The 66,351-nt window shown below is 45.6% G+C and overlaps 1 protein-coding gene and 1 long non-coding RNA gene across 5 annotated transcripts; one reads left to right on the forward strand and one right to left on the reverse strand.

The window, feature by feature from the left end:
• Positions 1 to 1,142: 1,142 nt before the first annotated feature.
• LOC120018759 lies at positions 1,143 to 4,702 on the reverse strand. Its single transcript, XR_005472251.1, has 3 exons — positions 4,612 to 4,702; positions 1,890 to 2,107; positions 1,143 to 1,713 (listed from the first exon to the last, which is right to left on the reverse strand). It is a non-coding gene; the product is annotated as an uncharacterized LOC120018759 (long non-coding RNA).
• A 13,768-nt stretch (positions 4,703 to 18,470) lies between these two features.
• ngef (neuronal guanine nucleotide exchange factor) lies at positions 18,471 to 50,068 on the forward strand. 4 transcript variants are annotated; one of them, XM_038961049.1, is made up of 16 exons: positions 18,472 to 18,924; positions 19,618 to 19,947; positions 32,295 to 32,409; positions 32,806 to 33,177; positions 33,861 to 33,946; positions 35,338 to 35,573; positions 35,723 to 35,883; positions 36,099 to 36,251; positions 41,109 to 41,238; positions 41,367 to 41,441; positions 44,269 to 44,358; positions 44,584 to 44,747; positions 44,966 to 45,124; positions 45,268 to 45,347; positions 48,383 to 48,487; positions 48,623 to 50,068. In XM_038961049.1, the coding sequence occupies exons 2-16, from the start codon at positions 19,746 to 19,748 to the stop codon at positions 48,871 to 48,873; spliced, it is 2,379 nt and encodes a 792-aa protein (XP_038816977.1). In that variant the 5' UTR covers positions 18,472 to 18,924; positions 19,618 to 19,745; the 3' UTR covers positions 48,874 to 50,068. The 4 variants fall into 4 exon arrangements, with proteins under 4 accessions (XP_038816979.1, XP_038816977.1, XP_038816978.1 ...); XM_038961050.1 differs by having other exon boundaries at positions 19,659 to 19,947; XM_038961051.1 differs by lacking the exon at positions 44,269 to 44,358 and having other exon boundaries at positions 18,471 to 18,924.
• The last annotated feature ends 16,283 nt before the right edge of the window (positions 50,069 to 66,351 follow it).

Here is a 66,351-nt window from a genome sequence, read left to right on the forward strand (position 1 = left end):
GAACACTGTACTTACCATCAACGGTGTATACTGGACCACTTGAACACTGTACTTACCATCAACGGTGTATACTGGACCACTTGAACACTGTACTTACCATCAACGGTGTATACTGGACCACTTGAACACTGTACTTACCATCAACGGTGTATACTGGACCACTTGAACACTGTACTTACCATCAACGGTGTATACTGGACCACTTGAACACTGTACTTACCATCAACGGTGTATACTGGACCACTTGAACATTGTACTTACCATCAACGGTGTATACTGGACCACTTGAACATTGTACTTACCATCAACGGTGTATACTGGACCACTTGAACACTGTACTTACCATCAACGGTGTATACTGGACCACTTGAACACTGTACTTACCATCAACGGTGTATACTGGACCACTTGAACACTGTACTTACCATCAACGGTGTATACTGGACCACTTGAACACTGTACTTACCATCAACGGTGTATACTGGACCACTTGAACACTGTACTTACCATCAACGGTGTATACTGGACCACTTGAACACTGTACTTACCATCAACGGTGTATACTGGACCACTTGAACACTGTACTTACCATCAACGGTGTATACTGGACCACTTGAACACTGTACTTACCATCAACGGTGTATACTGGACCACTTGAACACTGTACTTACCATCAACGGTGTATACTGGACCACTTGAACACTGTACTTACCATCAACGGTGTATACTGGACCACTTGAACACTGTACTTACCATCAACGGTGTATACTGGACCACTTGAACACTGTACTTACCATCAACGGTGTATACTGGACCACTTGCTGCTGAAGTGTCAGATGAACTAGCTGTTATTAAAAATATTAAATAATCAGTATGCATCATTATGTCCACACCATCTTCACAAAGTGAGTGTTAGTGTATTGAATGTAAGTGTTTGTAAAGAAAGACGATTGAATTCAACTAAATGTATCATATAAAAAGTACTACACCTGAAACTCGTACATTAACATTAATAACTAGCCCTAAGATGTGCTAAATAACTTAACCCTTAAAAGTGATCTGTAAACCTTCAGAATATAAACCCTCATCTGAACCTGTCTCCAGACACTCCTCCATTACCAAATCTACAACTGGATGCTGACCGGTGGAGGAACTTGTCCCGCCGGCTCTAGGGATAGCTGCACCTTCATTCTCCCTTTCATTCTCTCCCGCCCTTTCAGCCTGTGATTGACTTGACGAGTTGAGCCGAGGAGTTAGTTGTATCAGATACTAACAGTTATCTAAACAGAACATTTTCACAACACCCCTCTACAACAGCTCCCAGCCTGATCGTGAAGTGTTGTAATTATCATCTTTATCATAAAGAAATGTACAGCAACAATGAACCAAGAAATTAACACCCATAACTGCTCAATTAAATTGTGCCTATTCCACGTCTGAACTAACAAATGATGAAACTACTTAAGAGTTGTTATTGATGTGCAACATGGCCACACCATCATTTGTAATGAGTGCACCTTCCATAAATGGAGAATATCATATTTTCCCAACATCACCATGATTAATTTCCCATTCAGAGCATTACCTTGAGCAGGCTTCACTGTGCCTTCTTATTTGTGTAAAGTAAAGTTATTCTTCACAGTTTAGGCATTGTGTCAGGGGTCCACATTGAGTCAGGGGTCCACATTGAGCAACAACTCAATCATTTAGTTCCTAATTGATGAGAAAATTACATAAATAAATACATACAAAAAACAGAGAAGACACTTTATCTATAGATTTTTGTTATCATCTGTTGTAAATATTGCTTAACACTCAACATATTTACTTTGGATTAGTAAGTGCTCTAAAGTTCATTAAAAGTGCATAAACTGAGAAATTAGACTTACATGCTCCATACGCAAATTCCTTTACAGCGGGTGAATGTACAGAGTAGCACGAGACAAGGGTCTTTCAGATATCTCACACTGTAGCCCTGATTGGGGCATGGGACAGGTATAAGATGATGGCTCTGTGTAGTTCCAGACATTTTCAGCAGCTCGAACCTGCCCGCGTCTCTCAACTTTGGAAACAAAGTTAAAATGAACTTGTGAACTTTCTTGATTACCTGTGAGATAATGACAAACAAAAAAATATACATAACTTGCAAACCTGATTTTTATCATTATATACACTTTTTATTACACATTTTATTAGGTACACCTATCTAGTACTGGGTAGAACCCCCTTCTGCCTCCACAACAGCCTTAATTATTCACGGTGTTGTACATTAAGAGATGCCCTTCTGCACACCACTGTTTTAAACAGCTGTTATTTGAGCATTTGTGGCCTTTCTGTTAGCTTAATTTAAAAATATATATTTTTTTACCTTTATTTAACCAGGAAGGGCTCATTGAGATTTAAAATCTCTTTTCCAAGAGCGTCCTGGCCAAGATAGGCAGCACCAAGTCATTACAAAAATTACAGACAAACATGAAAAACTACAAGTAATCTAGTAAAAACCATAGAATTCACAAGAGTATAACAAAATCAAAAACAGCAAATTAAAAACATTGACAGGTCAGGGAATCAGTCTCAAGATCATTCATCAGTGATTTAAAAATACCAATTGGGACAAGTTCTTCCAGTTTAAAAGTATTTTGTAAGGCGTTCCAAGACGATGGCGCAGAGTACATAAAAGCCCTTTTACCAAATTCAGTTCGGACATTTGGAACAGTTAGCAGGATAAAGTCCAGCGAACGAAGAAAGTACCCACCACATTTCTGAACAATAAAATGAGTATGGACATTCTCCTCTGACCTCTCTCATTAACAAGGCGTTTTTGCCCACAGAACAGCCACTTATCGCACCATTCTCTGTAAACTCTAGAGACTGTAGTGCGAAAAAATCCCAGGAAGGCAGCTGTTTCTGAGATGCTGGAACCACCATGTGTGACACCAACAATCCTACCACTGTCAAGGTTTCTTGGATTACACATCTTGCCCGTTCTGTTTGGTCAAACAACAACTAAAGCTCTCTACTCTATATATTGAGTTGCAGGCAGCCACATTATTCGCTGTTCGAAGGAGCAGGCTATTTGCGTTAACACGCAGATGTACCTAATAAAGTGGCCGGTGAGTGTACATCTCTAACTGACAGGACCTTCAAAATGGTGTGATATTTGGGCCAGCTGTCCAGCTTCTTGCACTATGGTGAAGATCTATGATCAAATTTCCCCTGTCTATATTCTATCCTTATTCTTTGCTAGATAGAAAAACTGACCCTAGATCTGCACCCATACTCTGAGAAGCTTGATAACTACATGCCCAGACTAGCTTTAATCACATGAGTAGGATTTACAGGTACAGGTGTCGATCTAAGGTCAGTATTATACACTATGCAAATTTAATTCAAATATGCAAGAATCTCTTCATAATTCAAAAAGAAACTCTATACATTACAGTTATATGTTCTAAAACTTAGATTTGTGCATGCCTATGCACACCATAAATCAAATTGTCAAAATATTGCACAAAACAATTTGGTTCACTCTGTTGATTGACTTTAAACGCCTGGTTAATGGCTCCCTTTTGTCTATCAAGTGATGTGACCATGATTCTTTTTCAGCACAACTTTTGTCAGATGGCATACCTCGAAAGTTCAGGCGCCCCTCACCCAACCCCACTCGCTGGAGGTGCTCTTTACCAATCCTGCTTGGGACAGTAGTTGTGCATTTCCGCCCAAGACAGCAAAATGTGTGGGTGTAAGTGGTAAGTGGGTTTGTTTGGATGATACTTGGTTGACGCCTTGACCTGGTTTGGTTATTATAGGCACCAAATAGCCTTGGAACTTCAGCTATAGAAAAAATACATTCTAAACCAATAGATCAGCTTAGCTTGTGTCATGTGGTCTAATATTTTAAGTATACTAGGCTTACGCACAAGTAAGTTAGGCTATAACAGAAAAGTGATATGTCAGTCATCGGAGGCACAATCTTACTTTACACTTGGTTATAAATGATATTATAATATTAATTATAATACATTATTCTTTGTATATTAGCTAGCTCACCATCAACATGGTGTAGGCCTACTCAACCCCTTGAAGTGCCAGATGAAATGCTAGACGCAGTGCCAAATGAGGTCCCAGATGAACTTACTGTTGACAATGAAATTGTACAATACAAATTATCAGCATGCACCATTAGGCCTACATATCAACGGAATAAAATATGTAGCTATACAATTTCATTCAAACTGCAGAGGAGTATATTGCTAAGTTACCCATGCTTACCTCTAAACTTGACCGCACCATTTCAGAGATATCTGGCAATCTACCTAGGGAAATATTCAAATATTTTCTCTGTGGACTGCTAGACAATTAACCATGCTTGCTTGCTAACTTATGCTACAACAGTGGAGTGAAAAGCAAATGATTAGAGCTAGCTTTGGCCAGTCTGCACTCTTCCCTTTGGTGAACATGTGTTCCTTTGGTCAGTCTGCTTGCTAAGTTAACGTTAGCGGTCTGAACATGTGGTTTCTATGTGCGCGAAACGCACACGTGAAATAATGTTCAACTGACGCCCAGCAAAAATCGAATTTATACTTTCAGAGTATGTCTCATGATACTTACAGTACTCTATTCCTCCAAGCCGATCCGCCGCCTCTCGAAGAAGCTCAGACACTGACACTCGTAGACATACACACCGTCAGCCTCTTTCCCCCTATCTAGGGAGGATCTATAGCCTATCCGCACTCTGTGCTTGAATGCTATGCCCGAATGTTAAAGTCCCGCCTCATCATTCGCATAGAGACAAAAAAATACAGAAGTAAATAAATGAAGAAATAATAGTTGACAAAAATAAATAAATAGGGAAATAAATCGAAACAGAAATAAATGGACAAGGAAATAAATGAACAGGGAAATAAATAAATAGGGAAATTAATAATTAGGAAAATACATATTTTGGCAAAATAAGTACATGCAAAAGTACTAATTTATATCCAATTGTGTTATTTATTGATTGATTTCCGTGTACATTCATTTATTTTTACATTTACGTGCATATATATTTATAGATGTATTTCTTTCTTTATGTATTCATTTCTTTTTTAAATTTTGGCCGTCTTGGTCCTCCATAGGATTGTGTCGAGGCACAGATCTGGGGAAGGTTACCAAAAAAAGTCTGCAGCATTGAAGGTCAACAAGAACAGAGTGGCTTCCATCATTCCTAAATGGAAGAAGTTGGGAACCACCAAGACTCTTCCTAGTGTTATGCTGGTGAATGAGGACCCAAAAGCGACGTAATAGTAACAGAGTCTTTATTCCAGTAATAAACAAATAATGATTCTCCTGGATATTATCAATGGTAAATCCAAAACAGGAACTGAAATCCTCTCGTCAATAGAGAGGAACGACTGGAGACGCGACCACAGACTGCAGGTCGCTTCAGGAAGGCACTGGCCGTAGCTGACATAGACACCTGCTCACACGCAGCATCTGAAGAAGGCAAAGAACACGACAGGGCGGAACAAGGACACAGGAACAGCAAACATCAAACAAGAATCCGACAAGGACAGAAGCGGAAAACAGAGGGAGAAATAGGGACTCTAATCAGAGGGCAAAATAGGGGACAGGTGTGAAAGAGTAAATGAGGTCGTTAGGAAAATGAGAAACAGCTGGGAGCAGGAACGGAACGATAGAGAGAGAGAAAGAGGGAAAGAACCTAATAAGACCAGCAGAGGGAAGCACAGGGACAAGACATGATGAAAGACAAAACATGACAGTACCCCCCCACTCACCGAGCGCCTCCTGGCGCACTCGAGGAGGAACCCTGGCGGCAACGAAGGAAATCATCAATCAACGAACGGTCCAGCACGTCCCGAGATGGAACCCAACTCCTCTCCTCAGGACCGTAACCCTCCCAATCCACTAAGTACTGGTGACCACGTCCCCGAGAACGCATGTCCATGATCTTTCGTACCTTGTAAATAGGAGCGCCCTCGACAAGGACGGGGGGGGGGGGGGGAAGACGAACGGGGGCGCGAAGAAAAGGCTTGACACAAGAGACATGGAAGACAGGGTGGACGCGACGAAGATGTCGCGGAAGAAGCAGTCGCACAGCGACAGGATTGACGACCTGAGAGACACGGAACGGACCAATGAACCGCGGAGTCAACTTGCGAGAAGCTGTCGTAAGGGGAAGGTTACGAGTGGAAAGCCACACTCTCTGACCGCGACAATACCTAGGACTCCTAATCCTACGTCTATTGGCGGCTCTCACAGTCTGCGCCCTGTAACGGCAAAGTGCAGACCTGACCCTCCTCCAGGTGCGCTCACAACGTTGGACAAAAGCCTGAGCGGAGGGAACGCTGGACTCGGCGAGCTGGGACGAGAACAGAGGAGGCTGGTACCCAAGACTACTCTGAAACGGAGATAGCCCGGTAGCAGACGAAGGAAGCGAGTTGTGAGCGTACTCAGCCCAGGGGAGCTGTTCTGCCCAAGACGCAGGGTTTCGAAACGAAAGGCTGCGTAATATGCGACCAATCGACTGATTGGCCCTTTCTGCTTGACCGTTAGACTGGGGATGAAACCCGGAAGAGAGACTGACAGAAGCACCAATCAAACGACAAAACTCCCTCCAAAACTGTGACGTGAATTGCGGACCTCTGTCTGAAACGGCGTCTAACGGGAGGCCATGAATTCTGAACACATTCTCAATGATGATTTGTGCCGTCTCCTTAGCGGAAGGAAGCTTAGCGAGGGGAATGAAATGTGCCGCCTTAGAGAACCTATCGATAACCGTAAGAATCACAGTCTTCCCCGCAGACGAAGGCAGACCGGTAATAAAGTCTAAGGCGATGTGAGACCATGGTCGAGAAGGAATGGGAAGCGGTCTGAGACGACCGGCAGGAGGAGAGTTACCTGACTTAGTCTGCGCGCAGTCCGAACAAGCAGCCACGAAACGGCGCGTGTCCCGCTCCTGAGTAGGCCACCAAAACCGCTGGCGAATAGAAGCAAGCGTACCCCGAACGCCGGGATGGCCAGCTAACTTGGCAGAGTGAGCCCACTGAAGAACAGCCAGACGAGTAGAGACAGGAACGAACAGAAGGTTACTAGGACAAGCGCGCGGCGACGCAGTGTGAGTGAGTGCTTGCTTTACCTGTCTCTCAATTCCCCAGACAGTCAACCCGACAACACGCCCTTCAGGGAGAATCCCCTCGGGGTCGGTAGAAGCCACAGAAGAACTAAAGAGACGGGATAAGGCATCAGGCTTGGTGTTCTTATTTCCCGGACGATAGGAAATCACGAACTCGAAACGAGCGAAAAACAACGCCCAACGAGCCTGACGTGCATTAAGTCGTTTGGCAGAACGGATGTACTCAAGGTTCTTATGGTCAGTCCAAACGACAAAAGGAACGGTCGCCCCCTCCAACCACTGTCGCCATTCGCCTATGGCTAAGCGGATGGCGAGCAGTTCGCGGTTACCCACATCATAGTTGCGTTCCGATGGCGACAGGCGATGAGAAAAGTAAGCGCAAGGATGGACCTTATCGTCAGACTGGAAGCGCTGAGACAGAATGGCTCCCACGCCCACCTCTGAAGCGTCAACCTCGACAATGAATTGTTTAGTGACGTCAGGAGTAACAAGGATAGGGGCGGATGTAAAACGCTTCTTGAGGAGATCAAAAGCTCCCTGGGCGGAACCGGACCACTTAAAGCAAGTCTTGACAGAAGTCAGAGCTGTGAGAGGGGCAGCCACTTGACCGAAATTACGAATGAAACGCCGATAGAAATTAGCGAAACCGAGAAAGCGCTGCAACTCGACACGTGACTTAGGAACGGGCCAATCGCTGACAGCCTGGACCTTAGCGGGATCCATCTGAATGCCTTCAGCGGAAATAACAGAACCGAGAAATGTGACAGAGGAGACATGAAAGGCGCACTTCTCAGCCTTCACGTAGAGACAATTCTCTAAAAGGCGCTGGAGTACACGTCGAACGTGCTGAACATGAATCTCGAGTGACGGTGAAAAAATCAGGATATCGTCAAGGTAAACGAAAACAAAAATGTTCAGCATGTCTCTCAGTACATCATTAACTAATGCCTGAAAGACAGCTGGAGCATTAGCGAGACCGAACGGCAGAACCCGGTATTCAAAATGCCCTAACGGAGTATTAAACGCCGTTTTCCACTCGTCCCCCTCTCTGATGCGTACGAGATGGTAAGCGTTACGAAGGTCCAACTTAGTAAAGAACCTGGCTCCCTGCAAAATCTCGAAGGCCGACGACATAAGGGGAAGCGGATAACGATTCTTAACCGTTATGTCATTCAGCCCTCGATAATCCACGCAGGGGCGCAGAGTACCGTCCTTCTTCTTAACAAAGAAAAATCCCGCTCCGGCGGGAGAGGAAGAAGGCACCACGGTACCGGCGTTGAGAGAAACAGACAGATAATCCTCGAGAGCCTTACGTTCGGGAGCCGACAGAGAGTATAGTCTACCCCGAGGGGGAGTGGTCCCCGGAAGGAGATCAATACAACAATCATACGACCGGTGAGGAGGAAGGGAGCTGGCTCTGGACCGACTGAAGACCGTGCGCAGATCATGATATTCCTCCGGCACTCCTGTCAAATCACCAGGTTCCTCCTGAGTAGAGGGGACAGAAGACACAGGAGGGATAGCAGACATTAAACACTTCACATGACAAGAAACGTTCCAGGATAGAATAGAATTACTAGACCAATCAATAGAAGGATTATGACATACTAGCCAGGGATGACCCAAAACAACAGGTGTAAAAGGTGAACGAAAAATCAAAAAGGAAATGGTCTCACTGTGGTTACCAGATACTGTGAGGGTTAAAGGTAGTGTCTCACATCTGATACTGGGGAGAAGACTACCATCTAAGGCGAACATGGGCGTGGGCTTCCCTAACTGTCTGAGAGGAATGTCATGTTTCCGAGCCCATGCTTCGTCCATAAAACAACCCTCAGCCCCAGAGTCTATCAAGGCACTGCAGGAAGCAGCTGAACCGGTCCAGCGTTGATGGACCGACAAGGTAGTACAGGATCTTGATGGAGAGACAGGAGTAGTAGCGCTCACCAGTAGCCCTCCGCTTACTGATGAGCTCTGGCTTTTACTGGACATGACATGACAAAATGTCCCGCAGAACCGCAATAGAGGCAAAGGCGGTTGGTGATTCTCCGTTCCCTCTCCTTAGTCGAGATGCGAATACCTCCCAGCTGCATGGGCTCAGTCTCTGAGCCGGTGGAAGGAGATGGTTGAGATGCGGAGAGGGGAAACACCGTTAACGCGAGCTCTCTTCCACGAGCTCGGTGACGAAGATCTACCCGTCGTTCTATGCGGATGGCGAGTGCAATCAAAGAGTCCACGCTGGAAGGAACCTCCCGGGAGAGAATCTCATCCTTAACCTCAGCGTGAAGTCCCTCCAGAAAACGAGCGAGCAACGCCGGCTCGTTCCAGTCACTGGAGGCAGCAAGAGTGCGAAACTCTATAGAGTAATCCGTTATGGATCGATCACCTTGACATAGGGAAGCCAGGGCCCTGGAAGCCTCCTTCCCAAAAACTGAACGATCAAAAACCCGTATCATCTCCTCTTTAAAGTTCTGATAATCGTTAGAACACTCAGCCCTTGCCTCCCAGATAGCTGTGCCCCACTCCCGAGCCCGACCAGTAAGGAGTGATATGACGTAAGCGATCCGAGCTCTCTCTCTTGAGTACGTGTTGGGCTGGAGAGAGAACACAATATCACACTGGGTGAGAAAGGAGCGACACTCAGTGGGCTGCCCAGAGTAACATGGTGGGTTATTAACCCTAGGTTCCGGAGACTCGGAAGACCAGGAAGTAGCTGGTGGCACGAGATGAAGACTCTGAAACTGTCCAGAGAGATCGGAAACCTGAGCGGCCAGGGTCTCAACGGCATGACGAGCAGCAAACAATTCCTGCTCGTGTCTGCCGAGCATTGCTCCCTGGAACTCGACGGCAGTGTTGAGAGAATCCATAGTCGCTGGGTCCATCTTGGTCGGATTCTTCTGTTATGCTGGTGAATGAGGACCCAAAAGCGACGTAATAGTAACAGAGTCTTTATTCCAGTAATAAACAAATAATGATTCTCCTGGATATTATCAATGGTAAATCCAAAACAGGAACTGAAATCCTCTCGTCAATAGAGAGGAACGACTGGAGACGCGACCACAGACTGCAGGTCGCTTCAGGAAGGCACTGGCCGTAGCTGACATAGACACCTGCTCACACGCAGCATCTGAAGAAGGCAAAGAACACGACAGGGCGGAACAAGGACACAGGAACAGCAAACATCAAACAAGAATCCGACAAGGACAGAAGCGGAAAACAGAGGGAGAAATAGGGACTCTAATCAGAGGGCAAAATAGGGGACAGGTGTGAAAGAGTAAATGAGGTCGTTAGGAGAATGAGAAACAGCTGGGAGCAGGAACGGAACGATAGAGAGAGAGAAAGAGGGAAAGAACCTAATAAGACCAGCAGAGGGAAGCACAGGGACAAGACATGATGAAAGACAAAACATGACACCTAGTGCTGGCCGCCCGGCCAAACTGAGCAATCGGGGAAGACGAGCCTTTGTCAGGAAGGTGACCAAGAACCTGATGGTCACTCTGACAGAGCTCCAGAGTTCCTCTGTGGAGATGGGAGAACCTTCCAACCCACTTGGAGTTTGCCAAAAGGTACGTAAATGACTTTCAGACCACGAGAAACAAGATTCTCTGGTCTGATGATAACAAGATTGAATTCTTTGGCCTGGGTACCAAACGTCACTTCTGGAGGAAACCGGGCACCATCCCTACGGGGAAGCATGGTGGTGGTAGCATCATGCTGTGGGGATGTTTTTCAGTGGCAGGGACTGGGAGACTAGCCAGGATCGAAGGAAAGATGAACGGAGCAAAGAACAAAGAGATCATTGATGAAAACCTCCTCCGGAGTGTTCAGGACCTCAGACTGTGGCGAAGGTTCACCTTCCAACAGGACAGCGACCCTAAGCACACAGCCAAGACAACGCAGGAGTCTCTGAATGTCCTTGAGTGGTCCAGCCAGAGCTCAGACTTGAAACCGATCGAACATCTCTGGAGAGACCTGAAAATAGTTGTGCAGCAACGCTCCCCATCCAACCTGACAGAGCTTGAGAAGATCTGCAGAGAAGAATGGTGTGCCAAGCTTACAGGTGTGCCAAGCTTGTAGCGTCATACCCAAGAAGACTTGAGGCTGTAATCGCTGCCAAAAATGCTTCAACAAAGTACTGAGTAAAGGGTCTGAATACTTAAATTTGATATTTCAATTTTTTATTTTTAATACAATTTCAAACATTTCTAAAAACCTGTCTTTTCTTTGTCATTATAGGGTATTGTGTGTAGATTGATGAGGGGAAAAAAACAATTTAATTGATTTAAGAACAAGGCTGTAACGTAACAAAATGTTGAAAAAGTCAATGGGTCTGAATACTTTCCGTATGCACTGTATTACTCCTAATAGTTTTTTTTGGTGTTTTAAAAAAAACCTTATGTAATATTATTTTATGTTGTTCTTATCTATAACTGTTCTGTACTCAGTAATGTATTTTTAAGTTGTTTGTGAACCCCGGAAGAGTAGCTGCTGCATGTGCAATAGCTAATGGAAATCCTAATAAACTACTGTGAGCTCCAAAAGTATTGGGACAGTGACAATTTTGTTGTTTTGGGTCTGTACTCCAGCACTTTGGCTTTAAAATGTCAGCTTTAATTTTAGGTTATTTTCATCCATATCGGGTGAACAAGTCCTCAACTGGCAGCTTCATTAAATAGTACCTGCAAAACACCAGTCTCAACGTCAACAGTGAAGAGGCGACTCCGGGATGCTGGCTTTCTAGGCAGAGTTGCAAAGAAAAAGCCATATCTCAGACTGGCCAATAAAAATAAAAGATTAAAATGGGAAAAAGAACACAGACACTGGACAGAGGAACTCTGTCTAGAAGGCCAGCATCCCGGAGTCACCTCTTCACTGTTGTTGTTGAGACTGGTGTTTTGCGGGTACTATTTAATGAAGCTGCCAGTTGAGGACTTGAGGCGTCTGTTTCTCAAACTAGACACTCTAATGTACTTGTCCTCTTGCTCAGTTGTGCACCGGGGCCTCCAACTCCTCTTTCTATTCTGGTTAGGGCCAGTTTGCGCTGTTCTGTGAAGGGAGCAGTACACAGCGTTGTACGAGATCTTCAGTTTCTTGGCAATTTTTCGCATGGAATAGCCTTCATTCAGAACAAGAATAGACCGATGAGTTTCAGAAGAAATGCCTTTGTTTCGTGCCATTTTGAGCCTGTAATCGAACCCACAAATGCTGATGCTCCAGATACTCAACAAGTCTAAAGAAGGCCAGTTTTATTGCTTCTTTAATCAGGACATCAGTTTTCAGCTGTGCTAACATAATTGCAAAAGGGATCAATTAGCCTTTTAAAATGATAAACTTGGATTAGCTAACACAACGTGCCATTGGAACACATGAATGATGGTTGCTGATAATGGGCCTCTGTACGCCTATGTAGATATTCCATAAAAAATCTGCCGTTTCCAGCTGCAATAGTCGTTTACAACATTAACAATGTATTTCTGATCAATTTGATGTTATTTTAATGGACAAGAAATGTGCTTTTCTTTCAAAAACAAGGACATTTCTAAGTGACCCTAAACTTTTGAACGGTAGTGTATATGTTTTTGCTGTTCGTTATAGGACCAAAAAGATTGGATAATTGGTTTATCCATACATCTCTGTGTTGGATAGATAACTCTTCGTGTTGTTGTTTGTTTAGTGTTTTCCAATTTTCCCAAAAGTGACTAGAGTCTATAGATTCTTCAATAACATTGAGCTGATTTCTGACGTGCTTTTTCCGTAGTGTATTTCTGTATTGTTTTAGTGATTCACCATAGTGAAGGCTCAGGTTTTCTGGGTCTCTATGTTTTTGGTTGGATAGGTTTCTGAATTTCTTTCTTAGGTTTTTACATTCTTCATCAAACCATTTGTCAATGTGGTTGATTTTCTTAAGTTTTCTGGTTGAAATTGTTAGATTTGATAGGGAAGCTGAGAGGACAAATATAATGTTTAGGTTTCTACTGCTAAGTTTACACCTTCACTATTAAAGTGAAACGTTTTGTCCAGGAAGTTGTCTAAAAGGAATTGCATTTGTTGTTGCCTAATTGTTTTTTGGTAGGTTTCCACACTACTTTCCTTCCATCTATAGCATTTCTTAATATTATTCAGTTCCTTTGGCTTTGATGCCTCATGATTGAGTATTGCTCTGTTCATGTAGACTGTGATTTTGCTGTGATCTGATAGGTGTGTCAGTGGGCTGATTGTGAATGCTTTGAGAGACTCTGGGTTGAGGTCAGTGATAAAGTAGTGTACAGAACTAATGCCAAGAGATGAGCTATAGGTGTACCTACCGAAGGAGTCCCCTCGAAGCCTACCATTGACTATTTACAGTGGTGTAAAGTACTTAAGGAGTCCCCTCGAAGACTACTATTGACTATTTACAGTGGTGTAAAGTACTTATGTAAAAATACTACTTAAGTCGTTTTTTTGGTATCTGTACTTTACTTTACTATTTAACTTTTACTTCACTAGATTCCTAAAGAAAACAATGTACTTATTACTCCATACATTTTCCCTGACACCCAAAAGTACTCGTTACATTTTGACAGGAAAATGGTCCAATTCATACACTTATCAAGAGAACATCCTTTGTCATCCCTACTGCATCTGATCTGGTGGACTCATGTAAGTCATTTATGCCATATGTTCATACAAGAGACCACAGGAAACTTATTTGATCAGAGGTTAGTTTGTTTAATAAGGATTGCAACCCGGAGTTTACACTTACAGTAATTTGCAAGCAAGACACTCAGTTCTAAAGATGGTGTTTTCCCTTTTTATCCTCTACTGTGGTTCACCCCGCCCAGGGTGATGTGCCTTAACTTTAATACCATATAAGTTCATAATTATCAGTTGCTAATACAAAGATGTGTTTGTATCAGAAACTTTCTGTCCAAAAATTACACAGAAAAATTAATCCATGCTTTTGTCACTTCTAGATTAGACTACTGCAATGCTCTACTTTCCGGCTACCCAGATAAAGCACTAAATAAACTTCAGTTAGTGCTAAACACAGCTGCTAGAATCTTGACTTGAACCAAAAAATGTGATCATATTACTCCAGTGCTAGCCTCTCTACACTGGCTTCCTGTTAAGGCTAGGGCTGATTTCAAGGTTTTACTGCTAACCTACAAAGCATTACATGGACTTGCTCCTACCTATCTTTCGGATTTGGTCCTGCCGTACATACCTACACGTACGCTACGGTTACAAGACGCAGGCCTCCTTATTGTCATTAGAATTTCTAAGCAAACAGCTGGAGGCAGGGTTTTCTCCTATGGAGCTCCATTTTTATGGAATGGTCTGCCTATCCATGTGAGAGACGCAGACTCGGTCTCAACCTTTAAGTCTTTACTGAAGACTCATCTCTTGGATTAGTACTGTAGATATGTGGTAGTGGTGGAGTAGGGGCCTGAGGGCACAGAGTGTGTTGTGAAATCTGTGAATGTATTGTCATGTTTGTAAAATTGTATAAAATGCCTTAATTTTGCTGGACCCCAGGAAGAGTAGCTGCTCCCAAGGCAGCACCTAATGGGGATCCATAATAAAAACAAATACAAATACAAATCTCTTCAGTAGGTCCTATGATTGAGTGGAGTCTGGCCCAGGGGTGTGAAGGTGAAAAAGGCACTGGTGCGACGAACCAGCCCTTGCTGTCTCTGCCTGGCCGGTTCCCCTCTCTCCACTGGGATTCTCTGCCTCTAACCCTATTACGGGGGCTGAGTCACTGGCTTACTGGTGCTCTTCCATGCTGTCTCTAGGAGGGGTGCGTCACTTGAGTGGGTTGAGTCACTGACGTGATCTTCCTGTCTGGGTTGGCGCCTCCCTCGGGTTTGTGTCGTGGAGGAGATCTTTGTGGGCTATACTTGGCCTTGTCTCAGGGTAGTAAGTTGGTGGTTTGAAGATATCCCTCTAGTGGTGTGGGGGCTGTGCTTTGGCAAAGTGGGTGGGGTTATATCCTGCCTGGTTGGCCCTGTCCGGGGGTATCGTCGGACGGGGCCAGTGTCTCCCGACCCCTCCTGTCTCACCCTCCAGTATTTATGCTGCAATAGTTTGTGTTGGGGGGGCTAGGATCAGTCTGTTATATCTGGAGTATTTCTCCTGTCTTATTCGTTGTCCTGTGTGAATTTAAGTGTTCTCCCTCTAACTCTCTCTCTTTCTTTCTTTCTTTCTTTCTTTCTTTCTTTCTTTCTTTCTTTCTTTCTTTCTTTCTTTCTTTCTTTCTTTCTTTCTTTCTTTCTTTCTTTCTTTCTTTCTCTCTTTTCTCTCTTCTCTCGGAGGACCTGAGCCCTAGGACCATGCCTCAGGACTACTTGGCCTGATGACTCCTTGCTGTCCCCAGTCCACCTGATGTCCCCAGTCCACCTGCTGCTTCTCCAGTTTCAACTATTCTGCCTGCAGCGATGGAACCCTGACCTGTTCACCGGATGTGCTACCTTGTCGCGGACCTGCTGTTTTGGGCTCTCTCTCTACGGCACCTGCTGTTTCTAACTCTGAATGATTGGCTATGAAAAGCCAACTGACATTTAATCCTGAGGTGCTGACTTGTTGCACCCTCAACAACCACTGTGAATATTATTATTTGACCCTAAAGGTCATCTATGAACGTTTGAACATCTTGGCCATGTTCTGTTATAATCTCCATCAAGCACAGCCAGAAGAGGACTGGCCACCTCTCAGAGCCTAGTTCCTCTCTAATTTTCTTCCAGGTTCATGCCTTTCTAGGGAGTTTTTCCTAGCCACCATGCTTCTACATCTGCATTCCTTGCTGTTTGGTGTTTTAGGCTGAGTTTCTGTACAGCACTTTGTGACATCGGCTGATGTAAAAAGGGCTTTATAAATACATTTGATTGATTGATGTCAGTGCTAGGCGGAGTTCAGCTTATTGCGTTATTGGCAGTTATTTTCCCAATCCTTCTTCCTCTTATTGCTATCATGTGCTAGCAGAAGTAAGACTGGAACATAGCATCAACAGGAACTCTTAGTTCCCTTTATCCATCTGTTAACGACTTTGTATGACTTTGTACAGTTGCCTCTTCATGCACGTGCAATGTGTCTATCATTGATCCTTAATCTCAATTTAAAGCAAAAATTACTTTTGTAATTACAGGTGTTCCTATAATTTACAGATATTATAAAATTCCTTACGCTCACTAAACACAAATGCTTTGTTTGTAAATGATGTCTGAGTGATGGAGTGTGCCCCTGGCTATCTGTAAATAAAAATTAAAAATAAATAAAATGGTGCCATATGTTTCGCTTAATATAAGGAATTTGAAATTGTTTTTACTTTTGAAACTTAAGTACATTTGAGCAATTCCATTTGCTTTTGATACTTAAGTATATTTAAAACCAAAGACTTTTACTCAAGTAGTATTTTACTGGGTGACTTTCACTTTTACTTGAGTCATTTTCTGTTAAGGTATCTTATTTTTACTTAAGTATGACAATTGAGTACTTTTCCCACCATTGAGTATTTACATACCCAGCGTGGGACAGAGCTACAGGAGTTTTTGTTGGTTATGTTGTCGTAGTTGTGCTTAGGGGGGCATATGGGGGAGAGAATTCTGTTTCCTCCAGGTAGGTGTTTGTTCCCCTGTGTGCTGAGGGTGTCAGGTTCTTGTACAGTTCTGGCATTTAGGTCACCACAGACTAGTACATGTACCTGGGCCTGGAAATGTCCCTGGGCCTGGAAATGATTGACTTCCCCCTCCAGGATGGAGAAGCTGTCTTCATTAAAGTATGGGGATTATTGTGGGGGGATATGGGGAGCACACAGGAGGACATTTTTCTCTGTTGAGATCATTTCCTTTTGAATTTCTAGCCAAATGTTCCTATTTTGATTAATTTAACAGAGTGAGTTAGGTCTGCTCTATACCAAATTAGCATACCCCTTGAGTCACTTCCCTGTTTTACACCTGGTAGTTTGGTGGATGGAACTACCAGTTCTCTGTAACTTAGAGGGCAACCAGTGGGTCCGTCTCCTCTATACCACCCACCTGGTAGTGTGGTGGATGGAACTACCAGTTCTCTGTAACTTAGAGGGCAACCAGTGGGTCCATCTCCTCTATACCATGTTTTTTGTAGGATGACAATGTCTGTATTTCTGATTTCTTTGGTGAAGTTCAGGTTCCTGCTCTTTAGGCCAAAGGCAGATGACCTCAGGCCTCGGATATTCTAGGATGAAATAGTGAAGGCTTTGTGTTCCATAATGTGTCCAATGTTGTTAGCCGTGTGGTTTGTAGCCATGTGGTTTGTCCCTCTCTCTCTCCCTCTCTCGTTCTCTCTCTCTCTGTCCATCTCTCTCTTTCTCTCTCTCTCTCTGTCTGTCTATCTCTCTCTTTCTCTCTCTCTCTCTCTCTCTCTCTCTCTCTCTCTCTCTCTCTCTCTCTCTCTCTCTCTCTCTCTCTCTCTCTCTCTCTCACTGTCTGTCAGTTCAGAAACCAACCTTTTCAATATACTGTTGACAAAAGGAGGATGAGAGTACTGATAGTCACTATAAGTAAACATCCTTTACACTTTCCCTCTCTATCTTTTCCTTCTTTATACTGTACCTCTCCTCCCTTCACACTTTCTCTCTATTCAAACATTACTCATGTAGATACTGTATGTACCTACAGGGAATGGTTTCCTCAGGAGAGTGTGTTGGTCTCATGACAACTATAATCTTATTCTTCGTCTTCTTCTTGTTTGATATAATGGTGGTGTGCAAACCAATGTTAAAGGTGCATGTCGCCACCTACTGTGCAGAAGTGTGTGGTCAATCATGGTTTACAACATTAGCTCCACATTTCTAAATCCTACTACATAACTTAGTACTTCTGGGAAAATAAAAAAGAGCCTTCAAATAGTTCCTCCCTCAACCCCAAATCCCTTCCAAACACCCCCAACCCTGTCCAACCCAACTATAACCTTTGACCTCACAGAACAGCTCAATATGATTGGTTGGGTAGATCCAGTCAACAAAGCTGTGTGATTCACACAAACACACCCCACGCCCGTCTGAGGAGAGGAGTCAGTAGGGTGAGTCTGGAAATTCATCCCCATTGTTGTTTTGTTGATGTGACGTGAGATTGTTTCTGTTTTTATTGAGATGTCAAGAAGATCTCTGTGCCTTATTGTGCCTCTAATCTATTATTAGAAATGAGAATCTTTCTCAGTGACACAATAACTATTGTGGTTGGATGATCAAGACAGAAACAGATAGTTATTCCTGTGGCGTTCTGTATAAGACATGCAGCTTCAGAGAGCTTGTGTTGTTACTCTGTCAGCCTTCCTTCCCCTATCTTTTGGATGTTGTGTAAATGTGTTTGACCCCCAGCCCCTTTCCGCCTGGTCTGATTAGAGGGAGGGAGTTTGATGGTTCGAGACGAGCACTCTGCTCATACGAGGCCTCGCTGAGTCTCTTTCTCTGCATTATGTCATAATGGAGCCCTGGAATACTATCTGCTACTGCGTTGAGAAATACAGAGCGAACTTTGAACTCTATTGGTCAGCTGCCTGGAGATAAGGAAGGGAGCGGGTTTAGAGAGGCTGCCACACGACAAGCAAGGACAACACGCGCCACGTCAGCTGGAGACGCAGTTCTGTACCACACTGGAGGACCTACAGGAGAACTGGCAGGTGTACTGGCTTTTAGTGTGTTCTCTGAGGTGCGACAATAACCCCTATACAGGAGAATACATGGTATACACCACTGGGGAACACATCGAAGATCTTGAGAGGAGGGATATAAAGAAAAGTCCTAAAGGAGGGATCAGTGTTCCCTGGCACAGGTAAGTGGCTTTTCTGGTTCTCCAAAGCACAGAAGAGCAGAGCAGAGACAGTCAGACATGCAGGTGAGGCCAGGCTAGGCTCTGGAATGTCTTTCAGCAGGCCAAATAAAGACAGTACAGCAGTGGTATTCAAAGTCGGGGTCTGCAGTGGTGTCGCCAAAATAAAATATAAATTAAGAGTACAGGTCATTGTATGGGACAATATACACATTTTTTGAGAAAAATAATTAGAAAAATGTAAATGTATTTATTGGTTTCTTTTCATTTCGATAAGAAATGAAAATGAAATGAATTGAAAGTTATTTGTTGATTTAAAAATCGAAATGTACTGATTTTAAGAAATTATTGCGAGGGGGAAAAAATGGTGTCCCCAGAAATTCTGGCGGTAGAAATGGGGTCCCCGTTGCAAAAGTTTGAATACCTCTGGGCGTGGATAGTGGGAGAAAGAAAAAGAGAGGGCGGGTTATACACGGAATCATTTCAGCTTAAGGAGAGAGGGGCTGACTCTGATTGGCTCCATGGGTAACTAACAACACTCCTGCCCCAAAGGCAGGGGGAGGAGAGCGAGAGAGAGCTACGGGCCTCAGTGTGCCATGCAGTCGCTAACCTATGTGAGAATGAGCCCTGAAGTGTGTGTTGTGTTGCCTCACCGGGACTTGAGATTGACAGGGAAGTATTTGTTCCTTGATTCAGGCTAACGTTTGATGGATTCTACGCTCTCCTCTGCCCTGAAGACAAACCCTACAGGAACAACCCCACAGTCCCAGATCTGAGAACAGGAGTGGGACACACACCCCAAACGGAGCTTGGAGCCCGTTGTCATGGCGATGACGGCCCTGTTCAGGGGCAAGTGGGGTCAAAAGTCACAGGAGCCCCCTGAGAAGCGGCCCGCAGCGCCGGTGCACTCCAGCAATCACGAGGAGGATGAGGAGGATGACAGGGTCATCACCCCCATCCGCAGGAACTCCCGTTTCTACCGTTCCATGAGGAAGAAGAGGCTGGCCTCGTCAGAACAACCTGAAAGTAAGAATAGAATACCCCCCTCTTCCCTTCCGCTCAGAATTTCACCAAGTGTCTGTGTCTTTTGTATGCTACAGTGGAGAGTCATTACGTTTGAGAATACAGTAACTCATTCAGTTTGAAAATACCTGGGATTTAGGTAGCATGGAATGCTATAATCTATGTCTACAGCAGTTTTAGGAAAGTTCTGACGTTTGTCTCCATCTAATTTCATGTAAGGCCCTAATTCTAGAGTTTAAAGCTGAGCTGGTTGGTTAACTGGATCTCTTTAGCAGTGGTGGAAAAATTACCCAATTTTTGGGTACCTTAATGGAAAATGACTCAAATAAAAGTGAAAGCCACCCAGTAAAATACTACTTGAGTGAAAGTCTGAAAGTGTTTGGTTTTAAATATACTTAAGTATCAAAAGTAAATGAATTGCTAAAATACACTACATGACCAAAAATATGTGGACAGCTGCTCATGGAACATCTCATTCCAAAATCATGGGCATTAATATGGAGTTGGTCCCCCCTTTGCTGCTATAACAGCCTCCACTCACCTGTGAAGGTTTTCCCCTAGATGTTGAAACATTGCTGCGGGGACTTGCTTCCATTCAGCCACAACTGATTTTGAGCGATTGGGCCTGACTCGCAGTCTGAATTCCAATTCATCACAAAGGTGTTTGATGGGGTTGAGGTCAGGGCTCTGTGCAGGCCAGTCAAGTTCCTCAACACCGATTGGCATTGCGCATGGTGATCTTAGGCTTGTGTGGAGCTGCTCGGCCATGGAAACCCACTTCATGAAGCTCCCGACGAACAGTTCTTGTGCTGACGTTGCTTCCAGAGTCAGTTTGGAACAGTAGTGAGTGTTGCAACCGAGGACAGATGATTTTTACGCACTACGCGGTTCAGCACTCGGCGGTACCATTCTGTGAGCTTGTGTGGCCTACCACTTTGCGGGTGAGCCGTTGTTGCTCCTACACGTTTCCACTTCACAATAACAGGACTTACAGTTGACTGGGGCAGCTCTAGCAGGGCAGACATTTGATGAACTGACTTGTTGGAAAGGTGGCATCGTACCCTTCTGATAACCAGATGGCGAATCGCATCTCTGCATGTCTGGCAGACATATCTGCTCTTCCTCCCGGGGAAGGACTGCCCGTTCCATGATCTCGCCATCACGGTTGACAACTCCATTGTGTCCTCCTCCCAGAGTTCTAAGAACCTTGGCGTGATCCTGGACAACACCCTGTCGTTCTCAACTAACATCAAGGCGGTGACCCGTTCCTGTAGGTTCATGCTCTACAACATTCGCAGAGTACGACCTTGCCTCACACAGGAAGCGGCGCAGGTCCTAATCCAGGCACTTGTTATCTCCCGTCTGGATTACTGCAACTCGCTGTTGGCTGGGCTCCCTGCCTGTGCCATTAAACCCCTACAACTCATCCAGAACGCCGCAGCCCGTCTGGTGTTCAACCTTCCCAAGTTCTCTCACGTCACCCCGCTCCTCCGCTCTCTCCACAGGCTTCCAGTTGAAGCTCGCATCCGCTACAAGACCATGGTGCTTGCCTACGGAGCTTTGAGGGGAACGGCACCTCCGTACCTTCAGGCTCTGATCAGGCCCTACACCCAAACAAGGGCACTGCGTTCATCCACCTCTGGCCTGCTCGCCTCCCTACCTCTGAGGAAGTACAGTTCCCGCTCAGCCCAGTCAAAACTGTTCGCTGCTCTGGCACCCCAATGGTGGAACAAACTCCCTCACGACGCCAGGTCAGCGGAGTCAATCACCACCTTCCGGAGATACCTGAAACCCCACCTCTTTAAGGAATACCTAGGATAGGATAAAGTAATCCTTCTAACCCCCCCCTTAAAAGATTTAGATGCACTATTGTAAAGTGGTTGTTCCACTGGATATCATAAGGTGAATGCACCAATTTGTAAGTCGCTCTGGATAAGAGCGTCTGCTAAATGACTTAAATGTAATGTAAATGTATGACGGTGCCACGTTGAAAGTCACTGAGCTCTTCAGTAAGGCCATTCAACTGCACATGTTTGTATATGAAGATTGCATGGCTGTTTGCTCGATTTTATACACCAGTCAGCAACGGTGTGGCTTAAATAGCCGAATACACTAATTTGAAGGGGTATCCACATACTTTTGTGTATATATTGTGTATACTTAAACATCAACAGTAATAGGTTAAATAATTTCAAATTCCTTATATTAAAGGAATACTTAGAGATTCTGGCAATGAAATCATGTTTCTACTTCCCCAGAGTCAGATGAACTCCTGGATACCATTTTTATGTCTCTGCATCCAGTATGAAGGAAGTTAGAGGTATTCGCGAGCCAATGCAAACAGGTGTTGTTAGCACAATGACTGGAAGTCTATGATATTTTCTACAGTAGCATGCTAGCAGTTACCATACACTTCCAGTCATTGCGATATAGATACCATAGACTTCCAGTCAATGTGCTAATGCTAAACTCAGCAAAAAAAGGAACGTCCTCTCACGGTCAACTGCGTTTATTTTCAGCAAACTTAACATGTGTAAATATTTGTATGAACATAACAAGATTCAACAACTGATACATAATAGTGAACAAGTTCCACAGACATGTGACTAACAGAAATGGAATAATGTGTCCCTGAACAAAGGGGGGGTCAAAATCAAAAGTAACAGTCAGTATCTGGTGTGGCCACCAGCTGCATTAAGTACTGCAGGGCATCTCCTCCTCATGGATGGCACCAGATTTGCCAGTGCTTGCTGTCAGATGTTACCCCACTCTTCCACCAAGGCACCTGCAAGTTCCCGGACATTTCTGGGGGGAATGGTCCTAGCCCTCACCCTCCGATCCAAAAGGTCCCAGACGTGCTCAATGGGATTGAGATCCGGGCTCTTCGCTGGCAATGGCAGGTCACTGCCATTCCTATCTTGCAGGAAATCACACACAGAAAGTGCAGTATGGCTGGTGGCCTTGTCATGCTGGAGGGTCATGTCAGGATGAGCCTGTAGGAAGGGTACCACATGAGGGAGGAGGATGTCTTTCCTGTAACGCACAGCGTTGAGATTGCCTGCAATGACAACAAGCTCAGTCCGATGATGCTGTGACACACCGTACCCAGACCATCATGGACCCTCCACCTCCAAATCGATCCTGCTCCAGAGTACAGGCCTCGGTGTAACGCTCATTCCTTCAACGATAAGCGCGAATCCGACCATCACCTCTGGTGAGACAAAACCGCGACTCGTCAGTGAAGAGCACTTTTTGCCAGTCATTGGACAAGCATGGGAAACAGTGTTTAAACCCTTTACAATGAAGATCTGTGAAGTTATTTGGATTTTTATGAATTATCTTTGAAAGACAGGGTCCTGAAAAAGGGACGTTTTATTTTTTTTGCTAAGTTTAGTTAGCAATTGGGGTAATGCTTGTTAGCAACTTCCCTCAAACTGCACACAGATACAAAAATTGTATCCACGAATTCATCTGACCCTGGGAAGTAGATAAAGGGCTTCATTTCCAAAATCCTGAAGTATCACTTTAAGCAAACCAGATGGCATGATTTTTATTTTTATTTTTACAGATAACCAGGGGCGCAAACACACAGACATCATTTACAAACCAAGCATTTGCGTTTAATGAGTCTGCCAGATCAGAGGCAGTAAGGATGACCAGAGATGTTCTCTTGATAACTGTGTGAATTGGAAAATATTCCTATCCTGCTAAGCAATCGAAATGTAAGGAGTAAAAAGTACCTTTATTTTCTTTAGGAATGTGGTGAAGTAAAAGTTGTCAAATATCAATAGTTGTTATTCTGTGATGTTCCATAGAACACAGAATGGGAGCGGTTGTATTGTTCTACAGAGAACACAGAACGGGAGCGGTTGTATTGTTCTACAGAGAACACAGAACGGGAGCGGTTGTATTGTTCTACAGAGAACACAGAATGGGAGCGGTTGTATTGTTCTACAGAGAACACAGAACGGGAGCGGTTGTATTGTTCTACAGAGAACACAGAACGGGAGCGGTTGTATTGTTCTACAGAGAACACAGAACGAGAGCGGTTGTATTGTTCTACAGAGAACACAGAACGAGAGCGGTTGTATTGTTCTACAGAGAACACAGAACGAGAGCGGTTGTATTGTTCTACAGAGAACACAGAACGGGAGCGGTTGTATTGTTCTACAGAGAACGGGAGCGGTTGTATTGTTCTACAGAGAACACAGAACGGGAGCGGTTGTATTGTTCTACAGAGAACACAGGGTTGACGGTAGGCCGGTCCTGAGAGCTAATGAAACCAGAGGAACCGGTTCCAATGTTTTAAAATATGAGTGATGCCTGTTCTTCTAGCCACCCACCTTTAACCTCATATAGCCTGAGGCTGGAGAGGAGAGCTACCATCACTGAAATACACCTTTCCCACTGGGCAAAAAATGGTTGAATCAACGTTGTTTTCACGTGATGATGTTGAATCAACTTGGAAAACTGATTGGATTTGCAAAAAGTCATCAACCCATAAGGGAATTTCGTTTTCTATTAACTGAAATTCAATAACAGGGTGACTTTTTTTTGTGTTGATTTCACGTTGAATTCAAGTTAAATTCACATTAGTTGACAACTCAACCAAGTGAAAATCAAAACTAGACGTGGAACTGACGTCTGTGCCCAGTGGCTTGTTAACATTTAGTACATACCATAATATATTGCTATTGACAACAAAGTATTCAGATACATGAATGTGTAGGCCAATGGACAATGAACTGTGTGACTACACTAGTGCATTCTATGGCAGTATTGTATGCTGTTTTTATTTCAACCATCCCCCTATTTTTGTTTATTACCCCAAATAAAGGTGACACCTGTACATGGTGCAGGTTTCCAGGAACAGACACAGACCGCTAATTTCTCCAGGACTCTTTCCTGGTCCCTGGTAGACTTTGCCCAGCCTGTGGGATAGGCTTTTAGGGTGTGAGGGAAATTGCTTTATTTATGACCAGTTAGGTCAGGAGAGTCAGGTGCCCTAGTTAAACAAGAGTACGTTGTAAAACTTTTCATAAAACATATGGGACAATTCTAAAATAGGATGAGAAGAGGTGATACTCTTAGATGACCTAAGCATCAAAGACTGTAACCGTTGATATTTCATTCTTGAAGGATTTGAGTCCTTTGAGATGAAGTCAAACCATTATTCAACCTCTAGTCAAAGCTGGTTACGATTTTCACTTTGGGGATAACCTTATCTCTGTCCAAGTGCTCTTTCTTATTATGGGAGTTGTATAACAATTGTTGTTGAACTTTTTCATTCCCCATATGCTCTCAAAACATTCTTGAATCTACAGGAATGATGTACAGTATTGGCTGGATGAGTTTAGAAAGCTAGGTTGATGTTTGTGTAAGCGACCTACATGTTGGCTAGTAAGGAGTTTGTTGTGGATGATCTTACAGTACTGGGACAGCTGCACTTTTAGTGCCGGATTGTGGATGTGTTTTTTCTGTATGTTGCTATGAACAAGTGCTGTGGGTGCCCTTGTATGGGACTGTTTCCTAGCTACTGAGGTCTGTGTGTGTGTGGGACTGGACTGGCTGTTTCCTAGCTACTGAGGTGTGTGGGACTGGACTGGCTGTTTCATAGCTACTGAGGTGTGTGGGACTGGACTGGCTGTTTCATAGCTACTGAGGGGTGTGTGTGTGTGTGTGTGTGTGTGTGTGTGTGTGTGTGTGTGTGGGACTGGCTGTTTCCTAGCTACTGAGGTGTGTGTGTGTGTGTGGGACTGGACTGGCTGTTTCCTAGCTACTGAGGTCTGTGTGTGTGTGGGACTGGACTGGCTGTTTCCTAGCTACTGAGGTGTGTGGGACTGGACTGGCTGTTTCATAGCTACTGAGGTGTGTAGGACTGGACTGGCTGTTTCCTAGCTACTGAGGTGTGTGTGTGTGTGTGTGTGTGTGTGGGACTGGACTGGCTGTTTCATAGCTACTGAGGGGGGTGTGTGTGTGTGTGTGTGTGTGTGTGTGTGTGTGGGACTGGCTGTTTCCTAGCTACTGAGGTGTGTGTGTGTGTGTGTGTGTGTGTCTGTGGGACTGGACTGGCTGTTTCCTAGCTACTAAGGTATGTGTGTGTGGGACTGGACTGGCTGTTTCATAGCTACTAAGGTGTGTGTGTGGGACTGGACTGGCTGTTTCATAGCTACTGAGGTGTGTGTGTGTGGGACTGGACTGGCTGTTTCATAGCTACTAAGGTGTGTGTGTGGGGGGGACTGGACTGGCTGTTTCATAGCTACTGAGGGGTGTGTGTGTGTGTGTGTGTGTCTGTGGGACTGGACTGGCTGTTTCCTAGCTACTAAGGTATGTGTGTGTGGGACTGGACTGGCTGTTTCATAGCTACTAAGGTGTGTGTGTGGGACTGGACTGGCTGTTTCATAGCTACTGAGGTGTGTGTGTGTGTGGGACTGGACTGGCTGTTTCATAGCTACTAAGGTGTGTGTGTGTGGGGGGGACTGGACTGGCTGTTTCATAGCTACTGAGGTGTGTGTGTGTGTGGGACTGGACTGGCTGTTTCATAGCTACTGAGGTGTGTGGGACTGGACTGGCTGTTTCCTAGCTACTAAGGTATGTGTGTGTGGGACTGGACTGGCTGTTTCATAGCTACTGAGGTGTGTGTGTGTGTGTGTGTGTGTGTGTGTGTGTGTGTGTGTGTGTGTGTGTGTGTGGGACTGGACTGGCTGTTTCATAGCTACTGAGGTGTGTGTGTGTGGGACTGGACTGGCTGTTTCCTAGCTACTGAGGTCTGTGTGTGTGTGGGACTGGACTGGCTGTTTCCTAGCAACTAAAGTGTGTGTGGGACTGGATTGGCTGTTTCATAGCTACTGAGGTGTGTGTGTGTGGGCCTGGACTGGCTGTTGCATAGCTACTGAGGTGTGTGGGACTGGACTGGCTGTTTCCTAGCTACTGAGGTGTGTGTGGGGGACTGGACTGGCTGTTTCCTAGCTACTGAGGTGTGTGTGTGGGACTGGACTGGCTGTTTCCTAGCTACTGAGGTCTGTGTATGTGTGGGACTGGACTGGCTGTTTCCTAGCTACTGAGGTGTGTGGGACTGGACTGGCTGTTTCATAGCTACTGAGGTGTGTGGGACTGGACTGGCTGTTTCCTAGCTACTGAGGTGTGTGTGTGTGTGTGTGTGTGGGACTGGACTGGCTGTTTCATAGCTACTGAGGGGTGTGTGTGTGTGTGTGTGTGTGTGTGTGTGTGTGTGTGTGTGTGTGTGTGTGTGTGTGTGGGACTGGCTGTTTCCTAGCTACTGAGGTGTGTGTGTGTGTGTGTGGGACTGGACTGGCTGTTTCCTAGCTACTGAGGTCTGTGTGTGTGTGGGACTGGACTGGCTGTTTCCTAGCTACTGAGGTGTGTGGGACTGGACTGGCTGTTTCATAGCTACTGAGGTGTGTGGGACTGGACTGGCTGTTTCCTAGCTACTGAGGTGTGTGTGTGTGTGTGTGTGGGACTGGACTGGCTGTTTCATAGCTACTGAGGGGTGTGTGTGTGTGTGTGTGTGGGACTGGCTGTTTCCTAGCTACTGAGGTGTGTGTGTGTGGGACTGGACTGGCTGTTTCATAGCTACTAAGGTGTGTGTGTGGGGGGGACTGGACTGGCTGTTTCATAGCTACTGAGGTGTGTGTGTGTGTGGGACTGGACTGGCTGTTTCATAGCTACTGAGGTGTGTGGGACTGGACTGGCTGTTTCCTAGCTACTAAGGTATGTGTGTGTGGGACTGGACTGGCTGTTTCATAGCTACTGAGGTGTGTGTGTGTGTGTGTGTGTGTGTGTGTGTGTGTGTGTGTGTGTGTGTGTGGGACTGGACTGGCTGTTTCATAGCTACTGAGGTCTGTGTGTGTGGGACTGGACTGGCTGTTTCCTAGCTACTGAGGTCTGTGTGTGTGTGTGTGGGACTGGACTGGCTGTTTCCTAGCTACTGAGGTCTGTGTGTGTGTGTGTGTGTGTGTGTGTGTGTGTGTGTGTGTGTGTGTGTGTGTGTGTGTGTGTGTGTGTGTGTGTGTGTGTGTGTGACTGGACTGGCTGTTTCATAGCTACTGAGGTGTGTGGGACTGGACTGGCTGTTTCATAGCTACTGAGGGGTGTGTGTGTGTGTGTCTGTGGGACTGGACTGGCTGTTTCCTAGCTACTAAGGTGTGTGGGACTGGACTGGCTGTTTCCTAGCTACTAAGGTATGTGTGTGTGGGACTGGACTGGCTGTTTCATAGCTACTAAGGTGTGTGTGTGTGTGTGTGTGTGTGTGTGTGTGGGACTGGACTGGCTGTTTCATAGCTACTGAGGTGTGTGGGACTGGACTGGCTGTTTCCTAGCTACTAAGGTATGTGTGTGTGGGACTGGACTGGCTGTTTCATAGCTACTGAGGTGTGTGTGTGTGTGTGTGTGTGTGTGTGGGACTGGACTGGCTGTTTCATAGCTACTGAGGTCTGTGTGTGTGGGACTGGACTGGCTGTATCCTAGCTACTGAGGTCTGTGTGTGTGTGTGGGACCTTAACTGGCTGTTTCCTAGCTACTGAGGTCTGTGTGTGTGTGTGGGACTGGACTGGCTGTTTCCTAGCAACTAAAGTGTGTGTGGGCCTGGACTGGCTGTTGCATAGCTACTGAGGTGTGTGGGACTGGACTGGCTGTTTCCTAGCTACTGAGGTTTGTGTGTGTGGGACTGGACTGGCTGTTTCCTAGCTACTGAGGTGTGTGTGTGGGACTGGACTGGCTGTTTCCTAGCTACTGAGGTCTGTGTGTGTGGGACTGGACTGGCTGTTTCCTAGCTACTGAGGTTTGTGTGTGTGGGACTGGACTGGCTGTTTCCTAGCTACTGAGGTGTGTGTGGGACTGGACTGGCTGTTGCATAGCTACTGAGGTGTGTGGGACTGGACTGGCTGTTTCCTAGCTACTAAGGTATGTGTGTGTGGGACTGGACTGGCTGTTTCCTAGCTACTGAGGTTTGTGTGTGTGTGGGGGGGACTGGACTGGCTGTTTCCTAGCTACTGAGGTGTGTGTGGGGGACTGGACTGGCTGTTGCCTAGCTACTGAGGTGTGTGTGTGTGGGGGACTGGACTGGCTGTTTCCTAGCTACTGAGGTGTGTGTGTGTGGGACTGGACTGGCTGTTTCCTAGCTACTGAGGTGTGTGTGTGGGGGACTGGACTGGCTGTTTCCTAGCTACTGAGGTGTGTGGGACTGGACTGGCTGTTTCCTAGCTACTGAGGTGTGTGTGTGTGGGGGACTGGACTGGCTGTTTCCTAGCTACTGAGGTGTGTGTGTGTGGGACTGGCTGTTGCCTAGCTACTGAGGTGTGTGGGACTGGACTGTCTGTTTCCTAGCTACTGAGATGTGTGGGACTGGACTGTCTGTTTCCTAACTACTCAGGTGTGTGGGGGACTGGACTGGCTGTTTCCTAGCTACTGAGGTGTGGGGGACTGGACTGGCTGTTTCCTAGCTACTGAGGTGTGTGTGTGTGGGACTGGACTGGCTGTTTCCTAGCTACTGAGGTGTGTGTGTGGGGGACTGGACTGGCTGTTTCCTAGCTACTGAGGTGTGTGGGACTGGACTGGCTGTTTCCTAGCTACTGAGGTGTGTGTGTGTGGGGGACTGGACTGGCTGTTTCCTAGCTACTGAGGTGTGTGTGTGTGGGACTGGCTGTTGCCTAGCTACTGAGGTGTGTGGGACTGGACTGTCTGTTTCCTAGCTACTGAGATGTGTGGGACTGGACTGGCTGTTTCATAGCTACTCAGGTGTGTGGGGGACTGGACTGGCTGTTTCCTAGCTACTCAGGTGTGTGGGGGACTGGACTGGCTGTTCCATAGCTACTGAGGTGTATGTGTGGGACTGGACTGGCTGTTTCATAGCTACTAAGTTGTGTGTATGTGTGGGACAGGACTGGCTGTTTCCTAGCTACTGAGGTCTGTGTGTTTGTGTGTGGGACTGGACTGGCTATTTCATAGCTACTGAGGTGTGTGTGTGTGTGTGTGGGACTGGACTGGCTGTTTCCTAGCTACTCAGGTGTGTGGGGGACTGGACTGGCTGTTTCCTAGCTACTGAGGTGTGTGTGTGGGACTGGACTAGCTGTTTCCTAGCTACTGAGGTGTGTGTGTGTGTGTGTGCGAATGGACTGGCTGTTGCATAGCTACTGAGGTGTGTGTGTGTGGGCCTGGACTGGCTGTTTCATAGCTACTGAGGTGTGTGTGTGGGCCTGGACTGGCTGTTTCATAGCTACTGAGGTGTGTGTGTGGGCCTGGACTGGCTGTTTCATAGCTACTGAGGTGTGTGGGACTGGCTGTTTTATAGCTACTGAGGTGAAGTTACCGCCAGGTAAATCTATGATGTTGAAATGACTATTTACTCTGTTCCATCTGACTGCGCAATCCACTGTCTCATCAGCCCAGCCAGGCAATTTATATACTAGATCTACACTGGTAAAAGTGTCTAGACATTATCTCCTGTTTCTTTTTGACATTATCTCCTGTTTCTTTTTGATGGTTTTCAACATCGGTTATTTGTAATTACCTTGCTGGTGGTCTCTCTGATATTTGCAACATTGTTTCAATATTGAAATTCGATCTCCAGCTGCTCATTAGCTCATTGTCTTGGATATATCCCCCAAAAAACACTAGACAATAGATTAAACAAACCCAAACGCAGCTACTTTGCTGTTATTCTGGCTACACTGTTAGGCGTGACTGTGTTAGCCAAAGTTGGCTAGCTAGCAAGCAAGGGATAAGAACGTTACCAACCATCAAGGCAACGGAACATTTTAGAACGAACGACTGGGTCGCGTCCATAGATTTAGAACAAAAAAACGTAATGACTGAGTTGCCTCTCTAGCAACCGATAGAACGAATGACAAGCTGGCTTGGGTACCAATCATTGATTTGTGTCTGGACTATATCTCATGGAAGTATGAAACAGTATGAATAAGTTCATAAAGATTTCAATGAAAATATGTCAATCATTATTTGAATATGTTGGTAACCCGTTGTATAAAAGTGATAATGCCAGAGAAGCTGGTGTTTGGAGGATATATTGGTATGGTTACCGGTCCAAGACGAACCTGTGCCAATATATCCTCCAAACACCGGATTCTCGGGCATTATCACTTAACTAGAACAACATGTGCCTTTGCCCTCTGTGGTCTTAGATCAGCAGAAAAAGGTGGCACTTAACTGATGCATATCAGTTCATATCACTTCTCTTACAACAATAACCTGGAACATATGGAAGCAATTGACCCCAAATAAGCAGGAGGTAATCTCAGAAAAGGGGGATTTGAAGGCTAGCTATCCAGATTGGTCCATGCAATCTGAGGTCCTTGGCTTGTCCCTACCTCATTTAAAATTGACATTTGTAAATGTTTAAAGGAAGGGTTAAGGTTTAGGGTAGGGACATCCCAAGGATCCTGAATTGCACTGACCTATCAAGCTCTTTCATGTCAGTGAAGATTAGATATGTCAAAGAACTGGAGGTACCTTGGCCACTGGAGTGTTGAGGAAGTTCAAACTGTATGCCCATTGGCCAGAATCTTACAATGCTATCTCATCATTCTCTACTCGATTTACCTGATTCCCTTAATCCTTTAAGTGGTGACATTGATAGTCTGCCAAGTGTATACTCTTCTGAGGAGTTCTGGGTTATTATTATGGTCTGTCTGAGTCAGCAACCAGGAGTTTCCTGACCAAAAATGCCCCAAAGTCCAATGTGTTTGTGACCTCATGTACAACATTCAAAATATAATATTGTCCTTTGTTTTAGTTGTATAGACAATAGTTGACACATCTCAATGTCTCTTTTGTTAAATTGGATTCACACAGCTGTTTATCAAGAGCTTATAGCTGACTAAATCAAATTTCACTGTGTGAGTGTTCTCGTGAGATAATCACTCACTTAACACAACCACTTGGTGTCAGTTTGCCAGAGGAAAATCAGGTCTGAACGGTGTTAGTCAGTGGTGCAGCAGCTTTTATAGAACCAGAATGGAGCTGCTAGGCAAACAGTGCCATTGAAAAACAATCACTAAGTAGACTAGTTCAGCACTGAGAGGAAAACCCAGTTATTCACGTGTCCCAGGGTACTGTAGTCTGCTGAAAACACACTCTCCCTCAATCCAACTCAGGAGGCTCTCCTAGCAACACATTCTTCCATCTAAAGGAGGTTTCAAAGTCATGACCACCTGCCAATCAGCCCTGTACTCACTGTGTGTGTGTTTTAATATAGGAAAATAGAGCTAGAGTATTTTAATTTCCTTGTCCTTCACTCACTGTTTCTTCTTTGCTCACACCCCTTTCCCTTAATTAAGGATTATCTTCTCTCTTTTCCTCTCTCCCTCTTTCAGGACCTGCAGTCTCTCTGAGGCCTGGCCCAGAGCCCAGCCCAGCCAGCAGGTCAGGCAGCAGCACCCTCAGTGTCCCTGATCTCCAGAAAACTCCCCTATCTCCCCGGGCACGACGGTGAGCCCCGCCATAAGCCAGGCCAGACTGATTCAAACCCAGACACTCACACACAGACACACACTCAAACTGAGAAGCAACCAATTTATCATTGTCTTTTATGAGCTGCCTTTCCATTGAGTGAGATTTGAGTCTAGAGCAGGCTGCACTGCTCTTTGTCCTATATATTGTGTCAAGGAATATCTGTTTTCTGAGTGTGTTACAGTTAAATTGACATTTTAGTCATTTAGCAGATGCTCTTATCTAGAGCGACTTAAAGTAGTGAGTGGATACATTTTCATACTTTTTTGTTACTGAAATACAGATAGAGTTATATTTGCCTCATCTTCAAGTAGAGATATCTCTTTTGCTTATTGTTATTGCAGCTGCTTATTACTGTGTACGTGTTGTATGTAGTAAGCCAACATCTCCACGACCACTCCATTCTGGAACTGTGTTGCCAAGCAACGGGGAGCCCAGGAGCCCACACATACTTTCTAGCGGGGCCTCTTCCCCTCTTTGGATGAGGAGCGGAGGAGGAGGAGGAGAAGGAGGGAGGAAGAGCGCAGATGCTTCTCCAGCTAGCGTTCAGTGTGGAGGGGGCTCCATTTCCTCCATCTCCATTTCTAGCGCTCTGTTGTACCGGACACATGGCATGCACGCACACACTGAAGACATGGAGAGCCTCTCAGAATGCACCGCCGCTTGCTCTGTACGGGAGCCCGGAGGGGACACACAGTCACCGCAACCAGCGGAAGAGGGGGTCGACGTAGAGGGAGTCAAACTCAGGTAAAAAGATGGGGAGAAGAACTGTTGGGTTCTGCAAGTGGTAATTATGTGCTAATTGGTAACTGATTAGTGAAAGTGCAGTATGTTGCAGGTGATTTATTTCTGTGTAATAATATGCTGAAGAGGATGAGCTTTTTGAAGAGGTGCTCAGTGAAGTACTAAAACAGTATGTAGTGAGCTAGACAGTGGAGATAAACATGTAGTCCTCTGATTTTTTTGTGCCTGTAGAATGAGAGGAAGTGGGAGTTGCAGCATTTCTGTACCTTCTATCAAATCCATATTGGTAGTGAAAAGGAGTCCCTGGGCTCTGGTTTAAATCTTGGGGCATGAATATATTCCTTATTTTATGTGAATCTTCTTTTTAAAATGCATATTATTGATTTTGAGGATGGAATGTCTGTGGGAACAAGGATCTATTGGTAGCCTGTTGAGATATGAATATCTAACATTTCTCATGCAGTGTCAGGAGGCCACGCATAATGAACAGATTGTATTTGGACAATGTGAAAGGAAGTGCTCTCAATCTGACTCTCATAGACCTCCAGATGCTCCAATGATTGTCCTCGAATTGTTGTAAATTATAGGATGAACAGTGCTTTGCCGTTGACGTCAAAGCATCTCCTTGCTCATCTCATCTTTATTTTTCTCTCTTTCTTTCTCTCATTCTCTCTTTCTCTACTCAGGTTGGTGAGCAATGGGGAAAGAAAGGGCTCAACACCATTGAAAATAGAATCCATCTGCTACAGTCTCAACATTGTCAAGAACATTGGTGAGAAAAATGTAGCCAGTAGAACTGTCAATTCCATGCAAGTTGGAGGTAACATATGTATTCCACCCACAGCACTTCAACCTCCAGAGCTGCTGCTGCACTGACATAATGATATTCTCTGTTCCACCACACACACATGCGCAGATAGTGGTACACACAAGCACATGCAGGTACACACATGAATGCAGGTATGAACACATGCACGCACGCACGCACGCACGCACACACACACACACACACACACACACACACACACACACACACACACACAGCTGTTAACAACAACATATCTATCCTATGACATTGCCTTAAAAAGAACAAGATTTCCCTGAAGTTGCATCCATCTATCACTTAAAACTTCACTGTGCATCCGTCAAGGTTGAAGGTTAAGTTTAGTGTGTGGCGGGGCTCTGTTATCTGCACTTACAGTAATGGGTATAGATGAGTTCAGAGCAAGGTTAAAGGTCAGGTGCTGCACACTTGCAGGGTGAAGGATCATGTGCTGCACACCTGTTCTGTATGTGTAAATAAAAGGATGTCCTTTGAAAGGACGCATTAATAGAAGAACTCAGGCGAAAGTGCTTATTGTCAACATGTTGGTTCAGGCATGCCTCTTTCTCCTTCTCTCTCAATCTTACCCTCTCTCTCCATCTCTCGCTCTGCTTGTCTTTATAGCCCTCTTTTCTCTCTCCCTCTCTTATATAAGTGTCAATACCAGACACCCACCTACAATAGGTTAGCATTTGAATCTGACTAAAGGGGCTTATGCAACTGTTTCCTGCTTTTCAACATCACCTTAACCTCTGTAGGGTAAGAGGGCAAAACACACTCACACATGCATGCGTGCACATACACACACACACACAGTGCCAATGTTCTCCTCCGCAACCAACCACCCCGCTTATTAATGTGCAAATATCAAGCCCTCTTTCACCTGAAACTGGCTGAGGTAAAGAGAAAGAAAAGAGAGGACTGATAGAGAAATGTGAAGTCAGTCAGCCACTGGTGGCCTGCCAATATGCAAAGGAGATGAGATCCATTATTTCATAGGAGATGAGATCCATTATTTCATAGGAGATGAGATCCATTATTTCATAGGAGATGAGATCCATTCTTTCAAAGGAGATGAGATCCATTCTTTCAAAGGAGATGAGATCCATTCTTTCAAAGGAGATGAGATCCATTCTTTCAAAGGAGTTGTGTAGTTGTGAGTTATAAGTTTGATTCCCCCATGGGCCACATATGCTGTGTGATGTGGCTTCAGACTAAAGTGTCTGCTAAATAACCCTAATAATATAATATTGTTATCAACCAAACATGACCATGTGCTCAGACTCATGTTGTCTTCCTTCTGTCTTTTTTCTTTCTATTTGTCCCTTTTTTCCCTCCAGCCTTCCTGTACCAGGAGTACCGGGACACATCCAAACAGCAGGAGATCGAGCAGCGACGGCAGCAGGAAGGGTTGACCTATGGGGTCAGCACGGGGTTAGGGGTGACGTCTCCACCAGCCCTGCAGCTGCAGCTGAGGAACAACTCCCGCTCTCTGAGTCTGTGGCAGAACCTGGAGGTTGTGCAGCAGAGCGGCCTGCTCACCCAGCTACCGCAGAGAGAGATCATCATACAAGAGGTGTGAGGTCAAAGGTCATACAGTAGAGGGAAGGGCTGTACAGCAGAGAGAGAGGTGAAAGGTTATACTGTAGGGTAAAAGTTCAGAGAGGTCTTACCTGAATGGTAAGTGAGTGCCTTCTTGACCTGTGTCCTCTCTCTCTTCTCTAGGCCATGTTTGAGCTGGTAACCTCAGAGGCGTCCTACTACAAGAGTCTGGAGGTGCTGGAGACCCACTTCCTGAAGAACCCTGTGCTGGTCAACACACTCAGCCAATCAGACATGCACTTCCTGTTCTCCAACATTGAAGAGGTGATGAAGGCCAGCGAGAGGTAAGAGAAGCGTTTGTGTGTGTGACTAATCAGCACCCCATCCTCTCTGCAATGTTTGATTACTGACCCCACTAAACTGCTGTTAAACTTTCTGAAAGTAAAAAGAAAACAAGTCCTTAATCATCTTTCATTCCATATCATACTGTAATAGTTGTACGGGGACATTTATTCACCAGTCCCCTGCTGCTGACGCCATACTATACATCCTTCCTTAGGTTCCTGATGGACCTGGAGAACCGCATCGAACAGTCCCTCCAGATCTCAGAGGTGTGTGACATCGTCCACCACCACGCCGTCAAGCACTTCCACGTCTTTATCACCTACGTCATCAACCAGGTGTATCAGGAGAAGAACTACCGACGCATTCTGTGGGTACCCCTCCAACTAATGTCTACAGTAGTACCATATGTTGTGTAACCTCTCTGTGGGTACCCCTCCAACTAATGTCTACAGTAGTACCATATGTTGTGTAACCTCTCTGTGGGTACCCCTCCAACTAATGTCTACAGTAGTACCATATGTTGTGTAACCTCTCTGTGGGTACCCCTCCAACTAATGTCTACAGTAGTACCATATGTTGTGTAACCTCTCTGTGGGTACCCCTCCAACTAATGTCTACAGTAGTACCATATGTTGTGTAACCTCTCTGTGGGTACCCCTCCAACTAATGTCTACAGTAGTACCATATGTTGTGTAACCTCTCTGTGGGTACCCCTCCAACTAATGTCTACAGTAGTACCATATGTTGTGTAACCTCTCTGTGGGTACCCCTCCAACTAATGTCTACAGTAGTACCATATGTTGTGTAACCTCTCTGTGGGTACCCCTCCAACTAATGTCTACAGTAGTACCATATGTTGTGTAACCTCTCTGTGGGTACCCCTCCAACTAATGTCTACAGTAGTACCATATGTTGTGTAACCTCTCTGTGCAGTAGTACAATAGAGATGGTGTTGTGGTTGGTATGGCAGCTGTAATAATAATAGTGAAGACATCAAAACTATGAAATAACACATATGGAATCATGTAGTAAGCAAAAAAAAGTGTTAAACAAATCAAACATATTTTATATTTGAGATTCTTCAACATAGCCACTCTTTGCCTTGATGACAGCTTTGCACACTCTTGGGATTCTCTCAACCAGCTTCGCCTGGAATGCTTTTCCAACAGTGTTGAAGGAGTTCCCACATGCTGAGCACTTGTTGGCTGCTTTTCCTTCACTCTGCGGTCCAACTCATCCCAAACCATCTCAATTGGGTTGAGGTTGGGTGATTATGGAGGCTAGGTAATCTGATTCAGCACTCCATCACTCTCCTTCTTGGTCAAATAGCCCTTATACAGTCTGGAGGGGTGTTGGGTCATTTTCCTGTTGAAAAACAAATGATAGTCCCACTAAGCGCAACCCAGATGGAATGGTGTGCCAAGTGTGCCTTGAATTCTAAATAAATAATTGACAGTCACCAGCAAAGCACCCCCACACCATCACAGCTCTTCCTCCATGCTTCACAGTGGGAACCACACATGCAGAGATCATCTGTTCACCTACTCTCCGTCTCACAAAGACACTGCGGTTGGAACCAAAAATCTTAAATTTGAACTCATCAGACCAAAGAACAGATTTCCACCGGTCTAACGTCAATTGCTCATGTTTCTTGGCCCAAGCAAGTCTATTCTTCTTATTGGTGTCCTTTAGTAGTGGTTTCTTTACAGAAATTGACCATGAAGGCCTGATTTACGCAGTCTCCCATGAACAGTTGATGTTGAGATGTCTGTTATTTGAACTCTGTAAAGCACTCCTCTGCAGCAGAGGTAACTCTGGGTCTTCCTTTCCTGTGGCGGTCCTCATGAGAGCCAGTTTCATCATAGTGCTTGAGGGTTTTTGCGACTGCACTTGAAGATACTTTCAAAGTTCTTGAAATGTTCTGTAATGACTGACCTAAATGTCTTAAAGTAATGATGGACTGTCGTTTCTCTTTGCTTATTTGAGCTGTTCTTGACATAATATGGACTTGATCTTTTACCAAATAGGGCTATCTTCTGTATACCATCCCTATCTTGTCACAACACAACTGATTTGTCTCAAACACATTAAGAAAGAAAGAAATTCTACAAAATGAATGTGCTCAGTCCCCTCATGTACTCCCTGTTCACTCATGACTGCATGGCCAGGCACAACTCCAACACCATCTTCAAGTTTGCGGATGACACAACAGTAGTAGTAGGCCTGATCACCGACAACGATGAGACAGCCTATAGGGAGGAGGTCAGAGACCTGGTCGTGTGGTGCCAGGACAACAACCTCTCCCTCAACGTGATCAAGACAAATTAGATGATTGTGGACTACAGGATAATGAGGACCGAGCACGCCCCCATTCTCATCGACGGGGCTGTATTGGAGCAGGTTGAGAGCTTCAAGTTCCTTGGTGTCCACATCACCAACAAACTATCATGGTCCAAACACACCAAGACAGTTGTGAAGAAGGCACGACAATGCCTATTACCCTCAGGAGACTGAAAAGATTTGGCATGGGTCCTCAGATCCTCAAAAAGTTCTACAGCTGCACCATTGAGAGCATCCTGACCTGATATGGCAACTGCTCGGCCTCCGACCGCAAGGCACTACAGAGGATAGTGCGTACGGCCCAGTACATCACTGGGGCCAAGCTTCCTGCCATCCAGGACCTCTATACCAGGTGGTGTCAGAGGAAGGCCCTAAAAATTGCCAAAGACTCCAGCCACCCGAGTAATAGACTGTTCTCTCTGCTACCGCACGGCAAGCGGTACCGGAGCGCCAAGTCTAGGTCCAAAAGGCTTCTTAACAGCTGCTACCCCCAAGCCATAAGACTCCTGAACAGCTTATCAAATGGCTACCTGGTCTATTTGCATTGACCCACCTCCATTTTTACACTGCTGCTACTCTCTGTTTATTATCTATGCATAGTCCCTTTACGTCTACCTACATGTACATATTACCTCGACTAACCTGTGCATTGACTCGGTAGCCCCTGAATATAGTCTTGTTACTGTTTTATTTTATTGTTATTTATTTGATTCAGTTGATTTTAGTAAATACTTTCTTAACACTCAATTTTCTTAACTGCATTGTTGGTTAAGGGCTTGTAAGTAAGCATTTCACTGTAAGATCTACACCTGTTGTATTCGGCGCATGTGACAAATAACATTTTATTTGATTTAATACGGTGTTAGGCCACCATGAGCCAGAATAGCTTCAATGTACCTTGGCATAGATTCTACATGTGTCTGGAACTCTGGTGTCGCATCCCTCCAACATTCTTCCATCAAACCATTCAGTGGCCAATCATGCCCTGTGGATGGGGGCATTGTCATCCTTTGGGGGAATAGCCATGGTAGCCAAAATAATGGACTGCCCAGCATTTTTATACGTGAACCTAAGCACAATGGTATGTTAATAGCTTCATTAACTCGGGAACAACACCTGTGTGGAAGCACTTTCAATGTACTTTGTATCCATAATTTACTCAAGTGTTTCCATTATTTTGGCAGTTACCGGTATGTGCTGTATTGACATGTTCCATATAATGTGATATAGCGATCATCGGCATAGCATTAACGACCATTAATGACATACAGAACGTCAGTGACTGTGCTCTGAGTCACCAAGGTATTGGTGACGTTAGTGTGAGCAGCTGTTTTGCCCTGCTGGCTGGGAGATTCTTAAGAGGTTTTCACTGATGCCTCTCATTCCTAACCAGATTATTGACAGGCTGCACGTAGTTTGCGTCAAAATTTGGTAAAGGCGATTGTTGTCCTCTCTATGCAAAAAAAACTCTAATTCTTATTAAACACTGTGTGGAAAGAACTAAGCTTGCTGAGCTAGAGATCAAGCTAACTTTAGCGAGGGAGACCTCTGCTGGACCTCTGCTGTTGCCAAGACAGTGTGAAGTCATAGTCTACAGGTGGCTGTGGTTTTTCGTAGGACACATCGTATGGAAAGGTGGTCTGTGTGTTTGGACTTGGTTGGATGAAGTCAGTGTGATGATTCGTTGCCAGTGATGCCAATTTAGCAATTTGTTGCTAGATTTAGCAACTTTTCAGACTACCCTGGCAACTTTTTTTTCAATCAGCACCTAGCAACAAATTTAGCTACTTTTAAAAATGTATTTGGAACTTTTAGCAACTTTTGAAAAGTGACTCAAACGCTAAAATGCACGCATTTTCCCTCTAAATGACACAAAAATGATTTTCTCTGTCACACACTCAGTCACAACACACATGCCTGGCTGCAAAAGTACGTTGTGAGTGACGTCAGCAGCAGGCGCTCAGCTCGTGCACAGGCAGCAGCAGGCCAGCAGCAATTTCAGCAAATTGCAAATCATTGTTGCCCGACTGCAGCAGCAGTAGTACGGGTTCGACAAGCCAAGCCCAATGAATATAGTTGGTCACGAATGTTTGATCTTGAAAAGAACTTACAACAAAAATCAACTTGTCTCAATCAAAATTGTACAGCCAGAAGTACAGAAAAGAGTGGGAGTCTGTACCTGAACAAATGTCAAATCATATTTTTTTGCCGAGATGGCCAGTCAATTTGAATAACGTTATTGTGTATTCTACATAATGACGCAGTTTTACGTTATCACGCAATGACATCACAACGTCATTTAGCAACTTTTAGCAACAAATCAACCTGCCTCAAGCAACTTTCCCTGAAAATTAGTTGGCAACACTGTTTGTTGCTCATGTAGTATAGTAGTCTGCTGCAACATCTATCAACTCTGAAGCTTGTCTACTCTGCGTAGACCGTATGTGGTCAGACAACATCATTGATTCAGTCTGGGATTGTTTGAACATGCCTGTGTTTTGTGTTGGCTGTCTTTGTGGTGGTTTGAACATGCCTGTGTTTTGTGTTGGCTGTCTTTGTGGTTGTTTGAACATGCCTGTGTTTTGTGTTGGCTGTCTTTGTGGTGGTTTGAACATGCCTGTGTTTTGTGTTGGCTGTCTTTGTGGTGGTTTGAACATGCCTGTGTTTTGTGTTGGCTGTCTTTGTGGTGGTTTGAACATGCCTGTGTTTTGTGTTGGCTGTCTTTGTGGTGGTTTGAACATGCCTGTGTTTTGTGTTGGCTGTCTTTGTGGTGGTTTGAACATGCCTGTGTTTTGTGTTGGCTGTCTTTGTGGTGGTTTGAACATGCCTGTGTTTTGTGTTGGCTGTCTTTGTGGTGGTTTGAACATGCCTGTGTTTTGTCCAGACAGGGAAATCAGTTATTCCGCGAGGCCATGGCTCAGTTGGAGAACCATCCGTGTGTCCGAGGCCTGTCCTTCACATCCTTCCTCATCCTCCCCTTCCAGAGGATCACACGACTCAAAATGCTGGTCCAGGTAAACATGGCGTTTCTTAAAAGTTAATAATAGTTGTGATAATGCTTTACTGTGTGCTAACATATTGCAGTATCATTATTCAGGATGTAGGTTTTGCTTTTAACTTCTGATGCTGTGTTTGCTTGCAGAACATTCTGAAGAAGGCAGAGGAGAATTCAGAGATTGAGGCTAATGCCATCAAGGCTCACCAGCAGCTGGAGCAGGTAGAGTAGGGAGGGGTGCTGACTTTGCTTGGGTCCAGTACTGACGCAGGTACAGTAACAGTACCAGACCAGTTTACAGTACCAAACCAGTCTGGGAGAGATGAAAGCGTGCTGGATTTGGTTCAGTACTGGCCTGGGGTGTGTTGGAGGAAGTAGTGCCGGTGGTGATTATAGGCTCAGGGCATGTCATGGTGTTGAGTGTTACATCAGAAAACAATCATCGGCGTTCATCATTTTGAGAAGACTTAGTCTTGTCACGCCTCTCTATGCTTTGTATGGAATGATGATTGTCATGATGAGGTTAATTGTCGTCGCCACAAACAAAGGAATGTGGTTTTAATTGGAGCATAGCCTCTACATAAACATAGGGTTTGCGCTCTGAAACAGGTTCAGCACCCATTCCTTTGGACACACATTTTGCATATATTATTTGCCTCCCAGTAATGTTCTGTTTAAAAGATTCTCCAGTACTTTTGTATACATTTTTGCCAGTAGTTCTGAAAGTAGCGCTCACGAGCCAAAAGTGATGCCCGAAAATGTAGTACTACGTCACATATGTGCAGACATGTTAACCACATCATTGCTCTCTCTCGCTCTTCTGTCTGTGCACCTTGCTAGCTGCCTCTCAAATGGCGAGGGCTGAAGCTCATTGGCTAGAACTGGAATTGCTAGGGGGTTGGCCCCCGTGTAGGAAAATGTAGGGACAATGGCGCCGCTTAGCTTCCAGTAAAGAGTCGCTTTCAAACTAGGGAATTTGTGGCTAATTGAGATAAGACAGTAATTCTGTTTGTAGATTATGCATGTTTGTACAATGGCATTGTTGAATACTCCTTTCTGATTGGCTTGACTGGCATTCTAGAGTACCCATTATGTCCCTATAACGCATGATATATTTGCACGTCAGAATTCAATGGTTATATTTCATTTTTACATGTTTGTTTGAGCTGCTGTTGAATTCGATTTTCATAATAGCAAGCTACGACTGATGGTTTGGTTAGCTAAACTAGCAAGTCTGTTTGGTTACCACGGCAACTACTGTAGCTATCTAGTAAACTTGCTAGATACTTCAGTGGGTGTTGAACACATTTCTACTGGCAAATGAACATATTTCTAGTGGCAAATGTGTTAAATTATAGCCATGGTACTAAAAGGTTAATCAACTCGGGGTTTCACTCCGTTAGCGCGTCTTGGAAACCTTCCATGTCATTCATTATTTTCCATAGAACGCATAGCCCCTTGTTGATTATCCCTTACATAAACTACACATTGACACATCCAGCCCAAAGCGGGAGGTTTAAAAAATGCTTAGTCTCCAAAGTTCCGGAGCATGTCTTTAAAACCTCTAACACTTCTCTCTCCCGGATCCGGGATCCTCCTCATCAAAAAAGCTGACTAGCATAGCCTAGCCTAGCGCCACAGGGATATCATATAATATAATTTCATGAAATCACAAGTCCAATACAGCAAATGAAAGATAAACATCTTGTGAATCCAGCCATCATTTCCGTTTTTTAAAATGTTTTACAGTTTAAACACAATATATATTTATATTAGCTCACCACAATAGCCAAACACACAACGCCATTTATTCACCGCCAACATAGCTTTCACAAAACCCACAAATAGAGATAAAATTAATCACTAACCTTTGAACAACTTCATCAGATGACAGTCTTATAACATCATGTTATACAATACATTTATGTTTTGTTCGAAAATGTGCATATTTAGAGGTACAAATCGTGGTTTTACATTGTGAATACGTAGCCATGATGCACCAAATTGTCCGGAGAAATTTTGGACAGTCACATAATCTAACCAAAAAACTCATCATAAACTTTACTAAAAAATACATGTTGTACAGCAAATGAAAGATACACTGGTTCTTAATGCAACCGCTGTGTTAGATAAAAAAAAATTACTTTAGTACAACGTACAGCATGCAATATTGTGAGACAGCGCCCAACAATTCTCCGCCTTGTTGGAGCCAACACAAACCACAAAAATACGAAATAACATCATAAATATTATCTTACTTTTGATGATCTTCCATCAGAATGTTGTGCAAGGAGTCCTAGTTCCAGAATAAATCGTTGTTTTGTTTAAGAATGTCCATTTCTTCTGTCGAATTAGCAACTTTGGCTAGCCATGTGGAGGGCACATGTCCAAGAAATCTTAGCGCATGGAACGAAAAATTCCAAAAGTCCCAATAAACGTTGAATAAACTGGTCAAACTCGGTTGAAAATCCTACTTTATGATGTTTTTCTCATATGTATCCAATAAAATCAGAGCCGGAGCATTTCGTCGTGTATACCTAACGCATTTCAGAAGACAATGTGAGATTCCCTGGTGCGCAGTTGAATACTGCCAAAAGAGCAGACCTGTCACTCCAAAAGCTCTCATTCGGTCTCACATCAAGCTAGACACCCCATTCAACATTCTACTGCCTGTTGACATCTAGTGGAAGGCGTATGAAGTGCATACAGATCCATAAATATAAGCCAGTTGAATAGGCAGGCCCTGACACAGAGCCCCATTTTCAGAATTTTCACTTCCTGTTTGGAAGTTTGCTGACAAATGAGTTCTGTTTTACTCACAGATATAATTCAAACCGTTTTAGAAACTTCAGTGTTTTCTATCCAATAGTAATAATAATATGCATATTGTATGATCTAGAACAGAGTACGAGGCCGTTTAATTTGGGCATGATTTTTTCCCAAAGTGAAAATAGCGCCCCCTATTAAGAAGTTTTAACTGACTATATTCAATTCCAAGGGAACCTTGGGATGTGTTCCTTATTTAAGGGTTTGTTTGTGTGCATGTCAGATTGTGAAGGAGTGCAACGAGGGTGTGAGGAAGATGAGTCGTACAGAGGAACTCATCAGCATTGAGAAAACACTGGAGTTCAAGTCTAAGGTACCTGCAGCTGCCAGTCATGTGACAACATGTCTATATTCTGTATAGTAAAACAGTTACACTGCCAGACTGGCACAGACTTAGTCAAAGGTTATCTATCGCAGTTAGGTTCATTGTCTGTTTGAATACTTTGAGGTCGATTGTATAAAAAAAAGAAGATCTCCATGATTTATAATAACCCTGAGTTGAACTCTGACCTTGTGAACTGTGACCCTTTCCCTCCAGTCAGTGCCGGTGATTTCCCACTCCCGCTGGCTGCTGAAGAAGGGTGAGGTGCAGCAGATGGCCGGGCCCAAGAGCACTAGGACCATGCGGAGCAAGAAGCTCCACCACCCTGTCTACCTGTTCCTCTTCAACAACCTGCTGCTCATCACCAAGCGCAGCTCCAGGTCAGCACATGACATCATCACACAGACAGCTAGTGGTCATTGGGGGTCACAGCACACCCACTTTCAGTCTGGGACTTTCTATTGCTCCCCCCCACGTCACATCATTTTGTATACAGGCAGTTTCGAAGTCTACTACCTGCCAAACTGCCCTGTGCTCACAGCAGGCATTGTTTATAGTTATGTATGTATGTATGTATGTATGTATGTATGTGTGTCAGTGGTGAGAAGTTCCAGGTGCTGGACTCGTGCACGCGGGCCATGCTGAGGACTGAGGACCTGGAAGACCAGGGTCAGATGCTGGCCAATGTGTTCAACCTGAAACTCCTTGAGAACCAGGAGGAGAGGCCTGTCAACTACATGCTCAAGACCTCCAGCATGTGAGTGACTACAACTAACAGTATTATATATATATATGAGTCTCAAGACCCCTCGGCACCTAGTGTACTCTGTACAGTATTTCTCTGTATGTCATTGTTTATAACGGATCAATCTCCCATGTGTTCCTGTGTGCTGCTGCCAGGAGTGATAAGCTGCGGTGGATCTGTGCTCTCACGCCAAATCGCCGCACGCGATTCATGTCCACCAGCGCCCATCAACCAGGTGAGACATACACAAAGATGCCACACACCGACTCAGAGATGACATCCACTACTCACAGCTGAACTCTTAGGTACCAAATACCAGGTGGTGTATACACTACATGACCAAAGGTATGTGGACACCTGCTCGTCGAACATCTCATTCCAAAATCATGGGCATTAATATGGAGTTGGTCCCCCCCTTTGCTGCTATAACAGCCTCCACTCTTCTGGGAAGGCTTTACACTAGATGTTGGAACATTGTTGCGGGGACTTGCTTCCATTCAGCCACAATATTATTAGTGATGTTGGGCGATTAGGCCGGGCTCGCAGTCAGCGTTCCAATTCATCTCAAAGGTGTTTGATGGGGTTGAGGTCAGGGCTCTGTGCAAGCCAGTCAAGTTCTTCCACACCAATCTCAACAAACCATTTCTGTATGGACCTCGCTTTGTGCACAGGGACGTTGTCATGCTGAAACAGGAAAGGGCCTTCTCCAAACTGTTGCCACAAAGTTGGACGCACAGAATCATCTAGAATGTCATTGTATGCTGTTGAGTTTAGATTTCTCTTCACTGGAACTAAGGGGCCTAGCCCGAACCATGAAAAACAACCCCAGACCATTATTCCTCATCCACCAAACTTTACAGTTGGCACTATGCATTGTGGCAGGTAGCGTTGTCCTAGCATCTGCCAAACCCAGATTTGTCCGTCGGACTGCCAGATGGTGAAGAGTAGAGGTCGACCGATTATGATTTTTCGACGCCGATACCGATTATTGGAGGACCCAAAAAAGCCGATTTAATAATACAACAATACTGAATGAACAGTTATTTTAACTTAATATAATACATCAATAAAATCAATTTAGCCTCAAATAAATAATGAAACATGTTCAATTTGGTTTAAATAATGCAAAAACAAAGTGTTGGAGAAGAAAGTAAAAGTGCAATATGTGCCATGTAAGAAAGCTAACGTTTAAGTTCCTTGCTCAGAACATGAGAACATATGAAAGCTGGTGGTTCCTTTTAACATGAGTCTTCAATATTCCCAGGTAAGAAGTTTTAGGTTGTAGTTATTATAGGAATTATAGGACTATTTCTCTCTCTACCATTTGTATTTCATATACCTTTGACTATTGGATGTTCTTATAGGCACTTTAGTATTGCCAGTGTAACAGTATAGCTTCCGTCCCTCTCCTCGCTCCTACCTGGGCTCGAACGAGGAACACATCGACAACAGCCACCCTCGAAGCAGCGTTACCCATGCAGAGCAAGGGGAATAACTACTCCCAAGTCGCAGAGTGAGTGACGTTTGAAACGCTATTACCGCGCACCCCGCTAACTAGCTAGCCATTTCACATCGGTTACACCAGCCTAATCTCGGGAGTTGATAGGCTTGAAGTCATGAACAGCAGAGCTGCTGGCAAAACGCACGAAAGTGCTGTTTGAATGAATGCTTACGAGCATGCTGGTGCCTACCATCACTCAGTCAGACTGCTCTATCAAATCATAGACTTAATTATAACATAACACACAGCAATACGAGCCTTAGGTCATTAATATGGTCGAATCCGGAAACTATCATCTCGAAAACAAAACATTTATTCTTTCAGTGAAATACGGAACCGTTCTGTATTTTATCTAACGGGTGGCATCCATAAGTCTAAATATTCCTGTTACATTGCACAACCTTCAATATTATGTCATAATTACGTAAAATTCTAGTAAATTAGTTCGCAACGAGCCAGGCGGCCCAAACTGTTGCATATACCCTGACTCTGCGTGCAATGAACGCAAGAGAAGTGACACAATTTCACCTGGTTAATATTGCCTGCTAACCTGGATTTCTTTTAGCTAAATATGCAGGTTTAAAAATACATTCTTCTGTGTATTGATTTTAAGAAAGGCATTGATGTTTATGGTTAGGTACCTTCGCGAATGCGCACCGCATCGATTATATGCAACGCAGGACACGCTAGATAAACTAGTAATATCATCAACCATGTGTAGTTAACAAGTGATTATGATTGATTGATTGTTTTTTATAAGATAAGTTTAATGCTAGCTAGCAACTTACCTTGGCTTCTTACTGCATTCGCGTAACAGGCAGGCTCCTTGTGGAGTGCAATGAGAGGCAGGTGGTTAGAACGTTGGACTAATTAACCGTAAGGTTGCAAGATTGAATCCCCGAGCTGTCGTTCTGCCCCTGAACAAGGCAGTTAACCCACCGTTCCTAGGCCGTCATTGAAAATAAGAATGTGTTCTTAACTGACTTGCCTAGTTAAATAAATGTGTAAAAAAAAGTAAAAATAATCGGCCAAATCGGTGTCCAAAAATACCGATTTCCGATTTGTTATGAAAACTTGAAATCGGCCTTAATTAATCGGCCATTCCGATTAATCGGTCGACCTCTAGTGAAGAGTGATTCATCACTCCAGAGAGTGCGTTTCCACTGCTCCAGATTCCAATGGCGGTGAGCTTTACACCACTCCAGCTGATGCTTGGCATTGCGCATGGTGATCTTAGGCTTGTGTGTGGCTGCTCGGCCATGGAAACCTATTTCATTAAGCTCCCGACGAACAGTTATAGTGCTGATGTTGCTTCCAGAGGCAGTTTGGAACTCGATAGTGAGTGTTGCAACCGAGGACAGACGATTTTTACGTGCTATGCACTTCAGCACTCGGCAGTCCTGTTCTGTGGGCTTGTGTGGCCTACCACTTCGCGGCTGAGCCGTTGTTGCTCCTAAACGTTTCCACTTCACAATAACAGCGTAGTTGACCGGGGAAGCCCTAGTAGGGAAGAAATTTGACGAACTGACTTGTTGGAAAGATGGCATCCTATGACGGTGCCACTTTGAAAGTCACTGAGCTCTTCAGTAAGACCATGCTACTGCCAATGTTTGTCTATGGAGATTGCATGGCTGTGTGCTCTATTTTATAAACCTGTCAGCAACGGATGTGGTTGAAATAGCCAAATCCACTAATTTGAAGGGGTGTCCACATACTTTTGTGAATATAGTGTATGCTATTAATGTGCCATGGTTTGTGTGTGCGGTCAGCTTCTCCCCAGGTCCAGTGTATTCAGTCGTACTCGTCTCAGGAGCCAGATGAGCTGTCCATTGAGATGGCTGACTTGCTGAACATCCTGGAGAGGACAGACGATGGTGAGACCAGACAACATATCTCCTGGGAGATGTTATTACTAGGACCTCTACTGTAGATTCACCAGGCTGCCTGTTATTTAATATCTCTCCCTCTCCTCTCTCTCTCTCTCGCTTTTTCCTCTATCACCTCCTCAGGCTGGATGATGGGTGAGAGGCTCCATGATGGAGAGAGGGGCTGGTTCCCCTGTCGGGTGGTAGAGGAGATCCAGAACCAGGAAGTGCGGGCCCAGAACCTCAGGGAGTGCCAGAGAATCCACCTGGCCCAGGGAGGGGGCACTTCCTCAGGGGCCAGACTGGGCTCCAGGGGGGCCAGACGCACCCCGAAAACACCCAAAGTCTCCAACTTCTTCGGTACCTGGACTGACCAGTCAGAGGAGGAGCAGTGAAGCACATAATATTCCACTCTGAAAGTGATTGGTTGGAACCCCCTGGCAGTAATCTTTACTGGACCACATGGGTCAAATGACAGAGATCATGTGATTTCAGCATGGGATTGCATTGGAGGAAAGTGATGCAATGACATTATTTCCTGTTAACTGTTTCCACTTCTCCGATGGTTTTGGTGTGCCAGGGTTTAGGGTCCCAGGCTGCAGGTTTTAGGGTCCCAGGCTCCAGCGTTTAGGGTTCCAGGCTGCAGGTTTTAGGGTCCCAGGCCCCAGGCTTTAGGGTCCCAGGCTCCCCTGATAGGTCCTATAATCAGAGCACTTTGTCAATAACTCCAACACACTGCATGTCTTACACTACTTCCAGTGGAATGATTCAGCACTAACAGTCTAACTGTAAAACAAGGCTCTGGTGGAACTGGAGCTATGCATGTGATGGGAGAAGATGATAACCACAGAAACAGTTCTCAAGGGGATGGTAGCATGTGAATGTATCGTATCCTTGCCTCAGCTGCATGGGTGTGATTTTGTTCTTTCATTTTTTTAAGGACTTCTTTGCTTGAGAGTTAAATCCCCCAGAACGATGGCTTGGCGATCCACCCTTTTGTAAAGAGCAACTCCTCTATTGAAACCATTCAAGAAGCAAGTTTTAAAAACAGGCCACCAGCATTGAATGGAAATTATCCATGAATGTTTCATGATTCTGTATAGTAAATAGAACAATCACATGACTGGGTGTTCAGTATTGGGCTGGAGGTAATCGACTGGCAAAGACGAGCACTACAGAATCACAGGCCTTGCTTATACAATGGACGTGTTCTGGGGGTCAGTTCCCTCACCAATACTGATATGCCACTTACACATATACACACGCTGACATACGCACGCACGCGCACACACGCAAACACTTGGGGAAATCCAGCACAACCTGTCCAACACTAAAAACCCTCCACAGACACCTGGCCTGAAGCATCTGCACAGAACGTGCCAGCACACTGACAGAACTGCAATGGCATGCGAGTGACAAAACGTGTGTGTATGATGAGTACAGTATGTGTACGTGTGTATATTGTAAGTCTTGAATGTTCAATATGTGATGAAATAATTACTAAATAATTGTGTAATTTCATTATGTAAGAAGTAATTTATTGTTAATAAAAACTAAATGTGAAATTCAAATGGAAATGATTTGTGTTTAACTGTTTCGACTGGTATTTAGCCCACGTGTTGAGCACTGTTTTAGGTTTATCTCTGAATGACTTCCTGGTAATGTGGAGAAATGTTTTACCCTGAATAAAGGTTATCAGGTGGTGAATCAGAGCCTTGTCTTCATGACACAATATTAATGTTTATAAAACATTAGACAAACATATAATCTTCTAACATACTACCTGAACTATTGACCATTACTATTATGTATTCATGTATAATAAGGTGGCAGGTAGACTAGTGCAGCCAGACAAAACCCGGTCAGTGGAGGAATATTTGTCTTGAATATCATTTTTTTTTTTTTTTTGTCCACATATTTGACTTCAATAAATAGGCCAATTTGAGACCTACTTGCGCAATGCGCTGAACTATGCATGCTGCAGTCTAGGATAAAGATGGGATATATTTTGAACCGAGGCTGCAGTAAACAAATTGTGTTGCCATGAAGTATAGCTACACTAAGCACACACACATACTAGTATAGCCCTGCCGCGCAGCCTGCACGCTCACTCTCTCTCCCTGGATTTGTTTAAAATGACAGCTGCACACCAAAACCGGTCTGTCAGACTTGCCTCAGAAACAATGCTATGAAGCCATTGAAAATACGCAGACATTTAGAAACAAAGCATCACCATCAAGTATAAATAAGCGATTTGGTTTTACCAAAAAGAGATGAGCTGTCCAACTAAACAAAAATGCTGCACAATAATTTCACAGACAACGACACTTTACTGAAGGCTTCGTACTCTCATAATATTTCCAAGTGCCAAGCTCCTTTCACTATAGTTGACAAGCTAGTCATGCCCTCAGTCATGGATGCTTGCCGAAAGGCCCAACTGCTGCTGCAAAGGTCAGTGAAATCCCACTTTACAATAACACTGTCACGTGTATAATCCAGGATATGGCAGATGATACCGAATCACAGGTTTTAGACAGAGTCCCCCATTAAAACGGTTTGCAATCTAATTAGATGATACGACTGACATTTCAAATGCCCGCTTCTTGTATATATTCGCTACATAGTGTAACGACCCTGGGTTTATAAGCGCGGATAACGACTCTGCCGCTGGAGCATGCTTTTGCGGCACAGTCGATAGCGCGCTAGACTTCGGGCTATAGAAGGTCGACGGTTCGAGGCCTCCTCCCTGACTGTTTCATTACAATACTGTACAGTGCATTCAGAAAGTATTCAGACCCTTTCACTTTTTCCACATTTTGTTACGTTACAGCCTCATTCTAAAATTGATTACATAGTTTCCCCCCCTCATCAATCTAAACACAACACCCATAATGACAAAGCAATAACAGTTTTTTAGACATTTTTGCAAATGTATACATAAAAAAACTGTAATATTACATTTACATAAGCCTTCAGACCCTTTACTCAGTACTTTGTTGAAAGGGAAAGTTGTAGTCAGTTGTACAACTGAATGCATTCACACACCTGTATTTGGGGATATTCTCCCATTATTCTCTGCAGATCCTCTCAAGCTCTGTCAGGTTGGATGGGGAGCGTCGCTGCACAGCTATTTTCAGGTCTCTCCAGAGATGTTCGATCGGGTTCAAGTCCTGGCTCTGGCTGGGCCACTCAACGACATTCAGAGACTTGTCCCGAAGCCATGCATTGTCTTGGCTGTGTGCTTAGGGTTGTTGTCCTGTTGGAAGGTGAACATTCGTACAGTCTGAGGTCCTGAGCGCTCTGGAGCAGATTTTCTTCAAGGATCTCTTTACTTTTCTCCTTTCATCTTTCCCTCGATCCTGACTAGTCTCCCAGTCCCTGCTGCTGAAAAACATCCCCACAGCATGATTCTGCCACCACCATGGTTCACCGTAGGGACGGTGCCAGGTTTCCTCCAGACGTGATGCTTGGCATTCAGGCCAAAGAGTTCAATCTTGGTTTCATCAGACCAGAGAATCTTGTTTCTCATGGTCTGAGTCCTTTAGGTGCCTTTTGGCAAACCCCAAGCAGGCTGTCATGTGCCTTTTACTGAGAAGTGGCTTCCGTCTGGCCACTCTACCATAAAGGCCTGATTGGTGGAGTGCTGCAGAGATGGTTGTCCTTCTGGAAGGGTCTCCCATCTCCACAGAGGAACTCTGGAGCTCTGTCAGAGTGATCATCGGATTCTTGGTCACCTCCCTGACCAAGGCCCTTCTCCCCAGATTGCTCAGTTTGGCTGGGCGGCCAGCTCTAGGAAGAGTCTTCCGAACTTCTTCCATTTAAGAATAATGGAGCCCACTGTGTTCTTGGGGACCTTCAATGCTGCAGAAGTTTTTTGGTGGGCACCATTCTGTCTCGGAGCTCTACGGACAATTCCTTCGACCTCATGGCTTGGTTACAGTATATAGACAGGTGTGTGCTTTTCCAATCGATTGAATTTACCTCAGGTGGACTCCAATCAAGTTGTAGAAACATCTCAAGGATGATCAATGGAAACAGGATGCACCTGAGCTCAATTTCGAGTCTCATAGCATAGGGTCTGAATACTTATGTAAATAAAGTTTTTCTGTTTTCGCTTATGAGGTATTGTGTATAGATTGATGAAGAATTTAAAAAAATATATATTTTAGAATAAGTCTGTAACGTAACAAAATGTGGAAAAAGTCAAAGGGTCTGAATACTTTCCGAATGCACTGTATATGCAGTGGCGTGTATTCATGGATGCCAAGGGAAGCCAGGCTTCCCCCCAAAAACAGACTATAATTTTCCTTCAATTCGCAAGAGGCTGAATGTATCTCACAGGAGAAAGCGTCCGAGCAAGCGAAACAGCGACCCTCTGTCTCTCTACGTGTAGGCCATGTATCTGATGCTGTCTGGTCCAAACAAGTATGACATTGTTGCCGCCCGTAGCATTGAAGACAAAGGAAGCCAGCAAGCATCTGGTCTCCCTCAACAAAAAAAGTATAAAAAAATGTGCCAGTCAGCTTTGAGCTAAACTGAGCGAATCTGTGAATGGTCCTGGGGGACCAAAAAAAAGGGTCAAGGGAAGCAATCTTGGATTTGGCGTCACTCCTATCAAATCCCATTGAGAACATACGTCATTGACAGAAACACTTGAATTGTTGCATCTCGTTGTGTTGTTGTTCTCCGGTAGCTAGCTAGTCGGCACTTTCCTAAATTAGCCATCGGTGGAGATAGGAATTTGGATTTGTGGTTTTACATAATTTTCCATACTGGCCAATGATTATAATGGCGATTCTGATCCAACCATTAATTAATTCATACATTGTTGTGCCCTTGGCCTGAGAGGATGGAAGTTCAATATGTAGCTAGATGTAAAAGGCTAATGTTAACTAGCAAATGTTGCCCATGAATGGAAGTTAGGCTAGCGAGCAAGCATTTTAGCCAGAGAGCCTAGGACAACAAAAATTAAAAGTGTGTACTGTATGACAGAGCGATAGACTGTTTCGTCAACATGAAAGAGAGGAGGATGGCATTGGTGTTTCTCTACAAGTAGGCTGAGTCAACATGTTTTTCTACTTGCTCGAATGCGCGAGCACATAGACACACACACATACATCAGAACCATGGACAGCCACATGATATTTAGTTTGCATTGATTAGACTAAATTGTTTTTGGTATCTTTTGGTTGTCACTTTATTAGACTAGGCATAGGTGATTTGATGATGTTGAAATGTTGAAGTTGAAATGGTGCCGGAAGAGTGGAGGGAGCTCCTGTTTTCTATGCACCTTGTGGTAATCCTCTGTGGTTCTAAATCAATATGTCACGTTCGTCGTAATGTGGAAGAGAGGAGGACCAAGGCGCAGCGTGAAGTGAATACATTCTTCTATTTATTTAAGAAGAAACACTAACCAAACTAATACAAAACAACAAAACGAACGTGACGCTATATATAACAGTGCAGACACAGGCAACTAACACATAGACAATCACCCACCCCCACAATGACAAAACAGGCTACCTAAATATGGTTCCCAATCAGAGACAACGACTAACACCTGCCTCTGATTGAGAACCATATCAGGCCAAACACAGAAACAGACAAACTAGACATACAACATAGAATGCCTACTCAGATCACACCCTGACCAAACAAAACATATAAACATACAAAGCAAACTATGGTCAGGGCGTGACAGTACCCCCCCCCCCCCAAGGTGCGGACTCCGGCCGCAAAACCTCAACCTATAGGGGAGGGTCTGGGTGGGCATCTGTCCGCTGTGGCGGCTCTGGCGCTGGACGTGGACCCCACTCCACCATAGTCTTAGTCCACTTTATTGGCGTCCTTTGAGCGGCGACCCTATTGAAGGGCACCACTGGACTGAGGGGCAGCTAAGGACTGAGGGGTAGCTCAGGACTGAGGGGCGCCTCTGGACTGAGGGGCAGCTCCGGACTGAGGGGTAGCTCCTGACTGGCGGGCGACTCCTGACTGGCGGGCGGCTCTGACGGCTCCTGACTGGTGGCCGGCTCTGGCGGCTCCTGACTGGCGGGCGGCTCTGGCGGCTCCTGACTGGCGGGCGGCTCTGGCGGCTCAGGACAGACGGGCGGCTCTGGCGGCTCAGGACAGACGGCCGGCTCTGGCGGCTCAGGACAGACGGGCGGCTCTGGCGGCTCAGGACAGACGGGCGGCTCAGGACAGACGGGCGGCTCTGGCGGCTCAGGACAGATGGGCGGCTCAGGCGGCGCTGGACAGACGGGCGGCTCAGGCGGCGCTGGACAGACGGGCGGCTCAGGCGGCGCTGGACAGACGGGCGGCTCAGGCGGCGCTGGACAGACGGGCGGCTCAGGCGGCGCTGGACAGACGGGCGGCTCAGGCGGCACTGGACAGACGGGCGCACCTGTAGGGAGGAGACGGAGAGACAGCCTGGTGCGTGGGGCTGCCACAGGACCCACCAGGCTGGGGAGACCTCCAGGAGGCTTGGTGTTAGGAGGAGGCACCTGAAGGATCGGGCTGTGGGGGAGCACTGGAGCTCTGGTGCGCAGCCTTGGCACCATTCCCCCAGGCTGGATAACTACTCTAGCCCGGACCCTCCAGAGTGCAGGCACAGGTTGAACCGGGCTGTGGGTAAGCACTGGAGATCTAGTGCCTACTACGCGCACCTCTCCCTTAGGCTCCACTTCCACATTTGCCCGGCACGAGCGGAGCGCAGGCATAGGACGCACTGCACCCTCCCAGCGCCCCGGAGACACAGCACGCAGAGCCGGCGCAGGATACCCTGGACCGAAACGGCGTACCGGCGACCAGACACGCTGAGCAGGCACCATACGCCCTGGCTGGATGCCCACACTCGCATGACACTTTCGGGGGGCTGCCCTATAGCGCACCGGGCTATGGGCACGTACTGGCGACACCATGCGCTTAACCGCATAACACGGTGCCTGACCAGTAACACACTGCTTATAATAACCACGAGGAGTGAGCTCAGGTCTGCTACCTGACTCCGCCACACACCCCGTGTGCCCCATCCCCCAAAAATGTGGGGGCTGTCTCTCGTACCTGTCGCGCTGCCGTGCTGCCTCCTCATATCGCCGCCGCTCAGCTTTCGCTGCCTCCAGCTCTGCTTTAGGGCGGCGATATTCCCCAGCCTGTGCCCAGGGTCCTTCTCCGTTTAAAATCTCCTCCCATGTCCAGGAGTCCTGAGATTTCGGCCGCTGCTGCTGCCCGTTACCACGCTGCTTGGTCCTTTTTTGGTGGGTGATTCTGTCACGTTCGTCGTAATGTGGAAGAGAGGAGGACCAAGGCGCAGCGTGAAGTGAATACATTCTTCTATTTATTTAAGAAGAAACACTAACCAAACTAATACAAAACAACAAAACGAACGTGATGCTATATATAACAGTGCAGACACAGGCAACTAACACATAGACAATCACCCACAACCCACAATGACAAAACAGGCTACCTAAATATGGTTCCCAATCAGAGACAACGACTAACACCTGCCTCTGATTGAGAACCATATCAGGCCAAACACAGAAACAGACAAACTAGACATACAACATAAAATGCCCACTCAGATCACACCCTGACCAAACAAAACATATAAACATACAAAGCAAACTATGGTCAGGGCGTGACACAATAGTTGTTTAGTGGTCCGGAAATCTCAGAAACATTTACTTGTTTGACAATGCTGTAGGTCATGTAACTGTACATTCTCTGGATTCATGTTGCTTTCAACACAACTGTGAACTCTGAAGAAAAGAAGGTTGAATTATAACATCAGTGATCTTCAGGTCGGTACTCTAGAAAGAGGCCTGAGTTCCCGACTTGGAATTCCGAGTTGGATGACAGTTCAATCCGTATTTTCCCAGTCTAAGCTTGTTTTTTTCAGAGTTCCCAGCTGTCTTGAACTCACTGAAGTCTGAGATTTCCCAGTTCCGAGTTTCCAGTTATTTTGAACGCGGCAGAAGTCATTCTGGATTGACAGCATGGCCAATGTATTCAAACTTCTCTGTCTCATGGTGTTGAATGTTTATCCTTAAGCTTGGAAAAGATACTCATAAACCCAGACTTGGACCACACACCCACTTCACTGAATAGCAGGCTAGTGATTGCTTTGATTCTGCTTGCAGTTAGCCACTGATTCCTTCCAAACCACTCATTGTTGAATTTGCAATTTCCAACTTGTTGTGTAATGTTTATGTCCAATGGCCGATGAGCACAGATTGTAAGGGCACAAGGCAAGACCCAGATGCAGACACAGGAGGCAGATGGTTAGAGTCCAAGATCTTTATTAACAATCCAAAAGGGGTAGGCAAGAGAATGGTCGTGGACAGGCAAAAGGTCCAAACCAGTTCAGAGGTACAGAATAGCAGGCAGGATCAAGGTCAGGGCAGGCAGAATGGTCAGGCAGGCGGGAATGGAGTCCAGAAAAACAGGCAAAGGTCAAAACCGGGAGGACTAGTAAAAGAGAATAGAAAAGCAGGAGCATGGGAAAAACACGCTGGTTGACTTGAACATACAAGACGAACTGGCACAGAGAGACAGGAAACACAGGGATGAATACACTGGGGAAAATAAGCGACAATCACAAGGACAGGTGAAACAGATCAGGGCGTGACAGTACCCCCCCTCTAGGGACGCCTGGGCGCATACCTGGCTGACCGGGGTGTCGGTGATGAGGGCCGGGTCCAGGATGTCTTTAGCCGGAACTCAGCACCTCTCCTCTGGGCCATAACCCTCCCAGTCAACCAGATACTGGAAACCCCTGCCCCGTGGTCGAACCCTCAGTAGGCGTCTCACCGTATACGCTGGTTGGCCATCGATGACACGGGAGGGAGGGATGGGCCTAGAAGCAGAAGATAGAGGACAGTGAGACAAGGGTTTAATCCTGGAAACATGAAAAGTAGGGTGAACACAGAGGGTACAGGGCAACAGCAGACGGACAGCAGTGGAACTAATGACTTTAGAAATGGGGAAAGGACCAATGAAACGGGGGTAAAGTTCATGGGATTCTACCTGGAGGGGTAGGTCCCGAGTGGACAGCCAATACCCTCTGCCCGACCCGATAGCGAGGAGCCAGAGTCCAGTGGCAGTCCGCTTGTCGACAATACCTGGAGGTGGTCTTGAAAAGAGCCGCCATAGCTCTTTTCCAGGTACGCCGACAGCGGCAAACGAACATCTGGGCTGAAGGTACGTTGACCTCAACTTCTTGCTCTGGGAAGATTGATTCCCCCTTCGAATGCTCCATGGGATTAGTCCAGTAGCCGAGCAAGGGAGAGTGTTCCTGGTATATTCCACCCAGACCAGTTGCTGACTCCAGGTGGTGGGGTTACTGGCAACCAGACACCGGAGTGCCGTCTCCATATCTTGATTGGCTCGCTCCGTCTGGCCGTTAGATTGGGGATGAAACCCAGAGGACAGGCTGGCTGACAACCCCATAAGAGTGCAGAATGCCTTCCAGAAGTGGGACGAGAACTGAGGACCCCGGTCCGAGACAACGACAACCGGGAGTCCATGGATACGGAAGACGTGCTGCACCATAACCTGGGCCGTCTCCTTGGCTGAAGGTAACTTCAGAATGGTGGTGTTGCCATCTGACAGAGGAAGCCCAGTGACAAAATTCAGAGAAATATGGGACCAGGGGTGATGAGGGACAGGAAATGGCTGTAGGAGGCCAGACGGAGTTTGCCGTGGAGTCTTGCTTTGTGCGCATACCATGCATGCGGCGATGAAGGCCGAGACATCAGGAACCATTGTAGGCCACCAGAAGCGTTGACGGAGGGAAGCCAGGGTTCGACGAGTACCAGGGTGACAGGTAAGCCTGGAGGAGTGAGCCCATTCCAGGAACTTACACTGGACCGCATCAGGCACAAACAGCCGGTTAGCCGGGAACCCCCCCCCCCCCCCCCCCCAGGGTCCGACTGGGAACGCTGAGCCTTGCGGGCCAGAGCCTCAATCCCCCAAACAACAGAAGCCACCAAACAAGAGACAGGGAGGATGGTCTCAGATTCAGAGGGACTGGCAGTGGAACTGTATAGATGGGAGATGGTGTCCGGCTTCACGTTTTTGGACCCTGGGCGGTAGGAGATGGTAAAATTGAACCTGGTAAATAACAGAGCCCACGAGACCTGCCTGGAATTAAGGCGCTTTGCTGTGCAGAGATATTCCAGATTCTTGTGGTCGGTCCAGACCAAAAACGGATGTTCAGCTCCCTCCAGCCAGTGTCTCCACTCTTCCAGTGCCATCTTGACCGCCAGGAGTTCTCGGTTATCCACGTCGTAGTTTCTTTCTGCAGAGTTGAGTCGATGGGACAGCAAGGCACAGGGTTGAAGCTTTTGGTCCTGGGCAGATTGCTGGGACAGGATGGCCCCCACTCCAACATAAGAAGCATCAACCTCAACCACAAATTGACGGGACGGGTCCGGATGGATGAGGATGGGTGCTGTTGTGAACCGATGCTTCAGGTCCACAAAGGCTTTGTTGACAGCTAGAGACCATGTAAACAGTACTTTGGGAGAGGTGAGTGCAGAGATGGGGCCGCCAGGGTGCTGTAACCCCGAATGAAATGGCGGTAGAAGTTAGCAAAACCTAGGAAACGTTGCAACTGCACCCTGGACGTAGGTTGAGGCCAATCCACCACTGCTTTCACCTTTCCAGGATCCATCTGGACATTTCCCTCAGCAATGACATATCCCAGAAAGGAGACGGTATAGCGGTGTAACTCACACTTCTCGGCTTTTATGAACAATTGGTTCTCCAGGAGGCGCTGAAGGACCTGTCTGACATGCAGAACATGTTCTTGGGCAGACCGGGAAAAAAACAGGATGTCGTCAAGGTATACAAACACAAACTGGTTTAGCATGTCCCGGAGCACATCGTTTACCAGGGCCTGGAAGACAGCGGTGGTTGATGACTCCAAACGGCATGACCTGGTACTCATAATATCCGCTGGCTGTGTTGAATGCTGTCTTACACTCATCTCCTTCGCGTATCTGAACCAGGTGGTAGGCATTCCGAAGGTCCAGCTTGGAAAAAATGGTGGCCCCCTGGAGAGTTTCAAAAGCCGAGTAGAGGAGTGGTAGGGGGCAACGATTCTTAATCGTAATATCATTAAGACCCCGGTAGTCTATGCACGGACTCAGGGTCTTGTCCTTCTCCACAAATAAAAACCCTGCGCCGGCAGGAGAAGCAGATGGACGGACAGCTCCAGTAGCCAGAGACTCCTCTATGTACTCCTCCATGGCCTTGGTCTCCGGCCCAGATAGAGAATATAACCTACCACGAGGTGGTGTGGTGCCTGGGGCGAGATCAATGGCATAATCATAAGGACGATGCTGGGGAAGAGAAGTAGCCCGTGCCTTGCTGAAAACCTCCAGGAGGTCATGGTATTCTGTGGCGAAGGTAGAGAAATCCGAGACTTGATTTAAGCCCTGAGGAGGCTGGCTCGGGGAAGGCTGCACTGCTGTGAGGCAATAGGAATGGCAAAACCGACTCCAACCCAGGATTGAATTTGTGGTCCAATCAATAATGAGGTGTTGTTTTTTAAGCCAAGAAAATCCCAAAACATCTGGAACATGGAGAGACTCAATGAGAAGCAGCTGTATAGCCTCACTGTGATTTCCTGAAACCCGTAGATTAACAGGAATAGTGCTGTGGGTAACTCTACCTATGGAGCGTCCGTCCAGTGCTCTAGCATCCATGGGAACAGAGAGAAGTTGAGTGGGAATACCTAATTCAGAAACTAGAGTAGCATCCATAAAACTCTCATCTGCCCCAGAGTCAATGAGCATCCGTAGAGATTTAGACTGGTCTCCCCACAGCAGTATAACAAAGGAGGGAGTACGGTTAATGGGATTAAGAAGATTCCCAGTCTGGCTCACCAGAGTACTTGTGCCTACTATAGAGATAGGTCTCTTAATTGGGCAGGTGGCTATATAATGTCCTGCAGCCCCACAGTACAGACAGCTGTTGGAACTCAGCCTATGTGAACGTTCCTTAGGCGATAATCTAGCTCTGCCCAGTTGGATAGGTTCCAGAGTATCTGACTCACCCGTCGCTGATGATTCTCGAGGGAGCTCGGATGGCTTCGGATCCTCTCGGAAAAATAACCTTCTGGGACTTCCGGATTCCTTCGAAGATGAGCGATCCACTGCGGTTGAACGAGTGTGACCCAGGCCAGACCTCCTCTCACTCCTGCGTTCCCTTAGCCGCCCATCAATTTTAATGATGAGGGCGATGAGGGAATCCAGGTCCACTGGCAATTCCCGAGCCGTTAGCTCCTCCTTTATCTCCTCAGATAGTCCGTGAAGGAAGGTATCAAAAAGGGACTCCAGATTCCAGGCACTCTCGGCGGCCAGCGTGCGAAAGTCAACAGCGTAGTCTGCCACACAAGCGAGAATTGTGACGTAAATCCAGCAGTTTATGGTACACCTCTCTCCCGGATACCGGAGAATCTAAATCCTTTCTCACCTCTGCCATAATGTCCTCCAGATGATGAAAAATGGCGGATTGTTGCTCCCAAACAGCCGTCGCCCAGGAGAGTGCCCTTCCCGACATTAGCGTAATAATATATGCTATCTTAGACCGGTCCGAAGGAAACGAAGATGGCTGTAGCTCAAAAATAAGGGATCATTGAGAAAGAAAACCCCAGCTGGTACCAGGAACCCCAGAGTATCGCTCCGGAGGAGGAAAGCGGGGTTCTCGGGGAACCGGGGTAGTCTGTACAACCTCACCACTTACAGGGAAAAAGTTTCTGAGTGGTTGGGGGTTCTCAGAGGTGGTAGGCTGCCTATGAGCTAACTCCCTGATTTTCTCCATAATAGCCTTAAACCACTGGTCGTGGCGTACCGTCAGGGAACAAAGCCCTTCCAGAAGGTCCTGAAGTAGTTCCTCATGCCGCCCAATGGCGACTCCCTGCAGGGAGACAGCGTGGCGGAGCTGGTCCAGGTCTGCTGGGTCTGTCATGGCCAGTTCGTACTATAAGGACACAAGGCGAGACCCAGATGCAGACACAGGAGGCAGGTGGTTAGAGTCCAATATGTTTATTAACAATCCAAAAGGGGTAGGGAAGAGAATGGTCGTGGACAGGCAAAAGGTCAAAACCAGTTCAGAGTTCCAGAGGTACAGAATGGCAGGCAGGCTCGAGGTCAGGGCAGGCAGAATGGTCAGGCAGGTGGGAATGGAGTCCAGAAAAACAGGCAAAGGTCAAAACTGTGAGGACTAGTTAAAGAGAATAGAAAAGCAGGAGGACGGGAAAAACACACTGGTTGACTTGAACATACAAGACGAACTGGCACAGAGAGACAGGAAACACAGGGATAAATACACCAGGGAAAATAAGCGACACCTGGAGGGGGTGGAGACAATCACAAGGACAGGTGAAACAGATCAGGGCGTGACATCGATACGTTTTATCTATAATTTCTCTTCATATGACAAGGATTGAAAAGGATTTGCCAGTAGATAGTTGATGTGATTCATGATGATGACTGCTTGCGTAGCTTGCTAGCTAAGGTTTTGAAAGTATGATGTTGACATGATAATTTTTCTGTGGCCAATGACCTTGAGCTTTCTTGGATGGGCACTTCTAATGTAACTATGGCAGCACCCAAGGGGCTTGAATTTTAGAGCTCACCCCGTAGATTTTGTGGTGATGTAGTGACCCCATGAGTGACAGAACACTGAGCAAATCACGGCGCAACTAGAGAACATTACCAACCCCTACGCTCCGCATTTTCTGCTGGCTGCCTCACCACCACAGAAAGCACTGAGCTAGGCTGAAACACGTAACACATGTATAAAATGAATGAGTAAAGTTGAAACTATTTGCGAAGTGATGTAATGTGATATTACCTTTTAAAATGAAAAAACCGTCTTCCCTGTAAAGTTTAACTAAGTCAGCCTAAGTGAATAGGCATTGGTTGGAAATTATGAACCAACCCCTTTTCTACATTTTTATAAGAGTCCCCGTGACCCAATTCACGTTGGACTAAGCAAACCCCAGCGTGAGCTGTGGTGGCGAATAGTTGAATATCCACTCTACATAACGAAAAGTCACTCAAGTTCCGAATACCATGTCAACCATACAGGCCGTGGGAGCTTGCTCTACACGTGAAATGGTATGAACTCTGAACTATTGATCACTCAAGAAGTGAGTCCTAGATGACAGCCTAACAGACTGCAGCTGGAAAGGTAGCAAATCTAGTAGGAGAACACTGACCGACGTGGACCAATCTCCAGAGTGAGATGAACCTCTCAGACCACGTGAACTTCTCACATGACGACCCGGAAGATTCCACAATGACAGGGCGACATCACTGGGCAAACCAGGGCCTCACATCACCAGCTTCACGTAAATACAATGCATTGCGTTTCCAATGAGCGATCGTTAGTGGCATATGTATTTATGTGAGAATAGCTTCCCAGGTCCGATAAAGACAAATGTTCCTTAGTCTTCCTTCCAAAACCCCCTTCTCTTCTCTCTGAATCTATCATGTTCTAATATATTGATATATATGTATATCAATATATTATATATGTATATATATATATATTGAGCCCCACCTGTTTAGCTTTTTTTTTAGCTAAACAGGTGGGGCTCAAAACAGGTGGCTCTGCCCCACCTGCCCTGAATGACGGGTCGCCACTGACTGCACCTATCTGGTTTATGTGACAAATAAAACATATATTATATGCTTTTAGAGATTAAGACTTGTAATTCAATGGGGATTTACCAATATTCATGTTTAACAAACATTAGACCTTCTTTTAACACATTACCTCAACAATTGAGCATTACTATTAATATATGATATATAATGATAATGTTGATGAAACTACTTTCCCCTGCTGTCTAGTTAATGTAAATGCATCTGATTAGTAGATCACCATCCATAGGCTCTACTACTGCATATTGTAGGCCTTCCCTACATATTATAATGAACAGGTGTTTAGATTAGACGCCATGACACACACAGTCTACAGTTAGATGTTCTAGTTTTGTCCAAATTGAGGCCAACCGTCTCCCCCCATGTTGTGTGCTGCAACCACAGCGGTGGTAAAACCAAACTAAGGACAATATTACTCCACTGCTCACCAGAACCATAGACAGTACATCAGCCAGCCAACCACTCTGTGAATAAAATCAACCAGAGTGTATTTTTATCAAGTCCATAATCATGCACTGTACGCTGTACTGAGAAAGTAGATAGAAGAAATACAATGCGGACGAGTACTCTAATATTACCCATGGACCTGCACTGATACCAGAGTAGCCATTTGCTTTCTATTTTAGACACTTTTTAAAATAACACCTCGCTCACTCACTCATCTCGCAACAGCTAACAGCATTTCCTGTGTGCATTTGTGTCTGTGGAAGCATAGGAGAGTGTATAGAGTGCATGTGTGGGAGTGAGTGTTTTAACAGAGAGCTACAGGATGTTTTCAGAGTGGACCTCTCTAAAAGGCTTCTTGGAGTCTGGGAAGTTATGAGGTATATAGTATACTACCTGGTACCTCCCTACGTACCACAACGTGCCTAGTGGTGCCTGTTTTAATGAATCCCGAAGAATGTTCAAAAAATATATATAATTGCCACTTTACAGTACAAATACCTTGTAATTTCTTTATCGTATTAAACATACAGCGCTACCAGACAATATTTACATTTTTGTAATTTAGTAGACTCTCTTATCCAGAGTGACTTACAGGATGCAATTAGGATTACGTGCCTTGCTCAAGGATACATCAACAGATGTTTCACCTAGTCGGCTCGGAGATTCAAACCAGCAACAATACTCTTGAGTGCTATGCTATCTAAAGTTCTGAGTCTTCCCTCTGAAGTTCTGAGGTTGTGAGTTCTGAGTTCTGAGGTTGTTTTGTTTCCAGGTTGGGGAGTCGGCTGGACGCAATCATTGGTCGTTTTAGGGAGCTGGATGAGGCAGAGAGGGTCCTGACAGGGAGGCTGAAGCGCCACAGGCAGGCTCTGGACAAACAAAAACAACAAAAGCAGGTCTGGACCTCTCTATTAGAGGACAGGTGAGAAAGCCATCAAACAACACACTATGAAGACTACGACAGACCACTATCTTCATCGTCATCATCATTATCCTCATCCTCTTTATTCAGTCAAGCCACTATGAATGTAGGGAATTTTAGGATATTGTGTTTTGTTTATTTAATCTCTGCTGTAGGCTACATATTTGCCTCTCGGCTAAGGTGGTCATTATAAATGATAAACCAGTTTGTCTTCCTTTCTTTCTCTATCATCATCCCCTCAGTCTGTCCACTGTGGAGGTCAGCCTGCTTTTAGGGTATGTTTCCGACACCTTCCACAGCTGCCACACTCTGGTCCTGCAGCGTGTGCCTGACCTGGCCCCCAGCCTGCCCACCACCGCCTCTGTCCTCCGCACACAGCCCAAGAACCGCCGGGTGGACAAGGCTGGGGGGCTGCTCTGAGGGAGCTGGGCCTGAGGGAGAGCGACACCAAGACTCTCTGTGCCATCTTCGTCACCCAGGGGTACCAGCGTGACTACCAGAGGACAGGGAAGAGGGACAGGCAGCAGCAGAGCGACGTGGGCTGTAATCCGGAGGTGTGTCAGAACCAGGCGCTGAGGGCCATGCAGGTGGTGGAGAGAGGCAAGGCGGGACCCATCGAGATGAGAGGAGGAGCTTGACATACTGACCAGACCTCCCGTGTTGCGTGCGTGAGCGTTACAAAATAAATGTACACATACATGTTATTCAATAATTTCATCAAAACTGTTCGCACGCGTCAATGGGTGTCTGCGTAGCCAGGTGCTAAAATAGAACCTGGTTCTATTTTAGAAGCTTGACGTGCTGCAAGTCCTGCCTCTCCCATCTACTCATTGGTTTTTACAAGCATATACCCACGTAGGTGACGAGTTCCACACTCCAGTCTAGTTAGTGGCACTAATGAAGAAGAAAAATGAGCGAAAGATTAATCAAAGAAAAATAAGTAAAAAACAGTGGTGTGTATTCATGGATGCCAAGAGAAGCCAGGCTTCCCCCAAAAATGGATCAAGAAAAAAGAAAAAAACATTTATCTTTTGTCTCTGTGTTTCATAACTGTCCTTCAATTCGCAAGAGGCTGAAAGCATCCAAGGGAATGAAACAGCGGCCCTGTCTCTGAATGTGTAGCCCATCTATATGATGCTGTCTGGTCAAAAATGCAACAGAAGCCAGCCAGCATTTGACCTCCCTTGATAAAAAAACACATAAAATAATAACCAATCAGCGATGAACTAAATTGAGTGAGCTCAACTGTGAATGGTCCAGACGCACCAAAAAAAAGTATCAAAGGAAGTCAGTTTTGATTTGGCTTCACACCAATCACATTACATCAAACGCTAAACGTCATTGACAGAAAAAACTTGAATTGTTTCCTCTCCATGTGTTGTTGTCCTCAAAATTGGCCCTTTCCTAAATTAGCAATGGATGGAGATAGGGATTTGGACTTGTGGTTTTACTTAATTATCTGTACTGGCCAATGATTATAACTGTGATTCTGATTCAACCATAAATTCCTACATTGTGCACCTGGCCTGAGGGGTGGACATTTTGGTTTTTGCCAAAATAAGTAACAAGTAATTAAAGAGCAGCAGTAAAATAACAATAGCGAGACTATACACAGGGGGTACCGGTACAGAGTCAATGTGCGGGGGCACCGGTTAGTTGGAGTAATATGTACATGTAGGTAGTAGAGTTATTAAAGTGACTATGCATAGATAGATGATAACAACAGAGAGTAGCAGCAGTGTAAATGGGGGGGGGGGGGGGGGGGGGCAATGCAAATAGTCTGGGTAGCCATTTGATTAGATGTTCAGGAGTCTTATGGCTTGGGGGTA

The sequence above is a fragment of the Salvelinus namaycush genome, chromosome 23 (genome assembly GCF_016432855.1).
Source record: "Salvelinus namaycush isolate Seneca chromosome 23, SaNama_1.0, whole genome shotgun sequence".
Classification (NCBI taxonomy): Eukaryota; Metazoa; Chordata; class Actinopteri; order Salmoniformes; family Salmonidae; genus Salvelinus; species Salvelinus namaycush.

Coding starts and splice junctions, on each gene's coding strand:
- ngef (XM_038961049.1), top strand. CDS start 19,746: ATGGCGATGACGGCCCTGTTCAGGGGCAAGTGGGGTCAAAAGTCACAG. Junction 19,948..32,294: donor CTCGTCAGAACAACCTGAAA/GTAAGAATAGAA, acceptor TCCCTCTTTCAG/GACCTGCAGTCTCTCTGAGG. Junction 45,348..48,382: donor CACCAGCGCCCATCAACCAG/GTGAGACATACA, acceptor GTGTGCGGTCAG/CTTCTCCCCAGGTCCAGTGT.